Below are 72,089 nucleotides of genomic sequence, written 5' to 3'. Positions count from 1 at the left end.
AACATGAACAACATTTCAACCAAGTCAGATCTGTCAAAGTCACCTTGCACAGGCTGAGCAGCAGGAATAAAATATGAATTTCCAACCTTTAAAATACAAAGTATCATTGTAAAATAACACCCTTCAAGTAAGTTTTAATATTCATATATTTTCTGATATAAGTGGAATGATACTGTTGTAAGGCAGCCTTTAAAATTACAGGGGGTTGTGCATAGATACTTCTCAAGATCTTTAAACTTCCCTGCCTTTGCTAATTGCTTCTTCATAAAATCAGACTTAGATTCCTCTCACAGCCTTATGCTAGAAGGAAGTCATGTTAACCAGGGGCAATACCTTCTCAACATTTTTGTTGGCCCAAAGTTAGACTGACCTGGAAGGTTCTTAAATCCTAAATCCCCAAGGTTGGGGAAATTAATTTTTATTTTCTGTGGCAAATCTCAACAGCCAATTTAACTATGTAACATTTCTAGAAATATAGGTATTGTTCTCTTCTTATTTGTTATGAAGTTTACTATGGTGTTCATTAAGTTGGACTAGCAAAATAAAACCAGATAGCAATGTAATAAGTAACACTTCTTTATTGCAAAATGGGCATTAAACATTTCTCTACTTCACTCCTGTGATTTAGATATTCCTTATCTTGTTGCCCTTTCTCATGATAGCTGTAAGACGTTGTCAAGAATGTTTTAGTAATTCCCAATGAATGATTCTTTTTCTTTTCCCTCTTTCTTTTGAATGCTTGAACTGCTACAACATTTTCATAGAAGATAGTATAAAAAGAGCAACTTTTTCACTATTGGAGCTAATAATAATAAATAAGCTCAGTTTATGAATATGAAATGCAGATTTTCTTTTTTTTTAATTTGTTTTTTATTTTTTCCCCAATTATCAGTCTTATAAACTCCAGAGTCAAATAGACTATGTCCTTTCCTCCAGTCCTTCATTCTCTGGTTTTATCACTATTAAGAAAGAGTTTCTGCAAGCTAAATTAGACCCTAAATTACACATTTTGGAAGACAACCACAAGTGGATATTGCTTTCAAAAAGAAATAACGTTTGCTTTATTTTGGTTTTATTATATAAACAAAAGGGTATAATTTACCATTTTTAAAGTAGAGTGTATTTGAGGATTTTAGGATTAGATTTTAACACATTGTATTACATTAAAATCATTTGGCCAAGCTTGCAAGTTGTTAGATAAACTTATTGCATAAGCCAAATAAACTCTCCTCTCAGTAATTTGCTCATCAAGAATTATCAATTTTAGCAGAAAGTTTGAAAGCATCTGTATAAACATTTTACTCCAATTCTGTGCTTCTTTAGCTTCTGCTCATTTTAGTGTTAAAATTTCAGTTGCTTTGCAATTAATAATCTAATCTCATGGTACACAGTGTTTAAACTCTAAGTTGCTTTCATTCCTATTAGTTTCTTTTTATTCCTTAAGAAGTTCTTTTCAGTTGCTTTGAAACTGAAAAATATTTCTTCCTCCTGGATTGTTCACACTTCCAGTTATCACACTTCCAGGAGACTTAGAAGCATCAATCCCCACTAACAGCTATCACAACCATACAAAACCGAGTATAATGGAAATATGAGAAAACAAAATTTCCTGCAAAATATGAAAAACAATACTTTATCCTTTTGCCTCCTACATGCTGTATATCCAAACAAAAAGTTGTGAAAGACTGTTCATCAAGTCTATTGTACCATTATGGTACAGAGTGGGTGTGTTTGTTAAACAGTCCAGGGTAGAGGTATCCCATCTTTGGACAACTGGAAGAGAAGTTGGCCACAATACCCACATTGAAAGCATGATATATGAAAGGTGTTTTACCAGTGCAGCATGTCTCTATTCAGCATAAGAACCTTGCCTTGTATTTTCTTTAATGTATCAATATCAATGTATATCAATATAATATATCTGAAGAACAAGCATAATTGTTTTTTCCCTATTATGATCATAATGATAGCACCTACTAGTTGCTGTTGACATAAACAGTATGTCAAGCACAATACAAGCACAGAAAGAAAAGGCAGTCCTTTCCACAGAAGTTTACGCTCACAGTATAAAACTGGAGATAACCTGTGTAATACTGCTACAAAATACTTTATCTAAATTGCAAAATACTTTTTTCTCTCCCACTAAATAGCGAAATAAAAGGTTAATAATTGAGCCTCTGTTGTTGTTGTTATTATTGTTGTTGTTATTATCATTATCTTCATTATTACCACCACCACTACTACTACTATTACTACTACCACTACTACTACTACTACCACTACTACTATTTAAGCCTCTAGCAGCTCACTAAAATATTGAAATTTACAGGCAAGCAAGCAAACCAATGTTGCACATTCATAGTAACACATTAGCAATAGCTCGTGTCCACCTGACCTACAGAAGGAAATGGATTTCTTATCTTCGGTGTGTCTATTCTGCTGTTGAGAGGAGAAGCCAGGAGTCTGGGTTATTCAGAAGTAGCAGTATGTCATGTATTGATCAGTATGTCATGTATTGACCAGGGTTTAAATATTTTGAAGACTTAAGTTCATGTTCATGCTTCTAGTAGGACAGTTTTGGTAGGCTTATCAAGGTGGTTGCATATTTGTACTTATAACAGGTACATCGGCATTTATGGAGGTATCATAGAATCATAGAATACCAGGTTGGAAGGGACCTCAAGGATCATCTGGTCCAACCTTTCTTGGCAAAAGGTATCTCAAACTAAAACTGCAATATACAGTTGCATACACATTGCAATAATTTCTGTGGTCAGTTACATTTTAAGTGTACTCTACTCCCTCTGGGTCAGGCAGATAGTTTAATTATTCAGCTGTTAACTTTTCTAACAGATACAAACACACTTAAAAGTATATTGTTAGTCAATCTGATGGTGTCTGTCCAGATACACGATGACAATTTTTTCTCTTTTCTTGCTTTGTTCTTCCAGACTTGGGGTTGTGAACTGAGCCTCACCAAAATGATTCCCAGAAGCAGAAAGACTTGTCCTTATGCCATTATCTAACAGAAATATTAATTTAACCTACACACTATTCCTGCTTTCAAGTAGTTTAAATTAGCATGATTACCTGACTGCATTATGTGATTAGTTCATTCTTTTTGTCTGGTCTTCAGTACAGTAAGCTACAGGGAACATTAATTCCTGCTTAAACAAAAAACAACTTTTGCTTTCACCCATCTTTCAAACTTGGCATCTTCTTGAAGCTACAGAGAGTTTGTGCAGCTCTGTCTATTGAATTCAACTGCTGATGACAGAAATGGAGATATTCCTTAATTTGTTGTAAAAATTACCTAAATGCTATGTACCTACTGAGGAAAACCTCAGGAACACTGCTTAAAGAAGTAAATAGAGACCTTGGTGCTGTCACTGTTATTTCTGGACTGATTCTTTGCAAGCTTCCCACCTCCTGAAGGAATAGGTTGGAGAAAGAGATTAGGATCTCAAAGGGGAGACTGTTGCAGTCAGAGGAAAGATTATGGATTAATTTCCTCTGTTACAGAAAAACTGTTGAACTTCTCCCAGGGAGAAGTAATGTTTAAAACAACTTTGAAAATGGTGGAGAAAGTGCTGTAAGCTTCTTCCAGATCACACCAAAGGGCAAAAAGTGAAATAGAAGCAGATCTTTCAAGAGCTACATCTGGCACAACCCAGGGCAGCCTCCCCATCAGGAACAGGGAATGATTAAAAGGTAGGCAAACCCACAGGATCTTATCAGATCTTAAGTTGGAGTACATACATTGTTCTTCAGTCTCCCAGGATCAAGACTGAAAGCTCATGGCAGACAGGCAGGATGGAACTAGGAGGGCAGGAAGAGTAGATGTGATTTCAGGGCAGGCAACAGTTTAATGACTTCACAGGTTTGGGCATGACACGTGCTGAGACAGAAATGGGAGGTGGTCACCACAGTGGTGGGACAGTCTTTGAGAAAGAAATGTTATGGAGTGAAACATGAAAGCAGAAGTGTGTATGATGGATAAAAGCCTGAGTGAGCACATTAATTTCTTCACAAGAGATGTTGATTTGAATGATAAGCACAGTTGAGAGCTTTGTGACCACCTGAACAGTACTTTCAGAAATTAATTCCTGTGTTAGATATAAAAATCACTGCTTGTATTAGGAAAGGCAGTGTTAACATGAGAAAAATTGATTTGGGGCTGTGAGTGTTTGGGGGAGAAAAACAGCAACTGAAAACAAAGAGGACAAAAATGTCTGAAAACAATCTGAAACAGAAAAAGTATTAGGACTTCTAACAGTTATATGCAAATAACCAAAAGGTTAATTTACTTTATTCATAAATCTTGGAAGATGATGAACTTGTTTAGGATGTCTTAGTAATTATTGTCTGTGGAGTCTGGGGCACAAATGGGACAAGGAGGTTGGGGGGAGCAATCAGGCCATGAATGAAGGCTGCAGAGTTTGAGTCTTATTTTCTTCCCCCTCAAGGCACCTATTTTTATTTCTCATTTACTTGTCTAGTGCCTCAGAGAAAGTGCAGACAGCTTGTTTAGTATATCAAAGCACGATTTGTCTGTGTTTTAATAATTACACTGTCTCTTGTAAAATAACTTTACAGACAATTCTCTGACACAACTGGTACCAAATTCTGCCTTCAGACATGCCTGTTACAACTTTGCTGAGCTCCTCCACACAGAGCCTACACGGGTAAGTGTGAATGGCTCCATACTGCAGCGATGCCTCTCAGTTACTGCAACAGGGAACGTTAATAACTTCAGAGGTCAAACCTGTAATACTTTCTCAGTCTGCATTAAATGTGGAATCCCAAAGAAGTCATTGATCCTGACTTCAAAGAGGGTTTTGCAGACTAAAGGCTGAATCTCCTCTTCTGGAAATACTGTGTTCCCTGACAACGGCAGAGCTCACAAGACATGACGTACGGTGGTTGGGAGCAAGGGATCTTCACAGTGAAACATAAAGGGCTGATGCTCCTATGTGCTGGTACAGTGCCTTTTTAGGAACAAACTCCACATATCCAAACGTACAGCAAGAATTTGATTGTCATTAAGTCATTGTTTCATTGCTTTGTATGTGTAAGGGTGTCTTGGGCTTAGCGACCATGAAATGGTAGAATTCTTGATCCTCGGTGAAGTAAGGAGGGGGGCCAGCAAAACCACAACCATGGACTTCCGGAGGGCGGACTTCGGCCTGTTCAGGACGCTGGTTGAGAGAGTCCCCTGGGAGACAGTCCTGAAGGGCAAAGGGGTCCAGGAAGGCTGGACATTCTTCAAGAAGGAAGTCTTAAAGGCGCAGGAGCAGGCTGTCCCCGTATGCCGTAAGAAGAACGGGCGGGGAAGACAACCAGCCTGGCTGAACGGGGAGCTCTTGCTGGGACTCAGGAAAAAAAGGAGAGTTTACTGCTTATGGAAGAAGGGGCAGGTGACTCAAGAAGAGTACAGGGATCTCGTTAGGTTGTGCAGAGAGGAAATGAGAAAGGCAAAAGCCCAGCTAGAATGCAATCTGGCCACTACTATTAGAGACAACAAAAAATGTTTCTACAAATATATCAATGACGAGAGCCAAGGAAAATCTCCATTCTTTAATGGATGCAGGGGGGAACATTGTCACCGAGGATGAGGAAAAGGCTGAGGTACTCAATGCCTTCTTTGCCTCAGTCTTTAACAGGCAGACCAGTTATCCTTAGGGTACTCGGTCCCCCAAGCTGGAAGGCAGGGATGGCGAGCAGGACAAACCCCCCCCATAATCCAAGAGGAAGCAGTCAATGACCTGCTACGCCACTTGGATGCTCACAAGTCTATGGGGCCGGATGGGATCCACCCGAGAGTGCTGAGGGAGCTGGCAGAGGAGCTTGCCAAGCCACTCTCCATCATTTATCAACAGTCCTGGTTAATGGGGGAGGTCCCGGATGACTGGAGGCTTGCCAATGTGACGCCCATCTACAAGAAGGGCCGGAAGGAGGATCCGGGGAACTACAGGCCTGTCAGCCTGACCTCAGTGCCGGGGAAGATTATGGAGGGGTTCATCTTGAGGGCGCTCACAAGGCATGAGCGGGACAACCAGCCAGCACGGGTTCATGAGAGGCAGGTCCTGCTTGACCAACCTGATCTCCTTCTATCACCAGGTGACCTGCCTAGTGGATGAGGGAAAGGCTGTGGATGTGGTCTACCTGGACTTCAGTAAGGCCTTTGACACCGTCTCCCACAGCATTCTCCTCGAGAAGCTGGCGGCTCACGGCTTAGACAGGTGGACTCTGCGCTGGGTCAAAAACTGGCTGGACGGCCGGGCCCAGAGAGTTGTGGTGAATGGAGTTCAATCCAGTTGGCGGCCAGTCACGAGCGGTGTTCCCCAGGGCTCAGTTTTGGGGCCAGTCTTGTTTAATATCTTTATCAATGATCTGGATGAGGGGATTGAGTGCACCCTCAGTAAGTTTGCAGACGACACCAAGTTGGGCGGGAGTGTTGATCTGCTCGAGGGTAGGAAGGCTCTGCAGAGGGACCTGGACAGGCTGGACCGATGGGCCGAGGCCAACTGGATGAGGTTCAACAAGGCCAAGTGCCGGGTCCTGCACTTCGGCCACAAGAACCCCATGCAATGCTACAGGCTTGGGGAAGGGTGGCTGGAAAGCTGCCTGTCGGAAAAGGACCTGGGGGTGCTGGTTGACAGGTGGCTGAACATGAGCCGGCAGTGTACCCAGGTGGCCAAGAAGGCCAATGGCATCCTGGCCTGTATCAGAAATAGTGTGGCCAGCAGGAGTAGGGAGGTGGTCGTCCCCCTGTACTCGGCACTGGTGAGGCCACACCTCGAATACTGTGTTCAGTTTTGGGCCCCTCACTACAAGAAGGACGTTGAGGTGCTGGAGCGTGTCCAGAGAAGGGCAACGAGGCTGGTGAAGGGTCTGGAGAAGAAGTCTTATGAGGAACGGCTGAGGGAACTGGGACTGTTTAGCCTGGAGAAAAGGAGGCTAAGGGGAGACCTCATCGCTCTCTACAACTACCTGAAAGGAGGTTGTAGCGAGGTGGGTGTCGGTCTCTTCTCCCAAGTAACTAGTGATAGGACAAGAGGAAATGGCCTCAAGTTGCACCAGGGGAGGTTTAGATTGGACATGAGGAAAAATGTCTGTACTGAAAGAGTGGTTAAACATTGGAACAGGCTGCCCAGGAAGTGGTTGAGTCCCCATCCGTGGAAGTATTTAAAAGACGTGTAGATGAGGCACTTAGGGACATGGTTTAGTGGGCATGGTGGTGTTGGGTTGATGGTTGGACTCAATGATCTTAGAGGTCTTTTCCAACCTTAATGATTCTATGATTCTATGTCTACACTATCTTTTTGCTACCTAGGTAAGGAAAATCAAGGAATTTAGTCACTGAATTATGTCAGCAAAGATCGGCTCCCAGAGCACTACTCTATAAATGCTGAACAAATTCATTCTGCAATAAAAGAAAAAAAAAAATCTTTTGTTTGAAAGTATATCTTTGATGTTGCAGTATTTCAGGAATAGAGTTACAGGGAGAGATTTTCATATTGCATTTTTTGTCAATTTGCAATTTAAGTATTTATGGAAAAGCAGGATTTATGCATTATGCTTGTAAATGTGAAAATCCTAATGCATTTACATTCTTCAAATTAAAAAAAAAATATGTAGGCAACATTTCTGCAGGGCTAGATCATTTCATTGACATATGTAATGCAAGAAGCAGTATATATTACTCACAGAACTGAACAGCACTGAAAGGACTATAGATTTAAGCAACATCAGAAACATCAATCAGTATCATTTCTTTTAAATCTGTTCATAGGAAAAAAAGAACTAAAATATGTTGCTTTAGCACTAACAGCAGATGTTATGAGGCACATTAAAAACACTTTAAGAAAAAAAGAAAACAGACCAAAAAAAACCCCAAACCCTAACCAAACCCACAAAATGGTTATCTGCTTAAGTATTTCTCTACCTGTCACAGAATGAAGATATTTTTACAAGTAAAACATGGAAAGATGAGAACATTATCCTTATATACGTAATCAGGTTAAAACTTGGGCTTCTTAGGAACATATGAAGCCATTCTCTTCTTTCTTGTATACTTTTGATTGGGACAATATCAATTATATTACTGCAATCAGAAAGAAGGTGGCTGCATGTGGAACTACCATTAAGTGTATGACATGTTGCATTTTCCCACCTGAAATACTCCCCTGTCACTTTTACCTCCTAGAGGAATAATATTTTTCCTTGTCTTTTCCTCCTTAGTGTCACCATAAAATTGTGACAGAGTAGTAATAATAACTAATAGTAGTCTTTTGAACTGACATCTGTCACACTTGCTGCATAGATGTTCCTCTGAGTTTTCTGTAAGGACTGGGTTTGACCAACTTTCTCAAGCTTTTTATTTTCATTAAAATATTCTTAAGATTACTTAGCTTCCTATATTTGAATTTATATCTTATATATGCAGAGAAACTGTATAAATAAATATTAAATGAGAAAACAGATTGATTTGGATAGGGACAGTGGGGATAATGTTACTAAGATCACAGATCCTCAAAAATATCTGTTCTGTTAACAAGACAACAGCACAGGAGTCTTGCTGTTCATTGAGTATTTATAGCATGTTATTCACAAAGTATCTTACCAGGACCCCTTAGCTTGTGTTTCTCAAACCCCAGCCACCCAGCCACTTTCCTAGCAAGCACTAGACAAGCCTGTGAGTATTTAGTTTCCAAACTATATGACAGCTAGTGTACACACCCAGTATGGTTTTAGGCAACCGTACATAATACTGGCAAATAGATCAAAAGATATAATTTCTGTTATCAGTGAAAGATACTAGTTCTTGGACTGATCCTGTAATATTTTATTGTCCCTTTAAATTTAATTGTCTTACTTTTTTTTTTTTTTTTTTTTTTTTGGAAGGAGGGGTTGAAGAGGTCTACTCTGGACAAAATTGCTGTTAACCTACAGAGACAAGTTCCTGGTATAAGAACTTCAGTTTTTCTATTTGAGAAAAATCAGGAGAAAATTGGTTGTCAGTCAGCTGCTTGCTTTCTCTATTTTCAGCTTTTCTTCTGCTACAGCTCAGGTAATTTAGACAAAGAGAATTTCTTTCAATTTTAAAAATCAGATTATAATTTTAATTAATTTCAGTAAAAGTAATTATATATACATTTTTCTTTATGTCAAAAAAGACTATTAAAAATGTTGTGCATGAGAAAAATTTATAAAAGCCAAAAACAACAGTAAAAGGGAGCAAAATCCAGCCTTTACATTAGGCATGCAGAGAAACTGTTGTGAGGGAAAAAGAGAAGCACTTAAAAAATAAAATAAAACGTCCATTTTCGCTAATAATGCTGCAGGCTTGCAGCTTGCCTTAAACAAGACTTAAGCAGATTTCATTTGTCTAAATCTGACATTGTTGTTCAAAAACAATGCTAAATACAAATGACATCTAAATTCTTCCAGCATGGTCCAGAAAACATTGGGCTACAGACTGTGTTCTGCACCCCTAACTCAAGTGCCCTAACCAAAGCATCTAAATTAAGAGGTTAGTAGCTCTAGGCTCCATTACAGTCTAGAGAGACAGGGACAAATTACACCATAGGCAGATGATAGTTTTCTATAGTAGACTGTCTATATCAGTCCATTTTGGAGAAGTTTCAGATTTACCACCTGTTAGGTCTTACTAGGCAGGTGTATATGGATGCCACTGTTGCTTGCTGCTTCTTATTCCGGTCTCCAACACAACTGCTTAGCAATGTTATTGTGGGGGTCTACCCTACAGAGGAGGTAGGAATTTGCATAAATACAGGATTAAATGCTAAGGGCTTCCTACTGGCTAGCTTCAGTGATTTTTTTTCCTTTCTCTTTTCTGAGGCACCTAATACTTCCCACAATCTGGAGAGCCCATGAGCTTATCTTTAATATCCCCTGGAGGCCAGGCCCTGGGAGTGGGGTATTCCAGTACCCCATTTCTTGGTGTCCTTGTTTGCAATCAACATCAGTGTTTGTATGTTAGGATGCATGGTAAGGAAAGTCTAACCACCATAATTATTTTTCTTTATTTCTGATGAGATTAACATATTTTAGTGAGGGAATAGAAAACAAGTGTGGTTATGGGAATAGTTTGGTATTCAGTATGGTAGCATGCCAGTCAGTCAGTCTTCTCTTGCTGGAAGTGAATGTCCTTGGAGGTTTTTTGGTTCGGGTTGTTTGTTGGTTTCTGGGTTTTTTTTAAAATATCATTTTACATAAATGTTTTCCAGCATTTCACATGAACAGGCATTTCACCAGTAATAACGATACACTCTTGTTAGACACACACTGTTTCCTGAGGAGAGGAGAAGAGAGAGATAAAGCAAAGTAAGGGCCTTCTATTTCAGTGTTTGAGCTGTATGACTCCTCCTCATGTTACGTTACATGTCCATGTCTCTGTAGAGCAAGCTGAGTAGAAACTGAGCTTCTTTAAAATGTGATATCACACTATTCATTTCTAAGCATTATAGCCCCACTCCCAGAAATTAAGTATCAATACTTATATTGATACTTATATCTGACAACTTTGAAGTGTTTTGTGTGTTGGATACAATTTGCTTGCAGAAGAAACATCCATCACTTAAATGTAGCAGCCAGCTAGGGTTACTGGTTTGCCAGGTAAAAAGTTCCCTTCTGAAGGATCTGTTCACAATGGAAAGAAATGCAAATATGAGTAGAAATTTGCAAAAAGTCGTGGGTATACTGGATGGTTGGACCTGATTATGTGTGATTTGTTGTTGTAGGGTTTTTTAAATGAATTACTGTATTTAATGTTAATTAAGAATCCTTCACGTACCTAGAAATTCTGATTTCCTCCTGGTGAAGTACTCCAGAGAACCTGAAATGACATTATTTCTAGTGCATTTCAACTAAAGGGTATCAAGATATTTTCTGATTCATCTGTATTCAGGGGGATGCAATACTCTCCTCTGTCTGTCTTCCATTTATAACCGCTGTAATTAATTTCTTCACTTTTTTCCTTTTCCCAAAAGTTATAAAAGACAAAGGGTACAAGAGCTTGCTTTCTTTCTCTTTCTCTCTCTCTCTCTCTCTCTCTTTCTTTCTTTTTCTCTTTCTTTCTTTCTTTTTCTCTTTCTTTCTTTCTTTCTTTCTTTCTTTCTTTCTCTCTTTCTCTCTCTCTTTCTTTTCTTTCTTTCTTTCTTTCTTTCTTTTCTTTCTTTTCTTTCTTTCTTTCTTTCTTTCTTTCTTTTCTTTCTTTCTTTTCTTTTTTTCTTTCTTTTTCTTTCTTTCTTTCTTTCTTTTCTTTCTTTTCTTTCTTTCTTTCTTTCTTTCTTTTCTTTCTTTCTTTCTTTTTCTTTCTTTCTCTTTCTTTCTTTCTTTCTTTCTTTCTTTCTTTCTTTCTTTCTTTCTTTTCTTTCTTTCTTTCTTTCTTTTTCTTCCTTCCTTCCTTCCTTCCTTCCTTCCTTCCTTCCTTCCTTCCTTCCTTCCTTTCCTTTCCTTTCCTTTCCTTTCCTTTCCTTTCCTTTCCTTTCCTTTCCTTTCCTTTCCTTTCTCCCCCCCTTCCTTCCTTCCTTCCTTCCTTCCTTCCTTCCTTCCTTCCTTCCTTCCTTCCTTCCTTCCTTCCTTCCTTCCTTCCTTCCTTCCTTCCTTATCAATGAAGTAACTAGTCTCTTCTTGGAGGTTCTGATGCAGTCAAGTGGATTTCCCATATGAAAATACAACCTTGTCTCAAAGTCTTGACACACAGCTGCAGCAGTTTGCAAAACCCTGTGTGAGGAGAGCTGGCCTCATTACCCAGAACTTAAACAGCTTAAAAGAAAGTCATACAGGTTTCAAACCCCAGGTGATAGCATAATGCTGAATGTGAGCAAACCTTCAGGCATTATCCCGGTGTACAGTCCCAAGCCAGCAGTTCAGCATGAACACTGACTAAACAGCTGCACATGTTGCTCCTCTACAGCCAGCTGAGGAAGGTGGATATTACTTCTGTCTTAGGCACCCATAGTGAACAGGCAAATTTAATTTTCTCCCAGACCATTTTAATATTAAAGCTTTGCTACAGTCACACAAACCACACTTGTGGGTCACAATTTCAAGCTGTTTCCTGTCGTGTTCCATCCCTGGTTCAAGTTACACTGGAGCCCAGGACCACTCCTGTCCACAGCTAGAAAGACCAGAACTGTCATGTCCTCATAGGCAGCTAGAAGTCCCAGCCAGGTGAGAGCAGTAACCAAGGAGACTACAATACTTCACCCTTAGCTGAGCATCAGTGGAAGACACATAACAAAACTTCACCTGAGAATAGAGACAAATAAGGTCAGGAAGCTGTTTCAAACACCAAAAATTGAAGCTGCAAGCAGGATCCTCGAAGACAGGAAAGAGGTACAGCAAAAAGAAAAGCGGTGTCCCTGTTTTGTTCTTTAGGCAACGCTCCATAACTAGTCCATTGTAAATCACTCCTGCTTCAGTGAATGAGTGGCTGTTGTCTCTTGCTTGCACACCTTAGCTCTCAGTTGATATTACTTCCCAGTGATACTGCAAAGGGTGGCTGTTTTGTATAGCCCTTATGCCAACTAGATGACGAAAACCAAGAAGCCTCTCACAAACCAAAAGCATCGCCCTTCAAACACTGATAACTGGTTGCTATTTAATTAATTTTAGACGTAAAGACAATATTTATTTGCTTATTTGCAAATAAGCAAAGGCTTTTATTTATTTGTTGACATTTTTTTCAAGGAAACTTTGCTTCACAATCTTTATGTTAGAACTAGAGCAGATAGTCATGTAAGTTAACATTGTTTTCAGTCATTGAACACATTGCAGAGTGTTTGTACCAATTTGCCTTTTCTTCTGCAAATAAATAGGCATTAGGCCATCATTAGGATAACTGATATTGATGAGTCAGATTTCTGTCAAACAAGATGATATACTTCATATCCTGCTTGCTTGCAGCTATCAGGGTTTTTGACACAGTTTGAGAAGTCAGTTAAAATTATTAACTTAAACCAATAAATCCCAAAGCAAGATATAATATGCCAGAATTATTAGGTATCAAATTTCAACAGACTTGACCATGTTATAAATAATTGATTCATTATAATAACTATATCATTAGTTATAATTTCCTGACCCTGCTGTTGACATTTAAGAGTCTAGAACCTTCCTGTCAATGATTATTTATTTATCATCAGTTTCTCCCTTCTTAATAAATATTTATGAATCAACAATACAACCTACAATATTACTCTGAAAACCTCTCATTTTTTAAGTTATACAATTCCTCTTTAGTAAACATTAAAGGACAGTATTGTTGCTTATAATTAAAAGAAAAGAAAAAGAAAAAGAGATTGATCCTAGGTCAGATATACTGTAATTCTCACCTGATTTTGGTGGGTTTATTTGAATGCATAAATAAAATCAAATTTGCTGTGAATTATTTATAAAAATGTATTTGTGTTTTATTCAGAAGGACAGAAATTATTAAAACAAAGAGGGAGAAATCAGCAACTTAGCAAATACTTCACTGAGTAGATGGTCCTTTAATATGTTGCCTAATAATAAGTTGAGAAACAAAAATAGTATGACATACTAACCTGTAAATCAATCAGTGTTATTGCGGGAAAAAATGAACAAGAGGTATTGTTTTTAGAAACTTGATTGAAATCAACCTTTTGGTGTGTTGTGAGAAGAATTATTAAACCGCTTTTTTTCTTCCATAATGGAATTCATCTATATGCAATTTATCAGGAACTGATTGGCTTCAGTTATTCCTTCGAACATCTAAGAAAGACAAACCATAGACATAAAAAGCTCCTGATATTTTGCATATTTATAATACCTCAGTGAATCACCAAGAATAGCAATACTGCTATCTGAATGCTAATGTAGAGCCAACAGACGAGTTGAAGGGCAAAGCAACATAGAAATAAGCCAGATTTTCCCACTTGAATTTACCACTTAATTGTGAACACTTTTTGTATTTTTCTTTTTCTACTGTTACCACTTCCTCTCTTATCCTGTTTCATTTGAGGAAAAAAAAAAAAATCTAATGGCTTAATCTACAACAGACATATACAATAACATGTACATAATTTTATAGGGTTTCTTACATCAACAATGTTCAGTACAATAGATGTGATTTTTTAAGAGAAAACCAAAGATATTCGATGAGTACAGGCTGATGCTTATGTCTTAAGGGTTAGTAGGTACGCAGAACAACATAATGCAACATTCCTTTTTACTCAGTCTACCAAAGAATGCATGCTCACAGCAGGAAATCTTGATCATCACTTATCACAGTAGCAGGTATCTCTGTTTCCAAAATGTTACCTTTGAAGGACATATATCTAAAATGTTTCTCAGAATCAATTTCTACTCTCCCATAAAATTAATTGGCCTTTTAGTTTTGCTGAATATATCGCATCATTTAATATGAATACAATGAAAAATATACTTAAAGCTGTTATAGATCAATATTTTTACATACAGATGGGGAAAAAAAAAACAACCTCAAAAAACAACCCTTTAAAAAGTTTGACATTCACTTTCCTTTATGTCTACCTGCAGCTGTCATTTCAGTGATGTTAGTGAGAGATGCACATGTAAATTCAGAGTCATACTGTTTGTAACTCATTCCCTCAGATAACTTTGCAAATTACTAAGGCATATTTGGAAGATTTCTCTGGAAAGGTACTGAGTATCTCAGAAGAACATATGTGATGAATTATGTCAATGCTATGCTGGGCACTAATTGTGCCATTACAACACAGAAAGTAGCTCTGTCGGCTCTTATGTAAACATGAGGACCCCAGCCAGCGCCTGTCTTAAATAGAAAACACATTTAATATATAACTCCAGGCTAGAAAGCTGTTAACTGAAAAAGGTTGTGTTGATGAGCAGTCATTAAGAGCTGTGTAGTTTGATGGAGAAGAGCTTCAATGCCAGTGTAAGGTCTCATTTGCCAGCTGTGGAGCACAAGCTTCTTCAAAACACACCAAAAAGTCCCATGGGGTTGATGGCCAAGCCTTTGCAAGTCCAGGTCCTCACATCCTCTTTTCCCCAGTGTCATTATAAAGATTAGTAACCAGCACTCGCATCACACAAAATTGTGGAATGCTTTACCCAGGCTAGTTACTAAAGTGATTAACATGATTCTTTGAGGTGCTGAGAGTCTCCCTGCAAATTTCATCAGCACTGTTGTCAGGCAGAACTGAATTCATTTGTTCTGGTGTTTTGTGTCCTGAGGCTCAGTCATCTCAAGTTGCTCCTGCTGCCCATCTCAGAGCTACTTGCTCTGTACCTTGAATTATCCTTCTTTCTGGGACTTAGAGGAAATTTTGTTCATCCTTTCCAAGTATCTGCCCACCAGGAGTGAAATGATCAGAGCAGTTTGTATGAGTAAGGTTTTATGTCTGTAAGAAGATAAGAAGTGCCCCACCAGGCTGGACTAGTGGGCAGTCGAGCCCTGGATTCTCGAAGCCTCTGGCAATGGCAGAAGGAGAAGATGGGCAGGAAGAGTACATGTTTCTGGCTGTGTCTGCAGTCCGTTTCTCATTGTGTTCCCCAGCATCTAGAGTAGTTTTAGGGGTTTTAGAGGGTAGATCCCTGCCTAGTCCCTTTAGCATCTGTTTATTTCCCTGTCTTCCAGTGAATTTATCTAATCTTTTGCAACTGGTGATAAAGTTTGCCTTTGCAGAAGCCTACAGCACCAAATAACAGAGGTTCACTACATACTATGAAAAGAAATACTTTCTTTTACATGTCCGAACCTGAATTTCCACCAGTTTCAGTAAGTGCCTTCAGTTCAAGAATTGCAAGATTTGATGAAAGAATAGTCCAGCACGAGCTTGTAAACCTCCATCTCATTGCTCCTTGGTTTTCTCCTGTACAAGCTGAACTCTCCCATCCCTTATTGGCTCACTTTGTAAGGCATCTGCTCCATCCATGTGGCATTTTCATTACCATTTTTTGTACTTTATTTAGTTTAGATTTTGTTGTTACTTCACTGCAAGCAGTAGGGTTATCATAGTATCATTCTGGGGATGCTAAGACACTTCTTGGGAATCCCCAATTATACTTTGAGTTTTGTTTAGTTTTATGCATTTGCAAATTCCAAAGTAGATTTACTGTTTCTACTACTCAAAGAATTCTTGTTTCAGCTTTCTGTTGGACAAAATGTCAGCTCGGAACAAATCAAACTTTGTTTGTGACTCTGTGCATTACAGCTGTGCCAGCTATGAAAGTGAACTCACTCCCCAGCCTTTTTCATACACTGGGAAGGTACAAGCCATTCTGTGTGGGATTCACTGCAGCTAAGTTTAGACATCTATTTAGTCGTCTAGATCTGAATTAGTCACTTTGGATTCCCTTTATAGTCACCAGAGAGAAAAGGCCCTTTTAGAGCATGATTCATCTGACCTATTCAGATATCTACTTAAGAATAAGATGAATCATGTCCTGTAACTTTTTTCCTCTCCCTTGACTACCAAGGGAACTAGAATGTTGACTTCTGTAAGTAGATTTCATTGCACAGATTCCTCTCTCTGTTATTTTGACACAGTTTTCCAGCAAAAAGTTAGACTGGGTATCACAGGATGACTCACTTGTCATAGCAAACTTTTCAACTGAATTCCCATTAAACTGTAAGACGCTGCTAAAGTTGCTGTGGCAGGTATGATATGCTTAGTGAAAATAGACCTGATAGGCATCACTAATGGTGTAGCTGTTGGTAGTCAAAGTCCAACTAGCATATATTTTTCCAACTGGTGTTAATAACTATCTTTTGCTCCAGAAGAACCCAAATTTTTTATGCTGTCAATGAGAGTTCTTTCACAATTGCTTGTCTCCACAGTCACTGGCCTCAACAGCTTTGACAGAGAAGCTGATCTTCGGAACTACATACAAGATATTGCCTGTCTTTGTCTTGGATTTTTCACTCCCTCTTGGGAGGTCATGGCTTATATTTGAAAACAATACTAGCAAAACTCTTATTAGTTTTCCAAGTTGTTCACTCATTCATCTATTTACTTCACATAGGTGCTTAGTGAAGGTAATTCACTACAGTAAACTTACAGTTATATGCATATATTGTTTCCTAATTCTCCTTTCAGCATGAGTATCTTTGTCCCTACATTGGTCTGCATAGCTTTGTCCAATTTAAAACTAAGTTCTAAGTTGTGTGGAAGACACAGCAGGACATAAACAATCTGTGAGGTTCCTGGAGTGCATTGATGACAACTTCTTCCTCCAAGTGATAGAGAAGCTGTCAAGGAGATGTGCTCTGCTGGTCCTCATACTCACCAAGAACAAGGAGTTCATTTGGAATATGAAGATCAAAGGCAGCTTTGGCTGCAGTGACCATGAGATGGTGGAGTTCAGGATCTTGAGGGCAGGGAGGAGGGGGAAAAAGCAAGATTGCCACCCTGAACTTCAGGAGAGCAAACTTTAACCTCTTCAAAGATGTGCTCAGAAGAGTCATGTGGGATAAGGCTCTAGAGGGAAGAGGGTCCCAAGAAAGCTGGCAAATATTCAAGGATCACCTCCTCCAAGCTCAAGATAGTTCCAACCCAATGAACATGAAGTCAGGTAAAAATGTCAGGAGGCCTGCATGGATGGACAAATTCAAACATGAAAAGAAAGCATACAGAGAGTGGAAGCAAGGATAGGTAACCTGCGAGGAATAGAGACATTGTTCAAGCAACCAGGATGAAGTTAGGAAAGCTAAAATGCAAATGGAATTAAATCTGGCCAGGGATGTCAAAGACAACAAGAAGGGCTTCTATAAGTACATAGGCGACAAAAGGAAGTCTAGGAAAAATGTGGATTCATTGCTCAACAAGATTGGTTACACAGAACATGGCTGTGGTGCTGAATTCCTTCTTCACCACAGTCTTCAGGATAGGATAGGATAGAATAGAATAGAATAGAATAGAACAGAATAGAATAGAACAGAACAGAACAGAATAGAATAGCATGGAATAGTTGAGTTGGAAGGGACCTACAAGGATCATCTAGTCCAACTGCCTGACCAATTCAAGCATGTTATTAAGGGCATTGTCCAAATGCTTCTTAAACTGACAGGCATGGGGCACCGACCACCTCTCTAGGAAGTCTGTTCCAGGGTTTGACCACCCTCTTGGTAAAGAAATGCTTCCTAATGTCCAGTCTAAACCTCCCCTGAGGCAGCTTTGAACCATTCCCTCATGTCCTATCACTGGATCCCAGGGAGAAGAGATCAGCACCTCCCTCTCCACTTCCCCTCCTCAGGAAGCTGTAGAGAGCAGCGAGGTCACCCCTCAGCCTCCTTTCCTCCAAACTAGACAAACCCAAAGTCCTTAGCCTCTCCTCACAGGACATGCTTTCCAGCCTTTTGATCAGCTTTGTTCTCCTCCACTGGATGCAGTCAAGGACCTTCACATCCTTCTTAAATTGTGGGGCCCTGAACTGCACACAGGAATCAAGGTGAGGCCGCACCAATGCTAAATGCAGCAGAATAATCACCTCTTTTGACCTGGTTATACCGACACGGCTGGTTATACCGTGTTTGATGCACCCCAGGATGCGGTTTGCCTTCTTGGCTGCCAGGGCACACTGCTGACTCATATTGAGCCTGCTGTCAACCAGCACCCCCAGATTCCTTTCTGCAGGGCCAGAAACTCCTCTCCCAATTTATACTTGTGTCCAGTAGTAAGGTCAGCCTTCAGGAATCCCAGACCCCAGAGACCAGGGGGAAAGGCTGGAGCAAGCAGGATTTACTTCAGGATCAGGTTAGAGAACACTTAAGCAAACTGGACATACGTAAGTCCATGACCCTGATGGAATTCACTGACAAGAGCTGAGGGAGCTGGCAGATGTCATTACGAGGCCACTGTCGATTATCTTTGATTGATCATGGCAAATGGGAGAAGTGCCTGAAGACTGGAGGAAAGCAAATGTCACTCCTTTCTTCAAGAGGGGGAAGAGGGAGGACAAAGGGAACTGCAGGCCAGTCAGCCTCACCTTGATCCCTGGGAAGGTGATGGAGTAACTAATACTGGGAACCATTTCCAGGCACATTAAGTACAAAAAAATCATCAGGAGCAGTCAGCATGGATTCACAAAAGGGAAGTCATGCTTGACCAACTTGATAAACTTCTACAGTGAAGTGACTGGCCTAGTAGATGAGGGGAGAGCAGTGGATATTTTCCACATGGACTTCAGTAAGGCTTTTGATACTGTCTCTCAAGATCCTCATAGACAAGATGTTGATGTATGGGCTGGATGAGCGGACAGTGAGGTGGACTGGAAACTGGTTGAATGGTCGCACTCAGAGGGTGGTGATGAGTGGCACGAAGACTAGTTGGAGGCCAGTAACTGACAGTGCAGCCCAGAGGTCAATACTGAGTCCAATCCTGTTCAACATCTTCCTTAGCAATCTGGATGATGGGTCAGAGTGTACCTTCAGCAGGTTTGCGGTTGACACTAAACTGGAGCAACAGCTGATATGTCAAAGGGTTGTGCTGCCATCCAGAGGGACCTTGACAGGCTGGAGAAATGGACCTCATGAAGGAACCTCATGAATTTCAACAAGGGGAAATGCAAAGTTCTACACCTGGGGAAGAACAACCTCAGGCACCAGTATATGCTGGGGGCTACTTAGCTGGAAAGCAGCTTGGCAGAAAAGGACCTGGTGGACACCAAGTAGAACATGAGCCAGAAATGTGCCCTTGAGGCAAAGAAGGCTTAATGGTACCCTGGGCTGCGTTAGACAAAGGATTTTAAGCACATCAAGGAAGGTGATCCTTCCCCTCTGCTCTGCACTGATGAGGCCATACCTGGAGTACTGTGTCTAGTTTTGGGCTCCTCAGAACAAGAGAGACATGGACATACTGGAGACTGTCCAACGAAGGGCCACAAAGATGATGAAGGGACTGGAGCATCTCTCCTATGAGGAAAGTCTGAGACAGCTAGGACTGTTCAGCCTGGAGAAGAGAAGGCTCAGCGGGGGATCTCATCAATGTACACAAATACCTGAAGAGAGGGTGCAAAGAGGACAGAGCCAGGCTCTTTCCAGTGGAGCCCAGTGACAGGACAAGAGGCAGTAGGCACAAGCTGAAACACAGGAGGTTCTTTCTGAACATCAGGAAACACTTTTTTACTGTGAGGGTGACTGAGCACTGGAACAGGTTGTCCAGGGAGGTTGTGAGGTCTCCTTGGAAATATTCAAAAGCTGTTTGGACATGGTCCTGAACAACTGTGTCTAGGTGGCCCTGCTTGAGCAGAGGGTTAGATCAGATGACCTCCAGAGGTCTCCTCCAACCTCAACCATTCTGTAATTCTGTGACTCTGTGAAGTAGAAACAGAAGGAAAATATTTCTTTTTCCTTCAGACTGAGAATCAGTTAGTATCCCACTGTGATGAGTTTCAGTGAGTTTTACGAAGAATCTTCAGAGCTAGTGGTGATATTGCAATCTGTTACTACTGGTGTCTACAAAGTGATGCAGTGTAGTATGATTCTTGCATCTTTTTTCCAAACACCAGATTTTCTCTTCAGTCTTGTTTTTTGGTGTTAACGTGTGCAGTGTTGTTTTTGTGTACTGCAGGACAGGTCCTGACATACCTTTCTATTGAAGGCATTTTCTTTTAATACATTTTAGACTCTTCATTCTGGGAAGACAATCTAAGCACTGCTCATCCTTAGCATGTTCCAATATGCTGTGCCTTTGCTTGTCAAATTCTATTGTTTGTTAAATGTTAAGTCTCAATTTCTTGATAATTTGCGGGATTTATTTTAGTCATTATCTCACTCACAATCAATCTTTTATGTCCAAACCTTGAAGGGCTTAAATCAGTCATAAGCCTTTCTGGTTCTTTCGCTTTCTGTCATATGTATTTTTTAAACATATTCTGCATATTTTTACATCGGGTTTCATGGTTAACCTCTTCTGCCTGAGTTAACCAAAAGCTGTTTAAAAAACATCAAGGGCTTCAGAGCCAGCTATTGTCAGGATTAAAGCTTACTTCTGACTACCTTCTCCTTTACTTTCATGCATTACTTGCATGAAGAACTGTTTAAATCTTCTATACTTGTCTTCACATTTCCAGAATTAGAGCTAGTGAGACTTCCATTCTTCTTTTCAGCATATCTTAGCAGTTTGCTTTATTCCTGGTTATTATTGTTAAGAAATTCAGTCATACCTAGAATTGACATTCCTGTAATTTCTGCCCAAAGGTTCTCACCATTAGGATAACCTTTGGTTCTGCACTGTGACTCATAGAGTCCCTGGTAGCCTATTGCCCCATTATCTTTGCATCACCTTCAACAATCAGTTAGAGCCTCTTTTCTTTCTCTGCTAGTTCATGCCTTTTCTATTTCTCTCTCCTTCAGGAAAAAAGGCTGCAGAATCTGGCCTTAAATCTCTAATGAGGATTCCTCTCCCTTTCTCTCTCATTAAAACCGGTAATCTGAACAGAGTCTTTATTTATTAAGTAGTCTCATAATATACTTTTTTCCTTGTTCTCTCTTGTTTAAGCTTTTCTCCTTTTATTTCTTCCTATTATATCTTTAAGAGTTGATTTTGCATTACTTTAAGATTTAATTTCTTATTTTGTAATGAACTAAAAGACCTTCCACTATTCTTTCAGCTTTCCCATAAAGAGACATCTTTAAAATTTGTGTATATAGCACCTAGCACAATGATTTCCTGCTCCATGTCAAAATTTCTTAAATGCAAAAGAAATAACAATGTAACAATCATTTCATATTTTAAAACAATTAATATTGCACATTTCCATATTACTTTAGTATTGCATTATCAGTAATTAACAGCAATAATAACATGTTATTACAACTGTTACAGTCTTTTCTGTAATATATTGTTCCTTAACAATTATTTTGATAATCAGATTGGACATGAGTATGAAAGACTAGCTACTAATGTACAACCAGATTTATGGCCTATGGAACTATACAGACTTTTTTCCCTAGCTTCACAGGAGCTGGATCAGTTATTAAGTAGAATTAATGAATACTAATTGGTTCACATTCCCTATGGAATCACTGTACAAATTAAGTGTAAACAAAGATACAAACTGCCCCTCTTCAAATATATTAAATATATCTAATGTGTTAGCAAACTCATATACAAGAATATGAAAGATCTAAATCATGAAATATTGTTCCTCGATAAGTGATATTGTATTTCACTGAACTGTCATTACCAGGCATATTCAAATCACTGCTAACATTTGTCCTTAATCTTTTATCATGGTTCGATGAAATATGACACTCATCTCTGTGCCTTCTTCAGAAATTTTTGCATGTTTACTGTCATGCCAATATTTAGACTTTCACATTTTAGCATGGATGAATTTATGGTAATGCAATGAAACACAATGGGGTCAGGCAGAAATTACAGTTTCAGTGAACTATTTCTTAACGCATAATAAGATTTAACTTGGATTAGACTGAAGGGTCATCTCTTACAGCCAAAAGCGGCCTCCTTCAATTCTTTTACCAGGCTTTGAAGGACTCTGTTTTCCCCAGCTTCCCCATCTTTGCCAATCAGCCAGGGCACTCAGTTATAAATAAATTGAATAAATTCTGATGGGGAACACCTGTCCCCATCAATTGGAAGATATCAGGAAAGTATGAGCTGAATAGCAGCTCTACTCACTTCACCAGGTTGTCTAGCATTTCAGCAGCTTTCGGTGTTTGAAATCTGCTAACAGTCAGGGGAATCTCAGCGAAGACACCAGATCTACCAACAGTCGTGCTATCTGTGCTGCTTTCTTCCTGTAATTTTATTGGAAACCTGTCTTACTAAAACTAGATTCAGTTGGGCTGTTTAATTTGTAGAAAGACCACTTCACTAGTAACCTCACTTAAAAAGACAAGATTATAATATGCTAGGAATTTGGCTAGGAGTTTGGTTACCTATTCAGGCTCCTTGGTTTGATGAATGTCCCTTCTTCTACAAGGTTGTGACTAACACTTTTCATTAATTAGTTTTACAATGAAGAATTCCTCTGAAACACAGTACAGGATTAGCTTATATTTGGGTAGAAGCCACTTTGGTGTTAGTCCCAGAAAAGTCAGAATATTTTAACAACCTTTGTTTAACAGTCACAAAAATATTCCTACATATGCACAGTCAAAATAGTTGAGAAAAGCATTATGAGGAGGTTTTTGGATGTCTTGCACCTCTGTTTCAAGGATGCACCCTGTGGACAATGCTGTCTGTATTTCCTTAGCTGTCTGAAAAAGAATCCCAGTAAGAGATTTTCCTTGCCTTGATCCCAGTAATTAGCATTAGCTTACGTAACTTTGTCAATCAAAAGGCATTGTCCATTTTTAGTGGAAATTAACTTATTCCTTCACCAGGTGGGCTGGGTTCTACTCTCAGAGGAGCCATACAATATCCTGTGAGATCCTCCCCATGTGTCAATGAGATTTGTGAAAGTTTGATGGGCTACTTTGATGTCTCATCATTCTGCCAGTTCCAAATGTACTTGCGATATTACTACAGAGAAATGCAATTTAATAACAGTATCTGTTTAATCCTATGTGTCAGTCCTGTGTGCCAATGGGACTTTCTGATGTTCATGTTGACAAGATTTTCAGGTTTGGTGGAACGTCTAGCTGAAAAGAGCTCTTTTTGGTTTCCAGTCATTAACTGTGTGAAAGTACTGTCATGATTCCCTTAAAAAGTAGCTGATGTTCTGGGGCTTTATCTTCAGAATGGATTTTTATTTTCCCCCCACTGTAACCATGATAAAACACTTAATCTCAGAAAAAGAAAGCATGAGATATAGGGCAAGAACAACAGCTACCACCAAGAAAACATGAGTTGCCATCAGCTTGCACAAACTTGTTAAACTCTAGCACAAGTGCTGGATGTGGGCACTTTCTCTGATTCCGGGTTTCTGGGAACATATTAAGGAAGCAAAGCCTTTCACTAGAAGCCTTAGATAGGACCCGCACATCCCATATACTAGTCCTGAAATGAGTGTCTACTTTTCCAAGTGTTTTCTGATTTTTTTTTCATACTCCCATATTGAAAATATGGACCCTTCCTCTTCCTTCATCTTTCCTTCCCTCTTGTTTTCTCATAATAGTGGAGCTAAAAGAGTCACAGATGACTTTCAAGACCATCATTCTATTAACAGGCAGAAAACAAAGCTTATCAGTATGTCCCTGCAGATAAAAACCTTTCAGGATTTTATCAGGCCTTTCATAGCTCTTCTGATTCTCCTGCAGCCATGCAGGTAGTGCCATGTGCACTTTCCTATGTTAATTCCATATGAGAGTGGGCTTACTTTGCAAATTTCTGCTTCCTAAAGTTCCCTCTACCAACCTACTTTCAGGTGAATTTCCATACTGACTTCAGGCCCCTTAAGAAGTCCCACTGCTTAGATAAAGTTCATCTGGGAGAAAGGTCTGTTGGGATTTTTAGCTCCTAGCTCGTTGTGACAGGATACTTCTGTTTGAATTAAACATCCTCCATGCTAATAAATTTTGATTGCTCTGCAATGTTAGCTATCTGCTCCCATCCCTTGGGATCCCAGTCCAAGATGGAGGATAAAAGACAACAACCGATATATTGCATTATAGTTTATACTCAAAATAATAAGCAGAGAAGTTGGTGCATAGTATTTGATTAAGACATACATGGACGTGCACTGGCTTTTCACATGGTCTGCTGGCATACTTTGAGTAACATGGTAGCTATAATTAAAGTTTTCTAGCACTTCTCATTATAATACACTGTTTTCAGTTGTTTATGTATTTACCAAAGTTTAACCAGTGGAAGAAAGGCAAGGAATGGACCTTAAAAATTGGAAGAAAGAGACATAGGGTAACCTGAACCATAAAAGCAAAAGTCTTTAGGACTCTCATATATGTGGCCGGCAATCTTGAAGCTCTATATTCCACTTTCGTCAGCAAATAAATTGGTCTGAGGGGCAGAATAAATACATTTCTCTCTAAAACTTAATTAGAATCATCCACATGTACTGCTGCTAGTCAGTCTTTTAATTGAAATAATAAAGGCTGACGTGTGATGAAGCTACCAGTCTGAACTTTATTAATTACTTATGTAGGTAACATATCATTAGTTGGTGTATTTTTTTTTCCTTGATAAAGTCACACATTCAAAATTTTCTGAGCAGTCAGCATAAGACATGCTGGATGAGATTTGTACAATGTACTGTTACTGTTACAATTTACTGTTACATTTGTACAATTTACTCTTACAGGAGCTCTGTAAGAGTTTGCTTGAATTGGAGGGAGATTCAGCCTTAGAGTTGGTTGAACATGCTCCTTATAGGTTGAATTCTTCACCTACATGTAACGCCTGAAGGAATACACATGTTGTGTGCCTTCTTGATGTTCCTAGTTTGATGGTTTTCCACAAGTAAAAGAGGAGATTAATATATATTTTTTAAACTCACTGTATATTTTAAACGGTGGGTGGTAAATAAGACCTTAGGCTATCACACTGATGAAAGCAAATAATTAAAAACTGTTTATTTGCCAAATGAGATATAGTTCTTTGGAAAACATAGGATGTTTCATAGCGTACACAGAAAAGAACGTATTAAATTTACAGAGGCAATGAAGAACTTGGCCCTCCTTAAAATCTGGGTAATTGATTTTGTAACCTTAGTGTTCACATGATACAGAATTGCAGATGTAATGTACTAGAAGCTTGCCATAAACATCTGTTTTAATATGATAGTTTGGCAACATAATTTTGTAGTGCTATTTTCAAGATAAAGCAATTTGTTTCTTTTATATCATCTGGTAAAAAGCTATATGCTCTTATAGGAGCTCTGTCTTGCTTGAATTGGAGGGAGATTCAGCCTTAGAGTTGGTTGAATGTGCTCCTTATAGGTTGAATTCTTCACCTACACGTAACGCCTGAAGGAATACACGTTGTGTGCCTTCTTGATGTTCCTAGTTTGATGGTTTTCCACAAAATGAATGCCTCTGTCATTTAGGTAAGACAAACCCCAGTAAATTATTCCAGTCTCTCTTATGGAATTGGAGTCACTCAGTTCTACACAGAGCAGGTCTCAATACTTCCAAAAGGAGAAAGTCTTATCTCTAAATTTAGCATTAATAAATTGGAACACTTCCATAAATTGTGTTAGTGTGTTTGACTGATATCAGTTGTGCTTTGAGAAATATACATGAATTCTGAATTTGGTCCATATTTCCTTCAAATCTGGAGATTCTGGGTTTCTCTGTTAGTTGAACTGGTCAAAAATATTTTATCAAGAAAATAAATGAGATAACAATATGATGATAAAATGGATGGTTTCATGAAAAGGAAACTAATTTTCAAAAATTCAGTTTTCATTTTAAGATAAGCACTACAGAATAGAAAAATAATTATAAATTTTATTTCATTAGGTTAATAGCAAAACATTTTCCATTACTGTCCCTCCACTCCCTCAAAATGTGGTGGAATAAAGGTGAAAAATATAGCAAGGTGAAGAAAAAACTAACACGTATTATTTAAGCAAAAAGCTTTTTTTTTTTTTTCAGAAGATGTTCCCTATCAACTCTATTTTCTTGAATTTGCTTTCCTTTCCAATGACCTTTTGTTATGGATGTTTCTTTATGTTCATCAATCAGACCAGGAATTAATCTATCTTATCTGTTATATATTTTGTGATGCCCATCTACAAGAAGGGCCGGAAGGAGGATCCAGGGAACTACAGGCCTGTCAGCCTGACCTTGGTGCCAGGGAAGATTATGGAGGGGTTCATCTTGAGGGCGCTCACAAGGCATGAGCGGGACAACCAGCCAGCACGGGTTCATGAGAGGCAGGTCCTGCTTGACCAACCTGATCTCCTTCTATCACCAGGTGACCCGCCTAGTGGACGAGGGAAAGGCTGTGGATGTGGTCTACCTGGACTTCAGTAAGGCCTTTGACACCGTCTCCCACAGCATTCTCCTGGAGAAGCTGGCGGCTCATGGCTTAGACAGGTGGACTCTGCGCTGGGTCAAAAACTGGCTGGACGGCCGGGCCCAGAGAGTTGTGGTGAATGGAGTTACATCCAGTTGGCGGCCGGTCACGAGTGGTGTTCCCCAGGGCTCAGTTTTGGGGCCAGTTCTGTTTAATATCTTTATCGACGATCTGGATGAGGGGATTGAGTGCACCCTCAGTAAGTTTGCAGACGACACCAAGTTGGGCGGGAGTGTTGATCTGCTCGAGGGTAGGAAGGCTCTGCAGAGGGAGCTGGACAGGCTGGATCGATGTGCCGAGGCCAACTGGATGAGGTTCAACAAGGACAAGTGCCGGGTCCTGCACTTCGGCCACAACAACCCCATGCAGCGCTACAGGCTTGGGGAAGAGTGGCTGGAAAGCTGCCTGTCGGAAAAGGACCTGGGGGTGCTGGTTGACAGGTGGCTGAACATGAGCCGGCAGTGTGCCCAGGCGGCCAAGAAGGCCAATTGCATCCTGGCGTGTATCAGAAATAGTGTGGCCAGCAGGAGTAGGGAGGTGGTCGTCCCCCTGTACTCGGCACTGGTGAGGCCACACCTTGAATACTGTGTTCAGTTTTGGGCCCCTCACTACAAGAAGGACGTTGAGGTGCTGGAGCGTGTCCAGAGAAGGGCAACGAGGCTGGTGAAGGGTCTGGAGAAGAAGTCTTATGAGGAACGGCTGAGGGAACTGGGACTGTTTAGCCTGGAGAAAAGGAGGCTAAGGGGAGACCTCATCGCTCTCTACAACTACCTGAAAGGAGGTTGTAGCGAGGTGGGTGTCGGTCTCTTCTCCGAAGTAACAAGTGATAGGACGAGAGGAAATGGCCTCAAGTTGCGGCAGGGGAGGTTTAGATTGGATGTAAGGAAAAATGTCTTTACTGAAAGAGTGGTTAAACATTGGAACAGGCTGCCCAGGGAAGTGGTTGAGTCCCCATCCCTGGAGGTATTTAAAAGACGTGTAGATGCGGCGCTTAGGGACATGGTTTAGTGGGCATGGTGGTGTTGGGTCGACGGTTGGACTCAATGATCTTAGAGGTCTTTTCCAACCTCAGTGATTCTATTCTATGATTCTATGATTTGTTCATAAATGAGATAGCTGTATGTACTTTGGCAGACTTTTTTCATGACTGTCAAAGAATCCCCAGAAGACACCATCTGTTATGAAGAGTACCTTTATTACAGTTTTAGCATACTGTCTTATTTAAAGGAAGAAAGGTATATTTCAAAGAAATTAAAAGGTCATTATATGGGTTTTATTGTTTAATTATCTAATGTATGCCTTAACTATTTTTTCTCAGATTATCCTGGATAAAATGAAAAAGATCGAATAAGGGAAGGGCCATGTTTTCATTTGAAACAGCACTGGTTTTTACTAGTGTGTGTGTAACAGCAGATTACATGGGTCTGATATCAGATAATAGACTGCTAGCTAAATAAACACAAAAAATAAAAGCAGCAATGATCTATCATCTTTTTCTGATCTTCGTGTTCAAGAACATACAGTCTCTGAAATGGTGTTTCACTGGTTCTTGTTTTGCCATCAGCAAGAAAACCTATGCCATATAGCAGTGTAGTAGAAGTCAGTATTTAAGGAATATCTGGAATTTGGGAAGACTGCCTTTATGGTACTTATTTGATGACCTAGGTCAAGGACTAGTAAGTATAGAATAAGTAAAAAATGTTCCTTAATAAAAGAGACAGATTTTGTTTCACAGGTTTCACATCACTAGAAAAATCAGTATTTAAAACCTGCTTTCTTTTTTGGAGGCAACAGTAGCAATTTTAAGAAGAATTTAGATATGAGTTTTAACAAGGAAAGAATTGTAGCCAAGGATTGAATAATAGCAAGCCAAAATAAAGAAAAATTATTTTGATGAATTGATCAAATAGAAAGAGACAGTTTACTTCACAATCAGATCAAAATCTATATTTGTACAATTTGCTAGGCTATCATGTGACAGCAGTGTGCAAGTAGAGAGAGAGCTCACAAATGTTACTTTTCTCCCACATTGTGTTTTCCAAAAAAAACCCCAAAACAAAACAATAAAAAGAGGATTGTGTAATATTTTTCATATGGTATGGAAGAGCTAAGGAAGTTTATAAATTATTGCTGTATGCTTTTCCCCAGGAGAAAACCATTCACCTTACCCAAAAAGTCAACTTGATGAGGATCACCCACTGTACAGAGCGAAAAGGTGACACAATGCCAGCATTAATGTGTGGTTGACCATATTTTCTGAGACTTCCTACATGTTTGTACTTCAAAATCTGACACCAAACTTTTAAATTATGAACCAGTGAAAAGTAAAATCTTCAGAGGAGAGACTAAAAATTTTCAAATTCACATGTAGGAAGTTCCAAATTTGTATTGTCTTACAGTGGAAAACAGATTCTTAGCTTCTCTTTGTGCTTTTAATCACTTCTACTGGAAGATTGAAAAGGAAAGAAAGCAAGAAAATAGAAAGTGAGTGAAAAGCTAATTAAATAGTTGCTAGAGATACTATTTGGCTGATTTACATTTGATTTACACTGGTAAAGTAAGCTAATCCAAAATGCAGGTTAAGTAATGTCCCTGTTTAAACCTATACAGATTTAATTACATTACTTTACAGCAGATTTTACTCAGCTTCTATGTTGTATACCCAAAGAATGGGAAAGGAGATGATCTTTCCTTAGGATTCACATTGAATTTTGATCTATGACTCTAATTGAAAGTGTTAATTAACACTCCTGAAATGTTTTTTACTTGCCTCAAACATTCAGAAGACCACTAGCACACCTCAAGTGTGGCATGATAGATAAAAGGAATGACATTTCTCCTGTGGTCAAAATTTGGTACAGCTGTGAGACAAAGCAGGGTCAAAAAATGGTAGGTATTAAAAAAGAAAGAAAATGGAAGAAGAGGAAACTCTGAACCTGTCGCCCACTCTGTAAATGTGGAATTTCATGTCCCATCCAACTATTCATCACAAATAATTAAAAAAAAAAAAAAAAATAAAGCCATTTAAGAAATTTGCATATACTTATAGAGGATCCTTAGCATACCGAGCATTGCAGCAGGCTCCTATCCCAGCCACACAGTGATTTTGACTAAAGTGTTATGCTGTGGACATAAATATGCAAATGCACTATGGAAAGCTAATGTGAATTTTTGTACATCTGCAAGCAAGTCATCCTACAGAGGCTGAAAAAGGGTGTGTTAGAAAGCTTCAGGTGTAGGGGTGAGACTGAGCTACACTTCAAACTCTGGACTTCTGCTGAATTAAAAAACAAAGACTAAATTTAATTCAAAACAAGGAAAACATATATGGGCATGGGTGGCCTAAAGATAAATGAACCTTCTTTATATTCTACGGCTGAAGAGGATGAGCTGGTCCCAGAACAGATGGTTACACTGACCACATCCTGTGAAGAGATCAGCACCCTCATGTCCATTTAAAAAGCAGTTTAGGCAGTCAGACCTCTGCTGGAGTCAGACCCCTGGGTTACAAATGACTGTTTCCACTCAGTTTCAGATAAAATAATGAGATGGGGTCATGAGCATATTCCCTTCTTGCACTGACCTGTGGAACGGAAACGGCAGCTGATGGACTTTTAGAAAGAAGGAATTGCATCTTTGTTTTTCTTCCTCTTCTCAGGAAGTGCCATAAAAAAAACCAGACCCAGAGACTTCATAAAGTCTCCAAGGAAAATTTGTTGTTGCCATCTACTTTCTCATGAAAATCTTCACATATATTGGTTGTAGGTGACAGCAGAAAAGCTCAGGACAGAATGGCTGATAGATAGCTGCTCTAAAACCTCTGACTGAGTCAGCAAGAATACTTCACTAACACTTGGAGATGTGGAATTTTTCCACATGACATTTTTGTGGATGCTACCCAAAAAATAATCTCATTTTAAAGAATTTAGGAAACTCTCATTATATATTTTACTCCTGTTATTCAAGAGACAACAGAGATACTGCTGCACTGTAAGGAAGATAGTATTTTTGATATGGTGTTTTTCTAACACTAATATTTTTATCACATATATTATTGATTCTATATATTTTTAAAATGGCTCCTTAGTTTGAGAAACATGTTATGCTTACATTTACTATTCATCTCCTGTGTCACTTTACATGATTTTCTGCTTATTCTGCTTTGATAACATATGCACTGTCAACCCTAGTTAAACTGCTCTTTGCTCCCCTGGTGTCTGGATAGCCTATATTATAATACTTGTAAGATCTATGCCATTTGCATTTTAATTTGATATTGTATATGAGTTGAACAAATATTCACTTTTACTGAACTGAAGATTCTATTAATGTTTAAAGTTCCAAAGAATTAGACAACTGAAATGGTTCCATAATATCGACAGATTTACCTTAAAACTTTTCAGTGAAGAGCTCTGCCATCTTTTTATATTACCTGTCTGTATTCAGAACTATTGTGTCAGAGTGAGATCCGCTGATATAAGTCAATCTACTCACACGTGATGCTCTTAAATAACAGTAAATGCAAGTTCAGGAGTTGTGTGTATATTGGCCAAACAATTCATATAGGATAAATAAATTCAGTAGTATCTGTATAAGTTTTACAGATATCTTTTAAAATCAAGAGTCCAAGTAATGCAAAATAGCAGTCAAAGTATCCAGGTTTAGATGAAAACATTTTGCCAAAGAAGTTGAGAGAATGCTCATAGGAACATGCTGAGCAGCAACTAGCTGGTGGTAAATGTTTGAGTCCCATAACACCTTGTCCAAAATCAGCAGACAATAATCCAGATAAAGATTGAAAAGCTTGGAAAAAAGTCTTGAAAAGCATGATGTCATAGAATCATATAATAATAGAATGGTCTGGGTTGGAAGTCACCTTTAAAGATCATCTAGTCCAACCCCCCTGCCATGGGCAGGGACTTCTTTCACTAGATCAGGTTGCTCAAAGCTTTGTCCAACCTGACTTTGAACACTTCCAATGATGGGGCATCTGCAACTTCTCTGGGAAACCTGTTCCGGTACCTCACCACCCTCATCGTAAATAATTTCTTCCTTATATCTAATCTAAATCTACTCTCTTTTAGTTTAAAACCATTACCTCTTGTCCTGTCACAACAGGCCTTGGTAAAAACTCTCTTTCTCTTTCTTATAAGCCCCCTTTAAGTACTGATAGGCTGCAAGAAGGTCTCCCCAAAGCCTTCTCTTCTCCAGGCTGAATAACCCCAACTCTCTCAGCCTTTATTCATAGGAGAGGTGTTCCATCCCCCTGATCATTTTTGTGACCCTCTTCTGGACCCACTCCAACAGGTCCGTGTCTTTCTTCTGCTGAGGGCTCCAGAGCTGGACTCAGTACTCCAGGTGGGGTCTCACCAGAGCAGAGGAGAGGGGCAGAATCACCTCCCTCGACCTGCTGGCCACGCTGCTTTGGATGCAGCCCAGGATACGGTTGGCCTTCTGGGCTGCGAGCGCACATTGCTGGCTCATGTCCAGCTTTTCATCCCCCAGTACCCCCAAGTCCTTCTCGGCAGGGCTGCTCTCAATCCCTTCATCCCCCAGCCTGTATTGATATTGGGGATTGCCCTGACCCAGGTGCAGGATCTTGCACTTGGCTTTGTTGGTATGATATAGTGCATCTGTATACATTAGAAATTGTTTTTCAGTTTAGTGCCTCTTTAACATGATCATACTGACTTCTGTCCATGCTGAAAAAAGTAGAAGTGTGTATACAACAAAGATATTTCTCACCTGGAACTAAACATGGGTGGGGTTGAGTAATTTTTTACTAGAATTTCAGTTATATTACCTACATCAGTAGCCTTTTGGAAGGCCACCACCTTTTGGGTCAGGAAAAAGTATTTAACATATTCTAACAAAATAAGTAAAATATACTGAGTATTGCCACATCATTTAAATATAGAGTCCTTCATATTTTTCAAGTCACATTCACAGACCTCCAATGATAGGCTTAGAGGTCTAAACCAATATTTTTTTTTCTGGAGTTAGTGTTTACTGACAATGAGCTCAGCTTCTGTATTTCTTGCCTACAGTTCTTTTTCAGTTATAAAAGAAGAAATCCTGCAATTACATGTTGTTGGATTTTCTTTTCTTTCTATTTAGGTTTTTAAACAGCTCTAGTGCCAAAACAATTAGAAACAGAAAGTTGAAGTTTGACCTTCATTGAGAAGTACCTTTGCTCTGTGGAAATTGATTTTACTTTGATGGAGTTAAGAGATTCTGTAAATTGCACTTCTGAACAGTGAACAGTTCTTTGTGTACAACTTTAATACTTTTTGTCTGACATTTGTTATTAAAGAAATTCATGACAATTATGACACGGGGCTATCTAAGCTAAAACAGTGAATGCATTTTCTTGTAAGCTTCTCTTTTTCAACCTGTGGTGTCACTGACAGTTTTCTTCTTACAATTCTACTATCAGATAGTCATTTCTGGTCCTTTATAGCAGCAATATAAAATGAGGATAACAGTTCCTCTCACCTTTGATGTACAGATTTCTAGTCATGCAAGAAAGGTAGAATTTTAGATCTGAGATCCACCACACAAAGTTTCAGAGAGGTTTTGAGTTTCAAAGAGATTTTCAAAGAGGTGCAGAGCTATTCATATATAACTATCACTTACATAGGAGTTCAGTGGTATTTTGTACAAATGTACAAAATAAAAATATTATTTTACTGAAATTACATAATTAAAAAAAATATTGTACCTTCTAATCAATTCAACTCCTTATCTTTCCCATGTGTAACAACACAGATACCTCTGTGAATACGGAAAAAAATGCCTTCTGGCCTTCTTTTCTTTCATATGTGCATAATTCTCATAATAACTAGTATGTTAGTGAGTGCAAAAAAGAATATAACCTTCTCTGGGTGAAAATTAATATTTGTATTTTCATTGGTAAATTTGATACTAAACATTGATAAACATAGAGAAGGTGTTTATAGGAAACAAATGCTATATTTTAATGAGGAAACGTGCAACACGGACAGCAGAAATACAAAATTCTACACTTTGTCCTCCCACCCTGACCAGCACTAGGAGATGGGAACAGGAATATTGAAATAGGCTGAGTATTAGAAAGACTAACGTGTCTTTTATGTTACTTAAAAAAGTAAAAAAAGAAAAAAAGAGACAAATAGCTGAACAGTATACTTCAATGAGCTTCACTAAGTAAGTTTAATAAGCTCAGACTTCACCTTTTTGTTGAGGCTTTCCTTATTCAAAGATCAGTTTTGATTTTGTGAATAACTATCTATTTCAACTTGCTAGAAGCAAGTCAGCTCAAGATCCTAAGCACTAAGCATGGTGAGTTTTGATGAGCAGTGATTTGCACTAGATTTAAACAGATAATCTAGAAGTGGAAGTAGTATTACTGCCATTCAGATATCTCATCCACATCATTCAAGATGAACACAGAGCACAAGCTTGATAATTCCAGTATAGGTAAGCTGTACTTATACTTCTGGTTTCCATATTTTTATATTTCGGTGTTCTTAGCTAATCTGCATGTATTTTCTAAAAGCAACTTCCTGAAAATCTAATCTGAAGGTTTATTTAAAGAAGTGATATTCTATTTTACTCAACACATGAACAGACAAAGCAGCCACCAAAAGAGGTTGATTTATTTTTAATGAGATATCAAGTAAAAACAAAATTCAATAATACCGCTTGCATATGACTAATACTTGTCTAAGAGATATTATTTCAGGCTGTTATTCTAAAATACTTTGAATAACACCACTGACGCTATTACTCAGCATTGAGAGCTCAATCAACTGATAATGAAATAGTGTAATTCCTTTCATCTGATTAACACTTAGAGATGTATCTTCCCACTTATGTTTACAAGTAACTCCCTTCTTTCTCACTGACAGGGAAATAACCCATTAAAAAGTCAAACAGCTAGCTGAAGAACATACAGGAAACCACTGGTGGAAGTGGGAACAGGATCATGAACTGGCTCCTCTTCGGATGCTCAGGCCATAGCAATTAATTGTGTCCTATGTGACACCTTTTTTTACAAAAAGCCTTGAATTCTTGTGTTCAAATTATGCACAGTTTAATGTTACATAAAATTCCCAGAGCCATTTACTACATGTATAGAGAAGAATTCTTCATGTATTATACAGGGAGCCCACTGAGAGAACATAAAAAATGATGAATTGACTTGCCGTGTCAGAAAATAAAGTTTTGAAGCCTTCTTCAAGTCTGAAACAAAAAAAAAAAAAAAGAAAAAAAAAAAAAGAATGTGGTTTGGTATTTATGATAGAATGGTTTAATATATTGTGAAAACAAAATGTTCTGGAAAGACCCGTTAAGTGAATGTAAATCTTAATCAATTAGATGTCACAGGTACATTGGCATAAATATATAAGTATGTGCTAGCTAACACCATTCCAGGAAAAAAAAAAATCATTAGAATTTATGAAAATTATTAATTAAGAAAGTTTAAAAAGTTGAAAAGTTGAAAGATGAAGACCAGTGCAACAAAAATTACATAGAAAAAATCTGAAAACACTATGCAAGACAGAAATGGTATTTATTTTAGATGAAATTATCACAAAACAACATTATTTTTATCAAAGAAAATGCAAGTTATTAGTATTCAGGTTTTATCAAAAAAGCAGTTTGACATTGTTGGTAGGAATTAAAAGCTCAGATAACAAAGCACAAACCATAAATTGATAAAACTAATAAATATGAGCTGCGAAAGCAAGCTTTATGATTTTAATTACAAAAAGCTAAGTTCTATAAAAGTACTGGATAAGAAATTAACAGATATATTTAAACTTCTTCCTTATATATGTTAAAAGAATCCCTTTAAATTTAGTAATGGAAGACATAATTTCTTAACTAAACCTGGCATCAAACTGATTGTTCTCAAGTTTCAGAATCTGTCCTTCCCCTAGATTTTTTGCAAGGTGTGTGTGCTTTCTCAATAGAGGACACACAAGTAGCAGGAAAAGAGCAGTAAGGAGGAAACAAGAGCAATTCTTTAGCAACCATGTTAATTTAGTTGTTCCATTATACCCCCAAAACATGTAATAATCAATGTGGTAGTACCCTCAAGGAACAGTTGACATCAAAACACATTTAGATATCCTTGGAATCTGACATAATTTTAATGTTTCACAAACCCATTGACAACAATCTTAAATCACTTTCCAAGTTCCACTCCTAAATAATCATAAAAAGGGAATCTTATTAATAGCAATTTGCATTAAGTATCACAGAATTTAAAAAAAAATGTTTATAGACCAAGATACGTTTAAGACAAACAGTTCTAAAAAGTAGTGGAGATATTCCCCAAAGCAAAAAAACTTCTGCCATATTCAAGGCATCATGTCCTGTTATCTTCAAACTTGGAAATAATGTTTCCTGAGGATAGAAACTATGTGCAATCACTAGAAAAAAGGAATCAAAATGTGAGTGAAAAAGATAGAATACTATTTGTTGAGTTTCTGCCACAACCTTTCACAGAATTAGGGCTTTCAGGGACTACAAATCTTTATAGACTTCTTTTAGACAAGTAAGGCCATTATTGAAAGTTTAAATTAGAAACAAACAAACAAATGGAAAAAAAAACCCAAAACAACCAGACAAAAACCCCACCCACCTCACCCCCGGAAAAAAAAACAAAAACAAAAACAAAAAACCAAAACAACAAAACACTAGGTTAGTTATTTCATTTTCTGTAAGTCTATACAGATTTCTTCCCTTGGTGCGTCAAGGCATTTATCTGTCTAGAAATCAATTTGCAAACACTAGAACAGCTCCAATGAGATTTTCCTGTGGCTCATCTTTCTGATTTGTTGGAATCCAGCAAACTTTTAATTGGAAAGCTCACACTTGGAGGCATCTCCCAGTACAAGCTGCTTGCTCTAGCAACCCTGGTAGATTTCTATTAGAACAATGCAAATTCACATTGCAAATTAGTTCTTTAATATGTGCAAAAGGAAAAGACACTGGTGATACCCTGTGATTTTATTGCAGTCCATATGGAAGGCAGGACCATATCACACAAGATTTACTTACCTCAAGAAATAACTTCATAGTATCAAGAATACAAAATGCCTTTCGGTAGTGCAGACTTAGTCTACATATAACTCTGTGGAGGGCTGTCATAGCAAATCATTATGATAAGGCTAGGAGACCTAACTTTTTGTGATTTACAATAAATTATTGCTGCTGTGCACTGAATCTTGGACTGCTTCCATAAAAATGGATTTTCACCAATCTGACATCCAAACTTCACAGTCCAGAAGTCTCTCTGAATTATTTTAGAAATGCAGGTGTACCTGAGAAGAACAGATGTGACTTTGGCAGCTGCTTAACAGCAGCACAGAGTTTGTGACTGTTTCAGAACTAATTTCAGGAAATCCATATGAACATCCCTGCACTGATAGCTTGTGTCCCATCATTGCTCTTTCACCTTTCTCATTCTTTCAGATCTGTTTATCCCAATCAAACATATTGGATCCAGTCACATGCTGCACTTTCCTTCTTGAGATTTATTTTGGTTTCTATGGAATGAATGACTAAAAAACACAATCTGTGCTTTCAGTCTCTTATAATGCAATACTTGCCTATCCTAATATAAATTACATTGTGATGATTCCATATTTACACCAATGTAATGGACAGTAGCAGTTTGTCCAAGACACATACTTTTCTTCACAAAATCCTTTTTGGTATTTCTAGTTTTTAAAGCTATGCCAGTATTTTCTCCCTATTTCTCTCTTCCTGTCTCTCTCATTTTATTAAAGCATCCACATTTTTCATGAGCTTTCTGCAGACTTAATTACCTCTCCCCCCAGGAGATAATTCCTGTTCTTATGCCCTAAAGATTTATTTTAGTGTTTCCATGGAATAATCTTGTAGACATTCATTCATGACCAGTGAAGTCAGTAATGTTTTAACTGCTCTATCCACCCCCATATCAGTGCATAATATTGTTAACACCTGTATTTCTAGTTATGTACATATTTCCTCTGCATCAGTTCCACTGCACTGCTCCCTTAGGATCAGTCTAATAAAGGTAGTGTAGCGTTTACAAATTCTAAGAAGCTTTTCTCGTATGAGTTTCCTAGTGATAAGCTAAATAATAAATGAGCATGACCTTTATGCATTTGAGTTGGCTGCATATCCTGAAGGATTCCTATCCTCTTTATTGTGTCCTGATGCCTCATGTCCCTCCAGTCTGAGCTCAAGCAAATGAAGCAAAGCCATACCAGCTACAAGAGCAGCACCAGATATTGCCTTTCTTACAAATGCCAGGCCAATGAAGATGAGTGAGGTTTGTGCCTTAAACTATGGATTTGAATGAGGCATTTTACACTAGAGTTTGAAGCTGTGATGAACAGCTTGCTGGAATTATTTCTTTTTTTCCTTGGAAGAAATTTTGAGGAAAATGAGAAGGGAGACTTGAAATTTCTGTATTGAAATTTGTCACTCTAGAGAATTCATAAAAAATAGACTACAAACCATTGGCTCAGTTCTGATCTTTGCTACAAGACCAGCTTGCAGTCCCTTATTCCCCATGAAGTTTTATACGTGTGGTGAATTAATATATGTAGTCTGACCATGCATACAGTTCTATATCTAGCTTGCTAAAAACTATAAACTATTTTTAACCCACATCTCTGTATAAATATGGTTTTTACTTATATAATTTCTGTCTACCATATGTTTCATCTTGGCAGTCTTGTTATTTAATTTTAGAGCATGTAGTTTCATGCATGTAGTTTTCTGACAAGAAATGATGCATATAACTTTATTTGACTATTTGTTTTCCAAACACACATATATATAGTAGAAGAACAAGAAATATCATAATAATTTGCATTACTTATATGTTATTTCTGACAGATAAAAATTTTAGTAACTGTAGATCAGATATAGTACATATAGTACTATCACATTAGTAGAAATCAAAATTTTGTGAGGACTGGTGTACCTCTCAGTGAAGTGACAAACAGATTGCAAGCTAGCTTTTTTATTTGACATGCTACACCTTAGAAGGCACATCTCAGATGAAATAAAATATTGTGCAATGCCTTTAACTTCCATCAGTAATGGGTCACACACCAAAAATATCTCTGCCCATATCTATATTTCACTGAAGTCAAAATCTTTCTATCAATAACAGCCTGACACTTATTAAAATTCTATAAAACTAGCCAATAGTCCTTAAAATAAAATATGTTGAAAATAAGTTGATGAAGCTAAGAAATAATAGTGATGGTTGAAGAAAACATGAGAAAAGTACAAGTGGCATCTTTGTTTGAAAACTTTTTTTCTCTTTTGTATGATTTGATACAGAGCTGCAAGGCATTAGCAATAAATGAATAAATAATTAAATAACTTCTCCATGATTTCATATTTTCCTCCATGTTCTGCAACTAACTCAGTTTTATGCCCTCTTCTCACAAAAAGTAGTTCTTAAGCCACCTAACTCTCTAAGTTCAGGAAGATTGTCTTTACCGTTAAGGTTGACTCAGAAAACAAGGTGCAGATGATATGTCCAAAATCTCTTCAGATTTTCACTGAGTAATATTTTATAGAAAAATAGTTTCTGAAGCCCTTCAGAAGGCAACATTCAGAGAAATGATCTCAACTTATTCTTTCCAGGGAATTATTCATAATTTGACCAATCCCTACACTGAAAATTTTATGATTTTCACTGGAAATTGTTTGTTCTTGGATATGCATTGTGTTTTGAGGAAAAGAAAATACTTCATTTAAAAATTGAATTAATAGAGCTTTACAATTAATTAACTAATTTTAATTAATCCTTAAATGAATTCTTATTATTAAAAATAACTGTTTAGTGCAGGCACTTCTGAAATGGATAAAAGGTAGAAACAAAATGCTATCACCAATCAGTGAATGGTTTAAGAGATTTGTAATGGCATAGAGACCTTTTAGTTTCTTTGAATCAGATCTTTGTCCAGTATAAATCAAGGAGGGTCTGCTGAGGGCAGTGGGTATATATGGATTTATAGCTGCTGAAAATGCATGTTTTTTGAGATCAGAAAAGGCCATTCATTAAAAAAGGTCTTCTGAACAGTACAAGCCATAGAACTTCACTCAGTAATTATCATGGCAACCTCAACAATTTGCTTGTGGGCCCTCTTTTAAGATGATATCAGATTCGATTCTATTCTATTCTATTCTATTCTATTCTATTCTATTCTATTCTATTCTATTCTATTCTGTTATTTTAAGACTGCAAATGCTGAAAATACCACATGTCTGAGTAAGGGCTCTTTAACTGGAATGGTTCTGCACTACATTGCTGTTCAGTCCTGACCTGGATCAATTTTTTTTCTGGTGACTACCTATTTGTCAATGTTAACTTCACTGATGAGTTCTCAGTCCCATTCTTGCTGTGGAAGCATAGAAATCATAGAAACTAAAAACATCTTTGACACTCCAGGAGGTTGTTTCAGTTTAAAGCTGGTACTTTTACTGAAAATCAGATCATGGAAAAAAACAACCAACCAACCAGCCATGCTTGCTCATTCACACTGCTATACAGCAAAAGGCTGTATGTACAATGCAGTTAAACCAGCAAAAGAATGCTTTTGTCAGAGCTTAGTGTCTGTTGCGTAAACCAGTTAATGTAGCTATATCATATTGATTCATTTTATCAACATGCCCATCAGAACACATTCTACTACCCTAGTGTAGCAAAAGGTCTCTCTTGTAGCAAGTTTTACAAGCACTTGGATAAAGAGGAAAATTCTTTTCGCTCTGATTTATGTTGGCAGAGAGGTTATGCTCTGAGAACAATCTAGAATTCATTCCTATGCCAGAAGCGTTCAGAAAAAAAATGTGAGATTTAACTACAGAATAATTCTCATGGAAATAAAAACTGAATTCACAGATGCATTGCTACTAGAAACCTGATTTTCAAATTTATTATAATGTAAAAATAAAGCTAAAACAATACCAATGAATTTTATGCATCATTTCAGCATTCATCAAATATTCAACAACAGTAAACTATTTACAATTAATACATACAATCAAAGTCCCCATAGAGTTTTCTGGAAAATAATAGCAAATTATTCAATAATAGCAAATTGTTGACTATATTAATGAAAGAGATTGCAGATCACAAGAAAGATTTGCATATGCATATACAAACACATGAAATATTAGATTTTTTTAGTCTATTATGAAAAATTTTGTATTATATTTTTCCATCTAAGAATGAGAAAATATATGCCTTGTGATATGTGATAGGCCAGTCAATTGAAATTACATGTGATCTGATTCTTGAAGAATAAAATATTAATTGTGGTTTTGTTTTTCCTTTAACCAATAAATGACTGGACATCTATTTAAAATTCAAGGGCACAGAATAAATATTTTTGGCCTTTAAAAATGCCAGCAATTGTTAACAGAATGACATCTTTTGAAGAAACCTACTATTGAAAATAAAAACCTGAATAACTGCTAACTTTTGGTGTCTCCATTTTCTTTCTAATTTCTTTTTTTAAATCCATCCTAAGCCAGCTATAATTAGAATCATGAGTTCCATGATCATGACATCCCAACACCTTCCTCCTGCTGTCCTACAGAGAAATCCAGATTAGGTAGGTATCACTAGGATTTCAGCAGCACATATGAAAGCTTGGAGTGTTTTCTCAGAAAGAATGTTCACACCTAATGACTGCTTTTGCTTCCACCCATCTTACATATTGTTTTCAATAACAAATTGGAGCAGAGACTGCAACACATGACTGATAAATTAGAAAGGTACTGACCGGCCAGAAGAGACATGTAAGTGACGTGTTTTATAAAAGTGATCTGCATGCAAGTGCATAATAAAATAACAGAAACATTAGGAAGTGATCTAAAGAAAAGCAGAGACATTGTTCAGGATGGCGTTTTATCTTTTGGATGCTTCCTTCCATCACAGCTCAGTAGTCTATCATGTTATTTATGTTGATGACCATTGGGCAAATGCCTCCATTGTATTTAACAGATTGGTTCCCCAATAAGCAACCTGAGGTCAGAGGTCTGTTTTTACATCCTACAAATCTGCTCTTGAACTTGATTAATTATTATTTTTTGTGTCCAAAAACACAGTACAAACAACAGACATGAAATTGAAGCAAGTAGATTAAGAAAAACAGCATTATCTCAAAAGTATTTATCCAAACTATTCAGCGAGCATCTATGAATAATTAACATGTTTTGGAAATCAAGTCTAATTTACAGTCTGGTAACCAAAACCAAAACAAAAGAGAGCAAACCAGATTGCAGTTCAAGAACATTTGGGATGTAATTCTTTGGGGCTCCGGTCTGTTCCAGAGCACTTTAAACTCTGTTACCTTCACTCTTTCCTGCTGAAGATCAATCTGATCTCTGACACCAACAGCTGCTCAAAACTTTTTTGAGCTCATTATTTACCAGTTTAATCAGTAACGGCCCCTGTGCAGTCCCACATCCCATGATCCTTTCTTTGACCCACCACAAGCTTCTCTAAATGATGCCTTCATCTGCTTTGCATAATTTTACCACAGGGCTCAACAGGTACAGAGGTCCTCACATTAGCCTCCACACCATAGATGAATGCTGTCTTGAGGATTAAAGTATTTTTCATAGCAGGCTGTTAAGCATTGCCATTCTTTAACCTTAGTCCCTTTTCATGCTTACTCTTCAACTTTTTAGAGTATTAAGTCATAAAAAAGCTTTAAGCTGAAATACTGCCTTAAGCTGTTTAACTGTGATTTTTAATGGGTCGTTACATTTTTAAATTTGCCATGTACAAAGACTAAAAAACAAGAAAGAAAAAAAATCTCTTTAAAAGAAGCTTACATTTTCAGATGTGGCTACTGTTGAAAGATCTAGCTAGAGAGTGGGGTGAAGGAAGTGGCTGAGGAGAAGTGACAGACAGAAATACTTCAGCTGGCACAAAGGATGCTTCTACAATAGAGAACACAAGTGGCTCACTCCGGGATCCTTTCCCAGGTGAAGGAGAGAGTTTGCTGTTGTACTAAGAAAAAGAGGATCTTGATATAGTCCTATCTATCAAGAAGCCAAGTTGCTTATATTCTGCTAAGATGCTACTATTCATCTTGAATAAAATATTCCCCAAAACAAAGAATGGTGTCCCTTGATGCTATTATGTACCTCGAGGTTTTTTTTTTTTTTAATTCTATTTCAAAGGAAGCCTTGTGAGTCATTTGCACGAAACCATAACTTTCCAGCTTATTAAGGCTTCATATAAAGAAATTCTACTTCAGGACAACTCAAAATCATCATTCCAAGTTGAGTTACATGATAAAAGATACCTTTATTTGCCTTTAAGTAATGATTTCTTCTTCAAGACTTTACACATTCATCCTAACAAACAGTATTTTTTCATTTGCATATTTATCATAAAAAAAATCCATTTAACCAGAACATTAATTTTTTTCAGCTCTAAATTATTAAATATATTTATTTAAATATATTTCTGTGCATATCGGTTGTTTTAATATCCTCCTCCATTCCACTTGTGTAATGACAGTACAGCAAGGAAACAACAGGAAAAAAAAAGGTTGAGGGTTTTTTGTTTCAGATCAATTTATCACCCACTCCAAAGAGCAGGTGTTTGGCACGTAGCCTTGATTTCTGCAAAGCATCACTGATTTCCACATTTTTCTGTGCATATGGAAAAATATTTCATTATTCCAAACAGTTAAAAACAATCTTGTTCTCAGAAAGAGGAAGGGTTTCTTTTCAGAACCAAAAAACATGTATGTTTCATAGTCTCCATCAGTAACAATTTATTCATATTCATCACAGTTTATTTTTTCTCTTTCTGTAATAAAATTTGGCACGGATTGCAGCAAAAAACCTTATGTTATACTATGTGGTAGTATTCCAAATTGAGGATGGGTATGGCTCCAAAGGAGAGTCTACATTATAATGAGGAATCAAAATTTGCCATTATGGCATTCACAGCTGGATGGATCTTGAAAAGCTTTGCACAGCTGACTGAATTCAAGGGCATCCTAACATATGGACACACACAAACACATCACTTTTTTTTTTTAAAAAAAAGACATTTAGTAACTAATCCTGTAGGTTTAATTACAGACAAAAATGTCACACACGTGGTAAATCTCCCTCTGCTGGACACTCACTATGCAACTCCATTTCAACACTTCGTAATGACCCTGGTGCTCTTTTGCCTTTATTGAATTATATAAGCTGCAGTTTTCAGGAGGAGCCACTTCTCTCTCTCTCCCTCCTCTCTCTCTCTTTCCCTCCCTACCTTTCTATCTCTCCCTTTTGTTCTCATGTGACCAAGTTTATGATGAGTGTGGGTACCTCTGAATACTCTCTCTGTTTTGTTGAACTTCTCTTGCTAATATTAAACTCTTTTGTCTTCCTCTGTGGGGATTTCCTCATCTCCAAATCTCTTCATGCAGTCAAAAGTGGTCAAATTATTTTACAGAAAATTTTTGCCAATGTGCTGTCCCAGTTTGCATACCAAATGTAAAATAGATTTTCTGTTCTTCTATATAAGTTGGTTAAAAAACCTATTGAAAGGTAAACGCCCAATTAAGTCAGATATTTTCTCCAAAAGAGAGAAATAAGCAAATGTCAGCAATTTCTGTATAACCATTCTTCTAGTCCTAGATTCTGCATGTGTAATACTCTCCCCAAATTTAACCTGAATAAACACAAATAAGTAAATATAAGCAGCTCTCCATACAAACTAGGACAAGTCTAGGTGCCAGAAGGACAACACCTTAACGTGCCTTCCTCTTTACACACCATCTACTCAGGAGAGATGGGGAAAAAAGTTTCCAGTTCTTGTAAAGAAACAGAATTTAGGAAGTAATGGATGGAAATCAGTGGCCAAGGAACTTAAGGGAACTGGCTCGTATAAAAATAACTGTGTATAACAGGTCTGCACATGAATTGAAATGCTTGAGGACCCACCAGTGTTCCACAAATAAGAAAGAGCAGTAGAAATGCTTCAGGATGTTACCATAACAGCAGTTGCTTCAGTAAGAACTTGTACCTTAATATGCCTAACCTAAAACAAAAGTTAAAAATTGTATGATAAACAATACGTTAGGAAGTTACAATACAGAACAAAACATCAAACAGTGAAATCTGTTGGATGGGTATAGAATTAGCACGGGACCGTTAGGATGTCAGAATGTGTCTTCTAATGTCTCTTCCACTTGTGTCAGGTTTAAATAACGATTAATTAAATCTTAATTTTATGAATCTCCTGACCACAATTTTGTTGGGAATCCTTTTATAATTTCTTTTTGTTGTTGTTGGTTGGTTGGGGTTTTTTGCCATACTACAAGATTGTTTCTCTCTTGCAGTTTCTTCTTCCAAACTTCTTACTTTCCACAACAAAGTCTTAGACAGTCACTTCTGATCAGGTTTGTTTTCAACATATAAAACTCCTCTTGTTATCATGCACTCAGGTTTGTCCATGTGAGTGTTCACCAGCTTTATTTTGTGTCTTTTTTTTGTCTGATTCTTTGCATGACATGTTCAACTCGGATTGAAGTGTTACCCTCCAGGTCAACCCAGTTGTTCATTATAGGTCAGGACTACAAACTGATGGATGGAAAGTTGTACTGGTGCTTTAATACTAGCAGCCACAAGTCCATTAAGAAGACCTCAACAGTTAATAATTAGGGTAAGTGAAAAAGTACAAGTGTCTGAAGTGGGTATCACTTGCTTTGTGTATTATTATTATTATTATTATTATTATTATTATTATTATTATTATATTGCTATTATTATTTTATTTCAATTATTAAACTGTTTTTATCTTAACCTACGAGTTTTTTCTAACTTCTGCTCTTCCAATTCTCTCCCCCATCCCACCAGGGTGAGGGTGGGGGAGTGAGCGAACAGCTGTGTGGTACTCAGTTGCTGACTGAGGTTAAACCACAACAACACAGTGGACACAGTGGACACAGTAAGAATACAAATGTTAATAAACAATGAAAGATTTGAGCCAGAGAAAACTGCAGGGAGTGGGTGCCTGGTAGAAGGAAAGCTGTGATGATAACCATCATGCCAGCATTTCTGCTTTTCCTCCTGTTCATTAGAGGAACTAAAAAGGACCTTGAGGCAACTTTGGTCAGTCTGGTGTTTGACCAGCTTTGTCTCAGCTGAGAATTATCCTAACAACTTTGCTGCTGAACCTTTATACCACTGGAGTTCAGAGGTGCTTACCATGAAACTGAGATAACTTATATGACAACAAAATACTTGTAGTGCAGGGATAATAGCATAAATGCCTCATAATATGCTGGCTGTAAAAGGTGTGGTATACTGGGCTATATTTTGTTTGTCAGCAACCATCTGTTGCACAACTATTTGCAAAGTTTGCCTCTGGAGAGAAAAACTTTCTTTACTGTTGGTGTGGGCCAAGTCAATAAGCATGTAGATCCCATCTTGATGAGGACAAGCATCTTGTTACAGCCCTCTGCAGATCCTTTAGATGGGAGACCTTGCATATGAGGTAACGAAGGATACAGGGGAATGGAAGGAAACAAATTTTACTCTAATCTCCCACTGTTATCTGAAGGTTTACCAGGCTGTTATTTAATTTACTGACAATTAGAATTTGTCTTTGTATGCCTGAGAATACAACTCACTGAGTTAATATAGTCAGGCTGACAGTTTTTGCCATGATAGTACTTCTGAATTTCTGTCTCTTCATATAACACTATAAGAAGTTTTGAGATAAGAATAAGGTAATAATGCATAGGAAATATTTTTTTTTTCCATGGTTTTATTGCAGGAATGCGACTACTTTATTCTTGTATAAACACTACTGGTTTTCTTATTGTCACTACCATGTTCTCTCTCAATATTAGCAAGATTTCTTGACACTTATTTTCTACACCTCCCCATTATCTTCCTTTGCCACCATCTGTACACTTGAAGCTGCTTACCTAAATTACAGCCAAATCATACTTTGCAATCAATACCTTACTGGAGAACTTTACCAAGATAGGTGTGGATGTGCTAACCTTAAAAAGAAAACAATACAGGGTTGTTTTTTTTCAGTTGGGTTTTTGGGGGTTTTTTTGTTTGTGGTTTTTTTCCCCAGGGCCAGACAGGTTTAAAGTAGAAATTCAAGAAAAGACAAGATCCCATTTGTTTATGGTGCAAAAACATACATTAGAAATCCTTTAATCTATCAATAAATAGACACTATAGACACTATTTTTTCTAATTTCCATCTGGAAAAAACAAGTTTTGTATTATAAGGATTTGGAGCAAAGCCTTTCATTGTGGAATCCATTTTACAAGAAAAGTTATAATGCACAATTAAACTGCATATTCATTAAAATTACTTATTACACAGAGCATTATTTTGCATAACATGGTAAAACCCTTTAAAATGCTGGAATACTTGAAAGGAACTGTAATTGCATAGCTACACTAAAATGACATTTGCATGTCTAGAAAGTACAAGGTACAAATCACATACTCATTTTTAAACAAATCCGGGTCTCCCTGAATTACCTAACTACTTTGCTGAATCATTGCCAAAATACTACATACAACTTCACAATGTTTCAAATTCTCCATTTCAGAACATTTATTTCTTAAACTTTTGGAGGAGTTTTTGAAATTTCTTAAGAATCTCCTAATATTTTTTTTTTCTTGGTAAAGAGGGGCTTTGAAAAGAATGTCATGTTAGATAGTAGAAATAGCAAGAATCTTAAAAAAATCCAACAGCCAAACAACAACCCCCCAACTCTTAGAGCTTTCTGTATTAGTGTGTTTTTTTGACTAATCAGCCCTTTCAGCAATGAGATAAGTGCTGTAAGATCAGAATGATATTTACATAAATCCTAACTTTCTTTCCCCTTCCAAAACATCTGTGTGTCATGGACAAATTTATCTGCTTAGTTAAAGAAATATTTCACAATTACATGTAAGTTAAATATAATCATGCTTTCTGTCATTAGTGTTTACAGTGAATGGGGATATAGGTAGGAAAAATAAACTTATTTTTGCATTAATATTTTCCTCACTAGATGTGGATTTATGGATATGTAGAATCCAGTTCTCAAATTTCACTGTATCGGTACTTTAGTAAATTTTATGAAAAATGTTAGCAATTTTTATTGCCTAAATGACTACATACTGGTAAAAGTCACTGGGAAAATGTCAGTTCATACCCATTCCAAATTGCGACATTGTTTAATTTTCTGCTAGGAAGAACAGAAAAAAAGGCTTCTGTTTGCTCCACTAATAATCACAAAATAAATTCAATGGGGAACTTTTCTACTGATGCTGCAAGCATACTACAAACTCCTCATCCAACAGGAAGAAAGATAATAAAAATGTATTTCAATAGGTCAACACCTTTAGCACAAAACAGGTAAACACATTCAGTTTCTGTCTATCAGAGAGCAGTTTCTAATGGATCTTTAAAACACTGGCATGTAACACCTTTACATCCTTAAAATTGTTAAACATTTGGCAGCATGTTATTAGCCCTGTACATACCAAAAATATGCTTTGTTCTTTCCTTCCTACTTTCATGCTCAGACATTTCAAACAACTGAAGCATATGTAATAATGATGCAAGTGGTAAGAGTTTAACACATGATGTTATTGTTAGCATTCTAGCTTGTATATATTCCTTTTACCATTTGGCAGCATAAATGCTGCAAGAGATGGGTGTGTATTTTGAAAGAACAATGTAAAAATGATGAAGTTAAAATGAAGTCGTGTTTTGCATTTCTCTTTGGTGACATTTTTCTACATAAGAACCTAAAACTTTGTACTGAAAATATGCATGTGCCTTTATTTTTTATTCTTTCTCTCTGTGTTTGTTTTCATGGATTTAAATAGTGTATGTTTCCCCAAAACTTGACAATACAGTTTTTAGTTAAATTTTACTGACTGATCAGTAATGTTGCTTTTCTGTGATTAAGACCATGGGTAGTCACTGCAGTAGTCTACCGTACGAAGAAGTCATTGAAGTACCTTTATAGGGCAATGGATTATGGACATCTTAATGATAAGAGGACAGTAGGCATGCACGGTGTTTTTCTGTAGATTCTGAGATCATGTCTATAAAGGCTCTGTTGAGATAGGAAAATCTTCTGCTAGGCTGTTTATTTTCCCACCTTGCAAGGTATGCTTGAGATTGTCTAATTTTTCAGATATTAAAGGGAAATGCTCAAGAAACTATCTGAGAATATTTGTTATCCACTGCATCAATCTGAGATATTGTTTGATTATGCACAAATAATTATTTGGCAAGGTAACAGCTAGTAAATTGGCCTTCTTAGTATGGATGTTGGTAGCAAAGCGCCACTGCACCCTTTATATTTACTTTTTACTTTTATTTTATTTCTATTGCCTCTAATTATGGCAAACTGGTAACAAAGAGAAAAATTAACAATTAGTTGTAAAATCAATGCTGTAGAAAACGGATTTTAAAGGACAATCTAAATGCAGTGTTAGACGCAGTTAACATTTGAATGCTGAATTTTCATTGCTAAGTGTGAGAAAGGTGTATTAGCTCATACTATCCTCCATATTATTAGACTAGCAGTTTATTGAGAAATTGTACAAACAGAGCATTATTGAGGCTCTCCCATATTCTTTAAGCCATTGCACTTTAAGTGTAATCAGTCACTTGGTGATTCTTTCAGTGCTGAAGAATTTCCTGATAGTTCTGTATTCTTTTCCATATACCTTTGTCTAAAGGGCTAAGTGTGGCTATGCTTAGGACAGAGCAGGACATCTTCATTCTTCAATACCTGATAATCCCAGTGGTCACATTCATTTTGGTGTTGAACTGCTTTGCAGACCTCCTTGCAGTCTCCATAATCTCCACATGGAGTCAGCTAGTTCCTCGCTGCAAGTCATCTGCTAGATATTTCACAAACAAGGTTGCTAAGAAATTGCTGTAGGGAACACAGCTTTCTCAGTTTGCTTTTAGATGTTTTCGCAACAAAAGTGTGGGAAGCACTTGAGTACTGTTGATAAATCATCAACATTTGATAAATCATCAAGTCTAATATTGACTCACATCAATATCAAGCAAGGAGTCAATATTAGAGGGAATTATCTGTGTATTTATGTAAGGACCAAGTATTCTAAGATTTTAAGTAATCTATCAAAAAGAGGGTGTTTTTTATAACTGTAAACCAAGAGCAAGTGTACATTATTCTGAGAAATTACAGACTTCAAGTTTAGGAAAAGAACATTCTCAGATAACATTATCACCTCTTGATTTGAGTTCCCCATTGGCTTGCTGAAGCTTGAAGTTTTTTTATCCTTAGTCAATGAGGTGACATCTGTCTAGCATCTTAAACAACTTTTGAGATGTGACTAAGAATGAGTTGGGAATAGGGATGCGTGGTAATACTGGACTTTGATACATTTCTGTTAACTTTTTTTTTTTTGTAAAATTACTTGCTAATAAAAAAGCAAATTAATCCATCATTAATATCACACACAAATGTTAATGATTGGTCTAGGACAGGTTACATAAATACATTAGCAGTATAAATAACCAGACTTCGGACATTTTTCTAAAATAAGATAGATGCCCAAAATAGGAAATGTTAGATACTGTACAGGCAATTTAGATTAATAGGAAGTTATCTAGAGTAGAAAAATGATCATACAATGTCAAATTCAGTAATATAACCTCATAAAATAAGCTCTTCTTGCAATAAGAAGCATCTTTTAGAATTACATGCTGCATTTATAAACAGGGGAGGTAGAAATGATCAAAGAGAGAAAAAGAGTTTGATGGTGTGGTGGGTTGACCTTGGCTGGACGCTAGGTGCCCACCAAGCTGCTCTATCACTACCCTTCTCAGCAGGACAGGGCAGGGAGAAAATAAGATGGAAAAAACCTCATGGGTCAAGATAAAGGCAGTTTAATAAAGCAAAAGCAAAGGTCACGCATTGAAGCAAAGGAAAACAAAAGATTTATTCTCTATTTCCTATCAGCAGGCGATGTCCAGCCACTTCTTGGAAAGTAGGGCTTCAGTACACGTAGCGGTTGCTTCAGGAGACAAACATCGTAATAATGAATGCCTGCCCCTCCCCCCCCCCCCCTTCCTTTCTCTTAGCTTTTATTGCTGAGCAGATGTCATATGGTATGGAACATCCCTTTGGTCAGTTTGGGTCAGCTGTCTTGTCTATGTCCTGTCCCAAGATCTTGCCCACACCCAGCCTACTGGGTAAAGTTGGGGAAATGTTGGTGAGACAGCCTTGATGCTGTGTGAGCACTGCTTAGCAGTAGCCAAAACACTGGTGTGTTATCAACACCTTTCTAGCTACGGATACAAAAGCATAGCACTATGAGGGCTGCTATGAGGAAAATTAACTCCATCTCACCCAGACCCAATAGAGATAAACAATCTGCTATCTTAATTTTAGCAATTATATGTATACACATAATGAAGATATTTTCTGTTAAGAGAACGAAGACTCAAAGAAATGAAATAAAATTTTGAGGTGTGATCGCCTCCCAGTTTACAGCTCTGAAGCATCCTAGCATAACAATGCCCCATAACAATGTTTTCAGAACAAAGTAGATAATTTTTAGAGAAGTAATTGAGAGAAATTACCTCTGAATGCTTCTTCCTAGGTAGGTGTTACTTCTTCACCCTATAGAGACAGAAAGAAAACAAACAAACAAAAATAAATGAAATCCAAATACGATAATGATTACTTAGTAGCTATTGTTTACTCACCCTGCAGATGCTTCTATATCCAAAGTCAAAGTTATTCAGACCTCATGAGAGGACAATAATTAACATTCCTACAATAGATTGGAAATTAAATTTTAAAATGGAACAGTACAGTGAAAGAAAAAAAGAAAAGCTGAAATGGCCAAATGGAAAAAGCAAGTCCGAACACAAGTACAGGAGGACTAAATCCTTTGGCACTACTCATTGCCACTGTCTATTGCTGTTGGAGTCATGAAACAAAAGAGCATGACTGTTTACTTACTTTCTGATCTAACTGTGATTCAATAATTTCCCAGGTCAAGTGCCTTTTCCTACCACTATTTCATTTTCAAATTGGAGGTCAGAATATGCTTAACCTTCATGTTGTAAAAGCAGTGAAAGCACCTGAATAAAGTTTTAGTCTCTGTAAGTTAAAAAAACTTTCAAAAATAATAATTTTATTTTATCTTTACAAAATAAGCTAATACGCAACATATGTTTTACTTTTTTTTAATATACACAAATGATTCAGAGAGAGTACAATTTCTTAAGTCTGTTCTTTGTTATTTTTCCTTTTTCTGATTATTATTCCCTTTATAATGCTGACAATAATTTGTGATTGATTGATGATAATCTATTGTTTGAGTGGTTTTCCTTTCATCTAACCATTTATGCATTTCTGCTCTATGAGTGAATAAGAAGAAATAATGGGCAAAGATTTGCAAAGATGTGCAAATACTTGAAACACTGTACTGTCAGCATGCTCAAATACAAAAGGAATATTTTCAAAATTGTAACTGGAAATATTCAATTTACAATTTTGTATCTGCATAAAAATTTGCACTTTTTCTTAAAAAAAATAGTATTTTCTTCAAAAGAAATGTGAGGGATGAGCATAAAAAATGGTACAGAGAGGATGGACTCAATCCTTTAGGTACTCTGCATACTCAGTTGCTGCTGAAATTTATGTGGATATGAAGGTTGTTCAGGATTTGAAGGATTAGATGTAAAGTAAGCATGTTTAATTTTGAAGGAAATGTTTATGCTCGGGGTTTTTTTTTTTACTGTTTATCTTACTCCACTGAGATAAGCAAGGGTATGTAGATGTAAGTGTCACAAAGTTAATTTCATTTGAAGTGCACAGAAAAGAGAATGATAAAGTGTGACTATTTATCTCTTTATCAAGAGCACTTTTCATCTGTGATAGAAATTATAATAGAGCTCTAAAGAACAAAAAGAGTAATGGCAACAGATATTTCACTGACTCATTCTTGAATGTAAATGCATAAGGAAAATTAGTTTAGTTATGTATTTAGAGGGCAGGAAGAATCTCACAAAGCTCTGATTTATTTTCTAAAATGTAAATATTAATTCTGGGTTTATGGGAGCAAAATAAACAGTCATTTAATTCAAAAGAGAACCTGAACCATTCATTTTGTGTGCCTACAGACACTTTTATTCTAGAACAACAATTCAGCTTTTGAACAACAATTTCCCATTTGATTGTGAAAAAATCAGATTTTTTTGAGATTTGTAGATTGATATTTCTTATTGGATTTTCAAGCAAACTGAATTTTTAATTTGTGCACACAACTGCTTATGCATAGTTAGAAATGTAAAGTTTCTATGTGTGCAAATATATACTCTGATTACTCAGAGCACCTCATGCAAATACAGGACTTACTTCCAGTCTTTCCATGGGGTACATTGGATAATCTTCAAATAAAGAACAATTTAAATAAAAATACCACAGTTCCTTTTTTAAGTATATCACCATTACTGTCCTTGAGATTTTAAGACATTCCTCAAGTTGTAGAATTTGTATGTCATGCTTTGCGGAAAAATCAGAATCAGAATAGGTGAAGATATGTGTGTACTGTTTTTTGGCCGTGATAAAGTTAGTTTTCTTTAGTATGGTGCTATGTTTTGGATTTGTGACCAAAACAGTGTTGATAACACTGGGATGTTTTAGCTATTGCTCAGCAGTACTTGCACAGAGTCAAGGCCTTCTCTGTTTCTCACACCACCCCACCAGCAAGGAGACTGGGGGTACACAAGAAGTTGGGAGGGGACACAGCCGGGACAGCTGACCCCAACTGACCAAAGGGATATTTCACACCATATGACATCATGCTCAGCATATAAAGCTGGGGGAAGAAGGAAGAAGGCATGACATTTGGAGTGATGGTGTTTGTCTTGCCAAGTCATCGTTACGTGTGACGGAGCCCTCCTTTCCTGGAGACGGCTGAACACCTGCCTGCCGATGGGAAGTAGTAAATGAATTCCTTGTTTTGCTTTGCTTGTGCGCGCGTCTTTTGCTTTACCTATTAAACTGTCTTTATCTCAACCCAGGAGTCTTCTCACTTTTACTCTTCTGGTTCCCTCCCTCATCCCACTGAGGGGGGAGTGAGCGAGCGGCTGTGTGGGGCTGAGTTGCCCACCAGGGTTAAAACACAACAATGTGATAGGTGAAAAATGACCATTTTTAGGGGATGTCCAGAGGAAAATTAGGCACATTGTTAAATTTTAAGTAAAACTTGAAAACTACTTATTGATATCTTTTTTTACTTAGCTCTGATAGAAGGTGCAGATATCATACAAAATATTTTAGTCTCATCTGGTTTTTAATCCACTATTCTTTGTTCTAAAGGAGAAGATAAGCCTATCAAGCTGTTCCATTATGCCTGATCTCTTCTGACTGTTTCCAGCTATTCCCTAACATTGATCCTCCTGATCAATATTCTAGCAAATTCCTTGTCAGGGTCATCACCGCTGTATTTCTTTGTGCTGTCACCCCTTGCAGCTTTGGCTGTTTATTCTGAGCATGCCTTCGCTGGTGTGGGACTCTGAGGAGGTACTCGTATCCAATGGCCAGAAGTGGCTGAGGTGCAAGTGACCTTATCCGTGAGTCAGACTTCACTTGGGAAGTGTTAGACAGAACACTAACTTTTAAAACAGATGTTCAGTCACACAGGCACATCTACTGAGATGGGAGATGGAATTAACAATATGTGGCTGTCTCCCTATATGGCATTTCCAGTGTGAGAAGTTGGTCTGTTTATACCAATATGCTGGCTGTATCAGAACATGATGAAACCAAGAGCACTGAGATACACTCTCACTGTAAACCTTTACGACTATTTAAGCCAGAGATTGCCTTGATAGCACACTATTAAATTTGTATGTACACCAAACGCACAGCTGACTGAGGCAGAAGAAAAGAGACAAGAACAAATAGATGGGTTAATGGAAGAAAACAGAACAAGCCACAAAGAAAGCAAAAGCTAAGGTTGTTTGCTACAGGTATTAAGTTTGTTCCTGTTTTGATATATGACAGGAAGGAAGATGTTTAGGAGAGCCAGAGAACTTCAGGGTGAAGCAGGCAGAGGATGGCTGGGGAAAGGTACCTCTGTGGAGTTTTGTGGGATGATTGGTGTCCGCAGGGACAACAGGCATCTGGCCTTGTCTCATTTTTGTCACTGAAGACAGGTGGGAAAATCAGTGGCTCAGGAGCATATACCCTTGTGTGGGGTTCTTGCCCTCTTCACACTGTGTGACCTGCGAAGGATCTGCACCTCACACGAGTACAACCTTCTTGTACAGACTCACTCAGGATGCCACTTTGGCTGTGTGTGATCTGCTATACTTGAGATACAGAGGGAGACGCAGTGATCATGGGCATGACTACTAGTCTTTTTGCTGCTACTATATTAGTGTCTAGAAGCAGATTCTAAGGCCAAAGCTGTGATATGAAGCTCAGAATAAATTAATCAGTTATGCCTGTGTGACATGTGCTTATCTGTAACCTATGAGGGTTGTGTAAAATCCACAGAGATAATGGCACCGATGTATTTCTCACACATGCACACTGCTCTTACAAACCTCAAGGAGAACTGTATTAATCAGTTCAATTTATTTCTCAGAAATCTTAATTTCTTTCTGTTCAGTTTACAATATCCCCTCAGAAGCTGGTCAAAGTAAAGTTTATAGTCCTACAATATTCCATGGAGAGAGATTAATTGGAGGAGTCTTATTCCACTATATTCCCCTGGGAGGAAGCAGATGGAGATTTTACTGCAACATCAACACCAGTTCAGGCTACTCTGCATCTTCCAGTATACTACAGGTCAACTGAGTATGCTATTTATTGTTATTTCCTCCATGCAATTTGTCAGCTAAGCCAAATGGTACGGTTGGTACTTTCCAACTGTAACACCTAAGTTCAACCACAGAAAACTCACTGCTTCACAGGAAGGAAGTGGCAAAAAAATCCAGCATAGGGGACAACCACTTCAGAAATCCAGGGGAATTTTCCTCTCCCAGTTTGAGAATGATGGAAGAGTGTACTGTGACTACTCATGTAACAAGCTCAGTTTAGAACTCACCACCGGTCCTTCCTCGAGGCGACTTTCAAACTATTGCTAGCCAGATCTACTTGATTTTGACTTCACTCAAAAAATTATGTTAAATGAAAGACAGGATCAAGCATTTAGAGGTATAGAGAGAGGAAGAAGCTAATGGCACATCAGAGGATACTAAAGAAAAATTTTATCATAACATTTGGATCTTGATGCCACACTAATTAAGGTAAGGCTCTTATGCCAAACATGTTAATTTATTTAAGGAAAAAAAGATTACATAACAAGATAATAGTGATAAATGAGTAGTAAAAACAAGTTAAGAGGCAAGCAAAGATTTTCAGTAAGTGTAATGTTATCTTCAGTTAACCAGTAATAATTCAAATACAGAACTTTTCTTTTTTGTGACGCAAAGGGGCAAAGCCGAAGTGAAATTATAATAAATTTGCATACTTTAATTACCTGGTAAATATAGCCTAGACTAAACTATTGCAAGAATAGCATCAGTACACAAGAACCCCCAACACATGACAATATTTTTTGTTCAAACATTCTACTTATTTCAAGAAACCAAATTCTGCTTTCAGATATAACACTGTGACTTCAGTAGCTTACCCAATATAAAAAAGATTTTTTTGAAATAAATTTCACTTCTTTCTTTCTTATTATTCCTTAGATATGGCATATTAGTCATTACATGTTGATAACTTATTTTAATTTAGTTAAATATGCTTTATCAGTATTTTTATACTTTTTACCTGGGGCTCTGTATGTTCTCCTCAGTTAGAGGTTAATCTCTGTTCCCTTATCTTTGTTTATATTAACTATTTGTCTTGAATTTCTCAAGCCAAACAGCTGTGGTAGCTAGAATTTAATCAGATTCATTCAGAAAGAAAGTACTTAGTCACCATGGTCATGTTATAATGTAGGTTACAAATGGTGTATGATTCAATAGTGTTGTGATGGGCTGACGCCGGCCAGCAGCCAAGCTTCTACACAACCACTTGCTCGCTCCCTCCCCCTCAGCAGGAAGGGGGTAGAAAATAGAAAGAACAAAAGTGGGAAAACTCATGGTTTGAGATAAAGACAGATTAATACGTGAAGAAAAGAGTGTGTGTGTGTGTGTGTGTGTGTGTGTGTGTGTGTGAATCAAACAAAAATACAAGGAATACAAGGAAATCACTCACTACCCTCTACAAGCAGACCAACATCTAGCCAGTCTCCAAACAATGGCCACCTTGAAAGCCAAAACGACCCACTCTTCTTCTTCCTCTAATTGAGTTTCTGTTGGTGAGCATGACACCATATGGTATGAAATATCCCCTTGGCCAATTTGGGTTAGCTGTCCCAGTTATGTCCCCTCCCAACCTCTTACCCACTCCTAGCTGACTTGATGGGCAGGGGGCAGAGTGGGAAAAAAAGAGAAAGCCTTGACACTGTGTAAGCACTGTTCAGCAAGCACCAAAACATTGGTGTGTTACCAACACTGTTTTAGCCACAAATCCAAAACATAGCATCGTGCTGCTATGAAGAAACTTAACTCCAGCCCAGCCAGACCCAGATCAAGTGTTTCAGATCCGACAGATTTAATTCAAAATAAAGAATCTTCTCCATGAATTTATTCAGCTTTAATGCTCATTTGGCTTTGAGTTTTATATATTGACATATCTTTTTATGGATATATCAAGTCTCTTTCTAAATAGGGCCTATTATGCTTTGAAGACTGCTTTCAAATAAAAGTAGTCTCATGCTAAAAAAGATATTATGCAAGATTTTGGTTTTATTGCTGGTTGTTAGAAGGTACCAAGTACAATAAATGAATATGGAGCTTGCCTCTTGGTTATCTAATGGCTGTACAAGCAGAGTGTTTAATAGGTACAATGACGCCAAATAATTGCATAAAAAGAGCTGTGTGGGTTTAGGCAAAATGTTATATCAAAAACAGTACTGAAAGCAATAGAATGGAAATAGTGTTCTATTCTTGCCATACATCCTGCTGTATGAGGGACAAAGAAGAGTTATTAAAAGAGTGTGGAAATAATTTTAAGGCATTATTAGCTTTTTAGTTGGGTGAGCATAATCTTACCAACCTGCCCTTCTCCACCAGCATAAAGCAAAAGACTAATGATGTTTTGTATATTAACGTGTAGGGTAATCTTTGTAATCAACATAAGGTTGTGTTGGATAGCCACCACTACTTTCAGGATAGTTTCTACATTTTTCCCTCAAAAAGCAAGCTATTATCATTAATAATTTTCCATTGTGACAGACACAGTAATATGTAAATCACACAGCTGACACAGTATCTACTCTAAGACTTTTTAAAAATTACCTTTTCTGTAATCAAATGCAATATGGTACCTGGGGCATTCTCTTTGCTCATGCATCACATAAATGTAAAACCCACAGAAACATGATTAAATTGCAAACCCTTTTATAGGTTCAGGATAGTGCATGGCTTGATAGGTAATCCTCACTTAAGTAAATTTCATTTCATCTTATATAGTGGGAAGCACTGCACATGCATTTTATACATATGAAGTGAATGTCATTTATAAAGAAAGTCCCAACTTTGAAACAAATTATATTCTGAAAGAAGGAAAAAAAAAAAAAAGAAAAAAGGGGAAGAATAGATATCTGGAATGCAACAATTATAATCACTTCAGTCCAGATTCCGCTGGTGAATAGTACCATACAACTGAATTTTATTTTAAGCAAGGGAAGAGGAACATGATTCTGTAATTCTTTAGTTAGCTGTATGTAGCAGTGTGGATGGCCACTACCTTAAAAGATGTCAAGGCAGATGAGAAGTTTGTTACTATCTTACTGAGGTACTAGCTTATCTACTCTTCAAAGCTGTAACAAGCTAAATTGTCACCTTCACTGGTGATGTATGCTGATACTTTTGCTTCTAGATTTAAGTGTTTCATTTAATAGGTCCCACGCAAAATAACCTTTCACCTTTCTCCAGATTTTCAAAAACAGATTTTTAATCTCCTCTGATTTAGTGTTTAAAAGCAAATATATCTTCCACAATCTCCAAACAAACAAACTCTTATCATATACAAATTGCTCAATTTTTTTTTTTCTAAACGAAATAACATCTGCACCTAAGATCCTGCAAAAACACCTGCAGAGGGTGTTTCCTGTTATTTATAAAACAAATCTCTGTCATTCAGTGAAGAACGAGGAAGAGACAGTAGTGCTCTTAAGTGCTATTTTAGTAGTATTCTTGGCTTTTTAAATTTGGAAAGCAGCAGGATACTGCAGTGAGTACACTATTAGCAAATGGTGCCTAAAAGTAGACAGGCAAAGATGATTAGGCAATTCAGGGTTGACAACTCTGATTTATATATTACTGTAAAAGCTAAAGGAGGCTGGATATCCCTTTTGAAATTAGAAAAAGGAAATACTAAAAGTAGACGACATTTCAAGACATTATCTAAAGAAGCAATATATTTCCTCTTCATTTCCTATAGTGATTATCTTTCCAAATCAGATACTGCAGCACAGCCTTCCTCCTATCCCATCCTTAAAGTAGTCAGCATAAGATACTTCAAAAAGAGGGAGAACATAAATGGGAAAACTTACTTACAGATGAAGCTTCTCCTTAGCTGGAGAAAATTATTGATCTGTTCTTCTGATCATAAGATTTAATGACTTTCAGATATTTTCTCCACCTAAATAGTTATCAATGTCTTAATCACCCATGTTCATGTCCTGTTTGAACTTTTTGTAAGCTGCTGGCTTCGATACCACACTGAGTTAAAAATCATGTAAAGTTGTATTTATTTTCATAACTTTCAATTTTCTTTTTCTGTTTCCTTGGATACCTGCTTATTTCAGGACTGCAGAATGAAAAAAAGAGACATTTTATAATCCGTTTCACTAATATATACTTGTATTTTGAATTGTGTAAATCAGTTTTAGGATCCTCTGATACTCCCATATTTCTAACATTTATCACCAAACTTTTTATCTCATCCCCTGCAATATAAATGGATTCTTATAATTTTATTCATCATTAGAATGCTGGGGTTGTTAACTTAATGTTTTCTTATACAGTCTAACATAGGTTCTTTCTTAATCACTGATGGTCACTGGTTTACACCGATGACAGTATGGTCTTGATATTCTTCCCTAGTTGATTCAGCTAACTTAATGTGATCAATGTGTGCAATTGTTTGACATCGTCTCTCGTTACGTATGCTGCTGTGGTTTTGCCTCTAGTGAATTTTGACTATTACCCCACTGATATTTTCTTACTATTAAATCCTCCAGAAGTCTTTATAGCTTTCTATGACTAATGTATAATTTTGTGTTATGTCATTTTGTCAAGTTTTTTTTCTAGATCATTAATTGCATCTTCAACACCAATCCTAGCAAAGTGATTATAGAGAGTCCTATATAAGTCTTCTCCTAAGGTAAGCCTTACTGTCTGAAGTTTGGGGTTTTAGGGAGTGCTCTGCTTAATAAAGCCGGAAGAAGTATTCTCACTGTTATTAATTCCAAGTTTCCAGGCTAAGTGCAAACCTCTGGAGGTCCTTGAAAAACTGCTCACTCACTCGTTCGCTACTGGTCCACAGCTCTGTATGAAATATTACATATTCAAATCTGAGACATATTCCTTGGCAGTAGCCCAGAGACAATATCATTCTTCACCTTTCCATTCACATGACCAGAAGTATTAAGTGTGTCCTTCAGCATATTATATACACACATATACACAGTCCATGTGGTACACAAGTGCATAAATTGTAAGACTGGCCATGGCACCTTAGTCACAAGAGCTTAGAAACCGATTTCATAAATTCTCTTGACAAAAGCACCAAACAAGATCTTCTTGTTGTAAAAAAAGAAAAGCTAGAAAGGGATTTTAATGTTGCCTAAACTTTTTACTCAAAAAATTTATCAGTGTTAGCTGACAGCAATCATAACTATACTTGAAGTCAGAACTGAAATGAAATGTGAGGGGGCAAAGAGTTCCTAAAGTCTGAATATGGTTCTTGCATTTAATGAACAATATTTGAAGAGCTACTGTAAGAACCCCAATCACTAAAAGCAAGTTAATGCATTTGACTGAATATACTGTCATTTAACAGTACTCTATTGATTTCAGTGTTACCTAAAAGGAATCATGAATGTGTTGGTGTGTGCCTATTCAACACCCTCATCAATGTAAATGTGAATCAAGGAAAACTACATAATGCCCGTGAAAATCTATTACTTATTTTACACTCTCCCAAATCCATATTATCCTCCTATTTCCTTGCAGGTTCATTGCTTCTGATATAATTCACTGATTTCTTTATTATTTGAGTGTCTAGACAGTTATTTGTTATTCAGATTCTTGCTCCACTGTTTCAGGTGTCTTTTACTTTTTTTTTTCTTTTTTTTTCCCTTTTTTCCCCTGCCATCAGTTTATTTTGGGATCTATTGTTTTCATTTAGAAAACATTTCTGCTTATTTAAAATATATCGGTTTGGATCAAAAACGTCTAGCTATTTTTCCTTTCCCTTGCTTTCTGTCTTGTTTTTGTTTAAGGGGAAGGAATTCTGTTCCAACTTAATTTTCTCTATACACATCTTTAATTAGCTGGTGTTCTAAGTTCAGGAAGTTAAATTACCTTATGTTTCAAATTTTAATTTACATTGTTATTTTCTATTGATTATCTCCTGCTGTTTTAAATTTCCCTTTGGAAGTTTTATCTGACAAAGTTAAATTTTGGCATGCCTTGTCTCCATACAACACTGAACTCTACTTAATACTCAAAAACAGTCTTTGACTAGATACTCCAAAAACCTACATGACTTTATTTCAAAGACACTATCAATTGTTCTCTAAATTATAATAACTCAAGGGGCAGCAATATAAGGTCCTGAGAAACTTGGTCCATGAGCCCCAGTATTACTATATATGCCTAAAAATGCAAAGAATACTTGGGCAAAGTAAATTGGTTTTGTACATAAATTCAGTGAAAAGGATAAAATTAAAAAGAAATTAGGGAAATTTTGAAAAGGAATATGAACAATCAGAATATGTATCTTCTACCCAATTGAGCAAAAAATTTTCTATCTTCACATTATCCTTATTTTTGTCAATGTTCTTGAATATGAAATGTGAAATGTGTCAGTCACACACCCTTCTATGAAAAAGTTTGGTTTTTCCTTATTACATTTTTTAATAAAGTGAACATAATTCCTAACCATAGCAAACACTTTTTTTGTTCAAGGTCCAAAGGAAAAGAATATAACTTATACATTTTCATCCTATCTACTTTAACATGAAGATATCTCACTTTTTTTGTAAACTCTTTGACCTTAATAATACCTTATGATAGTAACTAAGTTGATTATGAACAAGTTGATTATGAACTAGGTAAATCTTTCACTTTATCCAAATAAGGCACCATTTGATTGCACTGACTTCCTTTTTATAGTATTAAATTTCTATTGTTGGTCTTCTCTATGCTTTTCTATTTTAAAAAATACTTTCTCTTTACTTACTTTTAAGCAAATATATGCCAATATGTATTTAGTGCCTACTGTAGCATTATTGTAACATTAGAATTCCTGGCACTTACATGAATCCTTAGAAATTGAGATTAAATCTTGTTCTCACAAATAATCACATAGATCTTAATAGATTTCTGACAGAACCTGATCTGAAATACTTTAAATTGGGGTTGAAAAAGCTCAGTTACACAAATTTAGTTTTCCACCATAAAAATCCTGAAGCACTTTAAAGTATATTTTAAAAGACGATAATTTTATAATTTAATAATATTATGAAAATATTAAAATACACCCATTATTTCCCTGTGTTTTATTCAGGACTAAAAGTGACCACCATCTTCAAAAATTAAGCCGTAATGGATAACCACAGAAATATTTCTGCTCATATTGAATGCATTCTGAAATTCTATGATCAGTGCTTGTTCACATCAGGTCTTTTGTTTTTGCTTTGGTATATCTTAACTTGAGACAGAAATATGAATACTTTAGGCAATGTTAAATGAAACTTGCCCTAGCTCTTAAGACTTCTTTTATGACTGTTATGCACCTATATTTCTCCTTTCAACTCCTGTGCAAAAGTTCCACCTAGATAAACAAAACCTAAGTAAAAACATTATGAAATAGCTGCACCATATACTTACCTTCTCAGTTTTGCCTCGGACCTTTTATAACTATCTAAGCATTATGTGAGCAAACGATGCTCTGAATTTTTGTTTATTTGCAATTGTTGTTTGTTTGTTAAATTTTTTACATTTTTAACAAATCTAAGCAAAGATCCAAATTAAACAAGGCTGCAAATCCTGTTCATCCTATTTCTCCCCACCACGGTTATCAATAATAGACACCATCAGCAGCTAAAACTGAAAGCATTAGCACTGATACAAACATCTCTCTGTATAACGTCAATATAGCAAACAGAGAATCAAAAGACAGTTTTGAATAGCTACATAAGTGAACTCCCTCTTTAGCAGTCAATTTAAAGCCTAGAGTGTGTTTCAGTGTTTCAGAAGATAAAAACCAAAGGACTTCATGTTGCATAAGTAATTTTCCTGCATCCATTGGTATAAATATAAGCAGGGTTGGATTCTTTAAGATAAATATTACATTTTTTCACTGGTTTTATCTACCTTTCCTCAGGTATATAGTCTTATATAGTCTTAGCAACATCAGTTAATAAATTGCCTGTATGAACACCTGTATACACCCCTCTAAAGAATTCTGAATGTTCAAAAGAAATGCTTAAACAGGAAATGATTCAGCATTTGCTAAGAAATTTGAAAGATTTTTCCCCCAAATAAAGAACTGCTATTAAACAGGTAAATTGGCCACTGTTTTTTATCTCAGATCAAATTATTAGCTGTCAGAACTGAATCAATGACCACAGAATACCTTTATATGTGTTTTATTGATATTCTAGAATCTAAACAGAAGTTAATGAATGGACCAGACTATATCCAGCAAAAGAATTTTATTTTATTTTATGAAGTGATAAAAATATTATCATTTATTATACCTCTTCTAAAACCTTATGCATTTTATTCATTCAAATGGAAAAAAAAAATCAAAATTGAGACAATATATCACTAAGTTATTTATTAATAGATTTATTCATATTTTGCATAGCATAATATTCTCCTTATAGATAGGACAATATTGCATTGACAAAATGTATCTAAAATTAAGGAGAGCTAAGCACCACTTAAATCAGTAGATTGCCAAGGGATGCTGTGGAATTGCCATCACTGGAGGTTTTTAAGAACATCTTCGACAAACCTCTCAGGAATTGTTTAGGTAGCATTTATCTTGCCTTAGGGCAGAAGGTAGGACGAGATGATCCCTTGAGGTTCTTTCCAGTCCTATTTTCGGTGATTCTTAGCATCTTCAGCAATGCTGTTGTTTCTTACAACAGTAAGTATATTCAAGGAAGTGGAATGACCTATACCAACCATTTCCAAGACCCTTTTCAAAGTCTTTATTAATTACTAAGATTTTGCTTTCTTGGAACTCCAGCAAACAAATTAGAAGAATAGATTGTTTATATATGCACACATGCCTATGTACCTATCAGCAGTTGTTGGCACTGAATATATTATTCTCTATACATTTAGTCTTCCCTTTGTCTTTCAAGTAGGGGGAGGACCCACTACAAAAGAAAGTCAGCTTACTCTGCTGTAGCTTTTCTACTCTGTGGTAGCAACGGTGCTTAGACTTACGCTGAAGGTGAGGTGAGATGGACTCATAAATCACAAAGGTAGGAGGCATGTGGCGCATTAAGCCAATGGCCACCCTCCTTCCCAGGATGTGCTGTGCAGCCTCAGCCATCAGCCCCTCTCCATCTCTGTGGCCCTGTTCCCCACGCAGGATCTCCCATTGCTTGGAGCTCCTGGCATCTTCTGAAGCTGCAGCATCTTCTCCCCAACACCCAAAATGCCATGTCATCAGCCTTTTTTATGCAGTGGGGAGAAGTGGGGAGGGAAGAAGTAGCTCTAACTCTATTATCTTACTGTTCACATAAAAGTCCTAGCACAGTTTGCTCCTCAGTGACAGATTTCTAATCAACCAGATATTTCAACTGCTTCATTTCTTTTCTGTTTTATTCTGCACTACCATGCTTTTCTCTTGATCTACCTTACAGAAATATTTTAATAATAGTTTTTCAGTCCAAACATTTCATACTGCCAGAAATCTACTTCTTTCAACTGAAATGTAGTCTCCCCTCTATCCATTTTTAATTCATTCTTCTGTTAATTAAATGACATTTTGAAACTCATGAGTGGTGCTTAGTCACTCAGTTCCACTGATGTTTAATTAAAGGTTGGTGTCTAATTGCCCAGAGTGCAACTCAAAATTGCCCTGAAGCCTTTGTAATATGTACTCATTCCTTTATCAGTCTCAAATGCCTTCTTGTACAGTGAGTTACCAACATAATTTTCTCTGAAAAATCCTTATCATTTTCATCAAAATGAAACAAAAGGCATAAATGCAGAGAGGTCAACAAGACCTTCACACCTCTCCAAATTTCTCTGTCAGTTTAGTATGACATTTATAGAAAAGGTGTGCTCTGCTTCTGTAGATATCATTACAAAAGTTGATTTGACTTGAATAGCATACAGTCAATCCCATAAAGGGTATAAATCCTCTCAGAAATCACAATAATAATAACTTCAATAGTTTGTTCCTACTAATTATTGCAGATCTTCCATTAGCCTTATTAGAGGTACTGTATTTTTAATAAAAGGGAGCAGTATATTAAAATTCACTATGCACTTTTGAGAAATTATGTTCAGGTCTGCCTTACAGACTACCTTGGAGATTAAAAATTATTGTTATGAACCTGAATAGACACAAACAAGTTTGGATAAACAGGAAATGGTTTATATTCCTATGTTAGGCTCACCCAGGTTAAATAAATAAGAAGGAACTAAATTTTGGTGCAGAACTTGAAAGGTTCCAGGAGATCATAGAATCATAGAATCATTTAGGTTGGAAATGACCTTTAAGATCATCGAGTCCAACCATTAAGGTAGCACTGCCAAGTCCACCACTAAACCATGTTCCTAAGCACCACATATACACATCTTTTAAATACCTCCAGGGATGATGACTCAACTACTTCCCTGGGCAGCCTGTTCCAATGTTTAACCACTCTTTCGGTGAAGAAATTTTTCCTAATATCCCATTAGGATCCAATAAACCTCCCCTGGTGCAACTTGAGGCCCTTTTCTCCTGTCCTATCAGTTGTTACTTGGGAAAAGAGACTGACACCCGTCTCGCTACAACCTCCTTTCATGTAGTTGTAGAGAGCGATAAGGTCTCCCCTGAGCCTCCTTTTCTCCAGCTTCCTTTTCTCCAGCCTCTCCAGTTGTTCCCCAACTGGGAACAACCCCAGTTCCCTCAGCCGCTCCTCATAGGACTTGTTCTCTAAACCCTTCACCAGCTTCGTTGCTCTTCTTTGGACGCATTGGTAGACCACAGAAAATGAATTTGTTTTGTTTACCAGTGATCGACTAAATGGTTGGAAAAGATCACTGCCCAGCTTCTAAAGAGATGTCCTCCAGTCTTTGAAGAAACCTGCCATTTGTTAATTGTGGCCAAAATGAAGCTGGATTAACAATGGGATTCTCAGTGTTCTTTGAGTTCTTTGAGTGAAACCACCCATTCTTCTGTCAATTATCAGGCTTTGCTTCATATAACTATACTGAAGCATAGTTCCCGCAGGAAAGCATTAGGCAATACAATGGCATGAAGTAAAGAAAGGAAGATTTACAGAGAAACGTCAAAAAATGTTTCATGAGTTCAAGATTCAAAAGGATATCTTGCAAAGAAAGAAACACAGCTACTACTACTCAAAGTATTTATATATATATTAAAAAAAACACAACCAAACAACAAAACAAAACCACAACACAAACAGCCCAACCAAAAACCCCCAGATACAATGCTAGAATAGTGTTTATTAGGCAATTATTTGTTGCACTAAATAAAAGTAAGAAGATAAAAGCACTTTAAGGAGTATTAATATGTATTTAATAGTTCTGGTTATAGAACTTATATTAGCTATCAAATATAGACTCTGCCTCTACTGCTTGTTGCTTGTTCAATGAGGGTTTTTATGAAATTAAGACAGTGGCGGCACAAATCAAATATGAAAGAGCAGCAGTAATTTGGAAGAGTAATGATCAAGACAGCCCAAAATAAATAGTGCTTTAATTTTCCTGACTGACTTTTCAATGGAATATTTGGCAAACTTCAAATTATCAGGTATAAACTTATTAAATTGAAATTGAAAAAGTTGTGCGCTTTCTGTAATGGAAAGGGAGCTTTTGAAAGTCTCTAATTCTGTGTTTATCGCAGTCAAAACAGTGGAAAACAATTCCAAAATCCAATTAATATTAAAAAAACCCCAGCATACCCCAACATCTGTTACTTGTTTGTGACTGATTTTACTAGGTGTTTATTAATTCTATTCTCCCCTTAATTTCCATCTCATTTTACAAAATAATGATGATTTTTTTATTAAGGGTTCATTTTTATTTGGATTAAAAAAATATATGGCTTGCCAGGTGAAAGAAATTGTGATGCCTAAGGTCAGAACTTCCTTAACAACATCACTTCCATTGCTAATTTCTCTAGTGCCTACAAACCTCCTGCTTTGAAACATGTCTGCTCCCTGGAGCACAGCATCCTGATCTTGTTTTATGGTACCAGTAATATAAGCACTAAGACTTGCTCTTTTTGAAATTAAGTAGATGAAAAAATCCACTGACAGAGCTGCCTTCTTTCAATGAATATTTTTGTTTGAAACATCTCTTTTCCCATTGATGTAACAGTAAAAACTTACTTCAGAATAACTAAATACGTAAAAAACAATCAAACCTTAAACTCTACAGTATGTAAATTGTATGGTAAATCTTAAGTATTTAAGTGTTTCTTGGATTTTTTTCACTAATATTAAAATGGGATGAGTTGAAGTTTAAAATTTTGTAATGGTTTATTTAATTCCTCTGCTGCCAATAGCAGCTGCTGTGATTTAACCTCGGTAGGAAGCTCAGCCCCACACAGCCACTCGCTCACTCCCCCACATTGAGACTGGAGAGAGAATCAGAAGAGTGAAAGTGGGAAAACTCGTGGGTTGAGATAAAGACAATTTAATAGGTAAAGCAAAAGCTGCGTGCACAAGCAAAGCAAAACAAGGAATTCATTCACTCCTTCCCATCGGCAGGCAGGTATTCAGCCATCTCCAGGAAAGCAGGGCTCCATCACGTGTAACGGTTACTTGGGAAGGCAAAATGTCATCACTCCAGATGTCCCCCCTTCCTCCTTCTTTCCCCAGCTTTTATTGCTGAGTGTGATGTCATATGGTATGGGATATGCCTCTGGTCAGTTGGGGTCAGCTGTCCCAACTTCTTGTGCACCCCCAGCCTACTGGCTGGTGGGGTGGTGTGAGAAGCAGAAAAGACCTTGACTCTGTGTCAGCACTGCTCAGCAGTAACTAAAACATCCCTGTGTTATCAATACTGTTTTGGTCACAAATCCAAAACATAGCACCATACCAGCTACTACTGAAGAAAACTAACTCCTTCTCAGCCAAAACCTGCACAGCAGCAAATACAAATAAGATTTTTGTGGAGGAGTGGCTGATACAGCAGGGGCACGATCTAGTATCCCTGAGCAACCCATGTTTTGAGCAGTAGCAGGGGCGTACTGATGAAGGCTGGTGACCTTGACCGACCTTCACTGGGCAGAAGAAGGAACCTCGCCAGCAGATAAACAACAAAAGCGGAACTGCATCCGGGACGAGGAAGGGGCGGGGGTCGGCATGTCCAGCCGTCAGCCTCCAATGAGGAAGGAGTTGTGAGCGCGTGTATAGCTGTAGTTAGCCAATCATAGGTTGTTATGAAGCGCGTGTCCATAGTAGATAACTATATAAGCCCTGTTATAAGTATGAATAAAGGAGAATGATCATACCCATATTGGGATCTGTCGTTACTCCGGATTCGCAACTCCCGCTCCGCCGTCAACACCGATCCAAGTAAACTCCGACAGATTTTTATCAATTTGATATCTACTAAGAGATCCCCAAATTATCTATTTGAATATATTTCTCACTGAAATGAATTTATTTCCCTATAGAATTCATCATTTACAAATACTACTGTGTGCTTTTCACTATCCAATTTTTGGTACGGTGTTGAACAACATAAAGTGATCTCCTTCTATTTAGTGTATTTAAGTGTAAACCCAGCCTGTTATGCAGGGTGGTTATGTGCCATGAACCTTCCTGCTTACCATTTTATTGGCCCAAAATGATTCTGTGAGGAGGTACACATTTTATTTTGCTTTGAAATCTGGTTTTGTTGCAACAGTCAGTAGATGAATTTCCACCGTCATTCATAAGAACATGATGCTGGTGTATACTCTGAAGAATGGAAATTGTACCATTTCTTAATGTTTGCATTCAGCTTATTAAATATAGTTTCAAATTTCTTCTTAGGGTTCCCTTTCCCTTCCCCATCTTTCTGTACTGTCTCTATTTTCTACTGCACATGCTACTCCTTGTTCCTTTGGCAGCAAAAGGAACTAATCTTCCACTAAAGGTGAAAGTCATTGGATCTCTGTCAACTTGCAAAACTTTCTATTCCTGTTTACAACTCATCTGATTAAGAAACAGAGAATCTGCAAAGAAACAACTATTGCCATTATCATCTATAATGCCTTGCATGGTACATATTTCAAATGGTAGCTATAGATACTCCTGCTTCCCCTCCTAATTAGTGATTTAGAGATGATTGAAATGTATCATTTCTCCATTAGTACAATATGCAGTGGTCATTATAAATAAAAAAGAGTGGTTAACACATTATTTTATTCAGTGTACATTTTTACTTTTCCTAGGGGTTGCTGGCAGATTTTTTTAATTCCATATAATTCTAATTTGTAGTGTGGGATTAAGAAAACTAATCCGACCTAACATCAGAAAAAATCAGAAAAAAACACAAAAATACTTCTACTGGATTTGGTTCTGCTTTTCTCTGCTGGATCCCACATCCTAATTCTTCATTACAAAACATTTTCTTTAAAATAGGGCACTAGAACACAGGAAAAGTATACTATGAGCTGGAATTTTTAACATGCATACTTTTAAGAATGCCAAAGTTGCTGCTGACAACTGCATCATGCTTTGTATACTGGTGAAACCTGCTTGTACTAGGAGTGTGAAATTATTTTTCATTTCATATAGCAATGTGCCAAAGCAACACAGATGTTCTGTGCAGGACACTGTGCTTGAATTTTCTTTTCAAAGAAATACATTGTTGTTTTCATCTTACGCAACAAAGAAGAAACATCTGTCATATAACACATTTGTTTTAAAGAATAGTCTGTATTTTTTAATGTATTACCTAGGCAACTTGAACTCGAAGGTGCAAGAGAATATACACAAATAAAGTTATCAAGTAATAATAAAAATATTAATTTCTTAAAGAAGAATCCATAACTGCTTCCAAGACTTCAGATGGTTATGGGAAGTGAAAATTTCTTCTGTTGCTTTTTAATACATACTTGTGTATTTTATTTTATTTTTACATATCTCTACTTTAAACAAATTACTACTGTTCTTCTGCTGTCATATTTGAAATTTCATTCCCCACTCTCGCTACTAGATGACGGGACTACTAGTTCCTGATCTGATTATTAGTCTATTTCTAAATGCTGAATTGCCTCTACCTGTTGCAGGCATTAGAATTACTTACTAGTGCTGTTTTCAAAGGAAACATCTTATTGGTCAATGCTACTCAGATGGCCTGTTATCTCTGGGCCCTAATCCCCTCTTTTTAGTAACAGGCACTAAGTAGTGGGACCATTAATGTAAAGGCACCATTAGGAAAAGGTGTTGCTCATAAAGTACTGCGGAAGCCTGCTAGTTGGAGACACGCTAATGCATCTTAGAAAGGAAACAAAAAACTTGACCTGAATATTCTGACCAATTTACTGCCTGACAGGCCTGACATCTGGGAAAGGTTTCTATTTCTGAGACTGCTAACAAAACACTACAAAGACAATCTCTCTGTTGGAATGATTCCAACCTCCTTGACTTTTGTCTGCCTAGGTTGACCTAGAAACTCTTCACTGGTTATGATTTTCCTCAAAATAAACATCAAACATAAGTTAGGATGTAATTTGATCTATCAAGTAACTTTGATGTCAATGACTGTCAGACCCTGTTGATAATCTGAGTGCTCTAGTATGAGTAATAGCTGTTTCATCAAGACTTTGTTTTTTCTTGGTCTCTTGAATAGGCTGGGAAATAATCAGAGAAGATTATCTTCCACAAGGCAGAATAGGTTCTTCAAAGATACTTATCACCTTTTTTATTCAATGCGTTTAGGGGGAATAGCTAGCAGGAACAGTGTTAAACATGAGTTTATTCTACAGTGCTACTGTTTTATGTATTAGTTTCCTCTCACTTCAAGGGCTTTGAACAACATAACTGTGAAAATACAGCTATGAAAGCAAAGCTATTAACAAGCAACCCAATAGAAAGAGTAATAGTGATCCATTTAACTAAATGGCAATTGTCGACCATTAGTTACCTAACTCTGCAGTGAAAGGATAACGTTGACTTCAATTGTATTAAATTACAGGAGTTAAAAATGTTTCTTTTCATGTTTGCAGTTTGTTCTCCTTGATGTACTTTGCTCTCTATGACTTTATTTCCCCTTAACTAAATCTGAGCTGCCTTTTAACAGGAATAATGGCAGAGATGGACAGAACAGACCCATTTAATGAGATAGGTGTTACAGTACATGACATGGTGAGTATATGAACGCCAGCATGCTCTGAATTGCATTTGCTCTTTCTTGTTTTCCATATGGACATCAGGCTGAGATTATATCTTTCCAAGACTGATAGGATTATAGATGCAATTGCTAGAGGTGGAGGGGGAGAAGAAATTGATGGTTTAGTTTCCTAAGCAGTCAGTAGCTTTCCAGGAGAATCATACTCTGAAATTTGCTTTCATCTTCCTAGTATGATTTTGCTGACACCTGGGTTCCTATCTATT

Source organism: Aptenodytes patagonicus, chromosome 1, assembly GCF_965638725.1.
Source record: "Aptenodytes patagonicus chromosome 1, bAptPat1.pri.cur, whole genome shotgun sequence".
In the NCBI taxonomy this organism is placed as follows: domain Eukaryota; kingdom Metazoa; phylum Chordata; class Aves; order Sphenisciformes; family Spheniscidae; genus Aptenodytes; species Aptenodytes patagonicus.
Note: the sequence above shows the minus strand (reverse complement) of the source record.